This window comes from Solanum dulcamara, chromosome 10, assembly GCF_947179165.1.
Source record: "Solanum dulcamara chromosome 10, daSolDulc1.2, whole genome shotgun sequence".
NCBI classification, from domain to species: domain Eukaryota; kingdom Viridiplantae; phylum Streptophyta; class Magnoliopsida; order Solanales; family Solanaceae; genus Solanum; species Solanum dulcamara.
The window spans coordinates 6,893,080-6,954,027 of record NC_077246.1 but is presented as its reverse complement, the minus strand read 5'-3'; the positions used below and the strand labels follow the sequence as shown (position 1 = coordinate 6,954,027).

Genomic DNA, 60,948 nt, shown 5'->3' with positions numbered 1-60,948 from the left:
AGAAAAAAGAGGAGAATAGATAAAATCGAATAAAGGAGAAAGAATTGGAAAAAGAAAAGAGAGGAGAGCAAAGAAAATGAATAAAAGAGAAATAATTAGAGAAAAGAAAATAAAAGAGAAGAGAGGAGAGAAAACAGACCGTTTGAAGAAAATAAAGAGAATGAAGAAAATTTAAAATTTTATTAAAATTTTTGATATTTTAATTTTTTATTCTAAATTTATAAATATTTCAAATTAATCCCATTTCTTCGTAATTAATCCCTAATTATATATTTATAACCAAAGATAAAATAAAATAAAATACAAATCCCCTGTCCTTCTCGTTTCCGCTGTCAAACATCCTTAGCTCATTTTCCCTAAGCTGCAACTCCTTTGGAACCAAAACCCCTACAATGGCAAAAGAGCGAACAAAAACTTCAGAAGACAAAAATGGAGCTCCATCTAAGAGCCAACACAAATCAAAATCCAAAAGAGAAGATGAATCTGAATCCGAATCCGAACCGGAACGAGAAGTGAGAAAACACAAGAGAAGTCGAAGTCGAAGTTCTAGGAGAAGATCGCGGGATGATTATGAAGATTCAGATTCTTCATCATCCGGCGAAGATTCGTTTTCGGACTCTGAAGACTCGTATTCGGATTCGGAGTCGAGTAGTTCGGAGTATTCGGATTCGGAAGAGGAGAGGAGGCGTAGAAAGAGGAGAGAGAGGAAGAGAAGAGAGGAAAAAGAGAAGGAGAAGAAACGAAAGCTGAGGAAAGAGAAGGAGAAGAAGAAGAGGAGGAAGAAGGAGAAAGAGAAAAAGGAGAGAAAGAAGAAAAAGAAAGAGAAGGGGAAAACTGGCGCTGTTACAAACTCTTGGGGCAAATATGGAATTATCAAGGAAACTGATATGTGGTGAGCTACTTTTCTTGGCTTTCATCTTTTAATTTTAAGTGTTACTTTTTCGGATTATGAATTGATTAATGCTTAAATGTTGGTTTGGTGTAGTGATTTGAAGTATACTAGTAAAAGAGATGAATTCTCTTTTGGTGAAAAATGTTTTCTTTGGATAATATTTTCACACCCAAACACTAGACAATCACTTATTATCCCAAAAGCATTTCCCCAAAGACTTAAGTAGTTGATTGTAAGCAAGCTACAACAGCAACAACATACTCGGGTTATCCCACAAGTGGGGTCTTGAGTAAGATGTACGCAAACCTTACCCCCTATCTTTATTTAGAGAGACTGTACCTGATAGACACTTGGCTCAGAAAAGAAGTTATTCAGAGAAGGGAGGGGTTGCAAGAAGAAAAAAATGACAGCAACATATCAAGATACAAAGCAGTATGAAGCAACAAATAACAGTTAAACGACATAAACGAAGAAGGGGAACAATCGACAATGAAAGATACATAGTATACCTCCTGTAGCTTCTTATGTCTCCCTTTTGATTCTACAGGGACACACTGTAACATAAGGAAAAACCTTCCTCCGTAAAGAAGAAACCCCAAGGCTGCAAACAGAGATACACCTGCAAAGAACGCCTTATATGTTGTGCACTATGCATATAACTTAAACTCTCAGAGTAGAGGTTGTTCCTATTCACTTGATCACCAACATATCCAAAACTTAGACACACGATTAATTTGCTTTTGTCATTGTCCTTAAAGTGAAGATGGTCATTTTTATTATTGAAAACATTAAATGCCCAAAACTAATCCTTTGTTCAAGCTTAGAATGAGGCAGATAGATTTCTTGTAAGTCTGAAGTTTGCCAAGTCTAATAACCTTGAGGTTTAGGTCTAGGTAGGAATAAGTGTGAGATTTAGAACCGTTAGTTTTAGGTAACTCTTAATATTCCTTAAAGAAAAATTGGTTAGTTTTTAGCATGAATAAGATCGAATAAAATGGAATGGGTAGATGAAGAGGTAACCTTTAGCCGGTGGAATATTTGATGTGCACAAGTTGGCACGAACACCAGTTTTATAAAAAAAAGAAAAAGGAGAACGGGTAGATGATAATTCATTTCAATTCAGATTTAGTTGGCGTCAACTAGTTTGAAGTATAGTTGATTGATCAATTGTGAGCCTTTGAACAAAACTAGACAAAAGTAGGTAGCACTAATATGACCTCATGCTTAAAATGCTAGCCTTTGGAAAAGGCCCAAGGGGCTTGCACAAATAAGCTGGTGAAAAGGATTTATGAATTAGTGGAGCAAGATTGATAGTTATGGATCTTTACCTTTTTAGATGCAAAGATGCACAAATTTTTCTTATGGATTAGGGATTAGCCATACGTTGCATGATATCCAAGGGTATGACCTACTGCCTACTGGTCAATTAAGTGGATGTATAGGTTTAATCCTTTCAAAGACAAACAATACTTGGTATTTTCTTTTCATTTGCCTAATCCTTGGTTGTTAGAGTTACCTGTAACTTGTGCTGGTGGGATTTAACATGTATTCCATGGAATAGTTGAGGTATACACAAGCTAGCACAAATACCACCGTTTTAAAAAAAATAAATAGATTAGCTATATCTTTGGATACCATGTCATACATGAAATTTAATCTGTTGTTTCTTATTTGATGGAAGGAGAACATATTGATATTGTTATTATTTTCCTCTTCTAAGTAAACAAAATGTATTGATTTATGCTAAAGGTGGCGATAGTAGGTGGCTTTTCAGTTTCGCATTGAACGGTGAACGCATAACCAGCTATACTATTGCCTGAAAAAACTTTGGTAGACAAACCAAACTACTATACATTTGGTTTATGCTGTAGATATTTTACTCCACTGGAATCTTATTCTTCAGGAGAACAAACAAAGAAGGAAAAAAGGCATTTGTATTTCATCTTTGAAAAAAATGATTTATTAGCCTTGGTTTGTCATCTATTTGTTGGCCCATGCAACTTATGCTATCCTAGTTACTGCACTCCAACCTCCGGAGTGAACAAAAGCCCCTTTACCGATGTAAAAACTAAACACTAAGTGGGTGTTTGGATTGGCTTATTTTTTGTGGCTTTTGACTTTTAAGCTCTTTTTTAGTTTTGGAAGTGTTTGGTAATGCTGAAAAAGTACCAACAAAAACGAAAAGCCAAAAGTTGGGTGTTCCCAACTTATGGCTTTTAGCTTTTAACTTATAAGCCACTTAAAAAAAAACCCAATCCAAACACCCCCTAAATAACGCATATCCTCTTAATTCCTTCCTAGTTCGGGCAGTTGCAGTGTTCAAGTTATTTTTATAAATGTCCTTGCTGCCTTACTTACTCATCATGTACATAGCTGTGCCCAATAGTTTCATTGTAGACAATTCTGTCCTAGTAAATCTTTTTAGCTGGAACCACTTGACCCCCGTAATTAGCACCAATAATTTTTGGACTTCTTAGCTCCCTGATCATAGCATAGCAACTTTTGTATTGGAGCTAACTGTCTCTTCTCTTTTTTATCTCTTGTTTTTTATGCATCTTCTTGATCCGTTTTAAAGATATAATCTTACTTCATAACAATGCTGTCCTCACACTCCTGCCCTACACATCTTTGCTTGTGATAATTCTGTCATCTCTTTAGGCTTCATCTCTATAACAAAAAGTACACCTTAGCCTAAAACAAATTGAGATTGGCTATATGAATCCTCACTGACCATGACCATGTTTCTCAATATAAGCTCTACTCATATCATCATCATACCAAATAAAAAATAAAAGTGAAAAATAATTTGAATATATATAAATAGTAATGATAATACTAATAATAAAGTCTATATTTTTGCTAGCATATAAATCTATGATAAGGTAAAAGGTGCTCGCAAATAGGTTCAAAATCAACGTACTAACAAGACCAAAACCTATTCCAGATTATGTAAAAATCACCTATATGAGTCTTTTTCTTCCATTGTGTCATATCTTTGCTAAGTCTGCATATGATTCATCATGAATTGACAAGTTTTATGCTGGCTGCTAGCCTACAACAATCCTCCTCCTTTATCCTCGCTTGAGATCGGCAATGTGAGCAAGCTCACACAGAGTGATTATTCTTCAAATTTTAGGCTTTACTCCTTAATGTAACTTGAATGCTCTGAATAATTATTCAATCCATCCTCTGTTCTGTTATACTAGTCAGAACATATGATTTCCAGACAGAGCCTTACTTTTGGATCAATTTCTGGCATAATCCTTGAGAGGATGCAGCGTTTGGAGTAGCGAGAGTACATGCTGTTGACTCTTATATTGTCCAGAAAGAAGCCAGTAATATTGCTGTAGATGAAAATATACCCTTTTGTTATATTGTGACTGGACCATCCTCCTTATTCATCTGCACAGATGTATCTTTTATTAATATAAAGGAGAGTGGAAATTTCTGAATTCATGCATCATTACGGTGATAATACATTGATGCTTGAACTTTTCTATGTATTCTTGTCACCTTCTCGTGTGAAATGATTTTATTTCAGAAGGTTGCAGCCTGCAGGAAATGTTTCTCTTCACTCTGGTGTATGGTTTGAATGATCAGATTGTTCTTCTATAAATTTCAACTTTATCTATTGCTTTATTGTAGGAACAAACGGCCAGAGTTTACCGCATGGTTAGCAGAAATAAAAAAGGTACATAGTGGCTCTTTAAGCGTATGCATGTTGATCATCCATGGACTTGTTGCAGGATATGCCAATTGTTTTGATAAATGTTTTTGGATAGGTCAAGCATTTTCCTTTTAGTGCACTATAGTGCATTTCCAAAGGTCCTCATTAAAAAGCTACCATTGCATAATACTTATCTACATTCTCGTTCTATTCAATTCTGTATAAGATATTACTTTTAGTGTTGGAAGTTATCACTGCTTGTGTCATTTATAGGTGAATCTGGAAAGCCTGCCAAATTGGGAAGAGAAGCAAATGTTCAAGCAGTAAGTACATCGAGAAGGGAAAAGCTAGTTCTTAGTAGCACTTGTTCATCCCTTTTCTGTAGCTCTGTTTAAGCAATATATGCAAGGAACTTCCACTTTTTGATAGTCAGCTATTGTGCAGATTCATGGAGGATCATAACACCGCAACCTTCCCTTCTAAAAAGTAAGGCTACTGCACTATTTCATTCCAACTTTTTTCTTCTGGTGATGCTGGGTGGGGTGGGGGTGGGGGGTTCTTTCTATATTGGTAATAAATATATTGAGTTGGGATGTTTGGTAAGAGGATTCTTGTTCCTTCAGGAAGATATGTGTTTGTACACACACATACACGCACTCACACATATAGGTATACAGATGCTTGATATTTGAGCAATGTTTATAATCATCTAACAGTACTGTTATTCTTCATTTTTGCAGATATTATAACCTAGACGCCTATTACAGGCGTAAAATTGAAAAGGAATGCAGAAGAGGTGTCAAGAAGGTCGTGGATGATGAACGTACTGTCTTCAATGATGAAGAACAGCGCAGGTAAGTTATGGACACAGTTGGCATTTCATTGTAAAAATCGTTTTTTGGTTGACTAGTATGAAGTCAGTTAAGGACATGGACAAATTCAAATATTGTTAGAACCAAGTTTCGTATTTAAGTGGAGAAGGATAGAGGTTACATCTATTATCCACCGAATTTCGAGTTTCGAAGCTGCAACATCGGATTTTTTATTTAAAGGAAATAAATATGAAGTCAGTCAGGAACTTCCAAATTTCTAATGTGGTCTCGCACTCTTTGAAACTCGTTGAACAGAGTCACTATCCTTCTGTGATGGTAAAGATTATTGCTTTGCCCTAGTTTAATCTTTCAGACCTGAAACCAGATTATAATGCTAAAAGATGGTGGTATTAGGTATATATATAATTCTAGCATCCTGGAAGCTATAGGATCCCATGTTAGCAAGTACTATATAGTTAACCATACTAGAATGTTTTTTTTTTTTCTCTGAAGACAAATTGTAGAGCATAGCTTTTGTCATTGAAAGGGAAAAAAGGGAGAGGAGATTTTCATCTTTGCACTAAATTGTCATAAGCTGGTTTTTGAGTTGTTACCTATTATGTTATCTTAGGCAAGAATTGATGCGAGAACGTGAGAAGCACAAGCAAGAACAGGTGGAAGCATTGAAGTGCGAGATGCAGAGTGGAATGGTATATATTCTGCTACCTTTGTCCTTCTCCACACAACAGGTGAAAATTACATAATGTGACAAACTCCTCTTCTTTTTTTTTGTGTTGTAAATTTGAATCTCAAAGGCGCAAGCAATGAAAGAACAAGCTCAATTAAGAGAAGAGATGGCTTATCAATACAAGCTTGGTAACTTTGAGGTGAGAATAAGGCTGATATTTCATGATACTCTAATGGATTATATACTATTTTCTTTTTCCAGTCTTTGATCATTTTTTTGATCATTTTTTCCGATGTCCTGATAGGCTGCAGCTGCTATTCAAAGACGTTTGGACCCTGATCTTCCTACGTAGACGTGGTCCTGCAAAATTTTGGTCTAGGTTACAACGGACTACATTAAGCTACATATTTTACTCTCTCCATTTCGTTGAACAAATATTATTGCAGATTCATCTGCAAGTCTGCGCTCCTTACTAGATATCACTAGGCTAGATGAGTTAAAATCTGGTTCATGTATTGTTGTGTAATATCATCTTTTTACTCTGTTCTCCACCTTATTGCTGTTAATCCCTAGAGACAAACTTATAAAAGAGTTAAGTCTTGACTGATTGTTGATTCAATCTTAAAGCATGGGAGCTTTTTAAAATGTGCACGAACAATTGCAGACACGACTTGTCATCGAGACTCTTGCTCCAAAGAAATAAGAGAAATTTGCAGGGTTGACAATTGTGTGCAATAATTGGCATAGAAGAGCTCATACTTGAGCATATGACATTCGATAGGCCAAATTATAACGCTATCTGAAAATTTTGGCACCCAATAACCATAATTATTTGGAAAAATTACCCATTTACAAATGTTAATTATCATATTTATTAATACTCCCTACCAGTTGAAAAAATATCAAAAAATTCTCTTTTTTTAACTCTCTCACTCTTTCACTGATACATCACTTTTACCTTATATCAGTTATCCTAAATTCACGCCTATTCTTCAGTCTCGTTGTCGACAGTTTTTTTTTTCCAATTTCAGTCTATCTATTACTCAATTTCAAGCTTCTAAGTAAGGTATATTCAAGTTTTTCCTTAACTGGTATCTCACTTCATTCTCACATCCTTCGATTTCCTCTGTTTTCTTCTGTAATTTTTAATTTTTAATTTTTTTACTCATATTGTTCATTGATACACATGGAATCCGCTCCATCTTCTAGTGTTGGTCTCACTCAGTTGAATAAAAATTAAGAAATTCTTGTTTCACCGGACGAGGTTAGATCCAAACATCGTAACGATTCATCAGTGATGGGTAAGCTACGTGAGAAATTGAAGTCGAAATCTCAAGTTCAACATGCACCCAAAGAAGCCGACAAGAAGATTGAAGGGGTTACAACACGCCCTAATCTCCCAAAGGTATGAGTTCATTTAAGATGTGTTTTTTTTAAATGTCTTTTTTTCTGAAGATTTACTGCTTCTGATACATATAGTTTTATGTATCAGATTCTTATGTATCAAGCTTCTGATACATCGTGTTTTTGTATCAAATTCTCATGTATCAAGATTTACTGCTTCTAATACATCTGGTTTATGTATCGGATTCTCATGTATCAAGCTTTAATGCTTCTGATACATTGTGTTTTTGTATCGGATTCTCATGTATCAAGCTTTACTGCTTCTGATACATCTTGTTTATGTATCAGATTCTCATGTATCAAGCTATAATGCTTCTGATACATCCTGTTTATGTATCAAGTTCAAGTTGTATTTAATCAGTTTCCATGTCAATGCAGGGAATGAAGTACGTCATCAAGAAGATCCCCTCACACTCCCTGAGATTCGGCACTGCATATACGACTAATTTTATTGATTATTTCAAATCATCAATAGGTGATGAAGCTATACAATTATTTCGACAAATCATATTTGGTCACTATCTAGATATGCCACAGTGCAATTTTCAAGGGCAAATCATCAAATGCCTCTTACTTCTTGAGGTAGAGCAAAAAAACAAAAAGGAATTGCACATTCGTCACGTGCAGGGTAATATACTCTTATTCACAATCAAGGAATTTACTATAATTACTGGTTTGCGATATACCGATAATATTAATGATTTTCGGTACTCAGATACACTAACAAGTAGATTGTTGTCTAGATATTTTTCTAGTGCAAAAAATGGGATAAACAAAGGATGTTTCGTTCAGCGTTTTCTGGTTGGAGGATGGGAAATAAATGAAGACGCTGTTCAGATGACCATTCTCTACTCATCCACTCTTTTATTTTTTCTCAACTAGGTGATTCACCTATTTCTGTTGATGATTTTAAGATGGTAGAGGATGGTAGGTATGAACAATACCCATGGGGGAATATATCATTTTCCAAATTGATAAAAGGAATTAGGCATGAGTTTTCAAATGCCAAACAAATGTATCGTTTGGGCGGCATGCCATAGGCTCTGAATGTATGGATCTACAAATGTGCATCTCAGATGCCTTCTGAAATTGCTGTTAGAGTGGGCCATCAAATTTCTAGAATTCTTAATTGGCGTGTTGTTGCCGTCAATCCAAAATTTGAGACCTTCATGTCTACCATCTTCAATGAGGTATATTTCATGAAATCAGTTTCATAATTATAGCAAATGAATATACCATCTGGTGCTTATTAAATGTACTTAAAGATTATTCATTTTTGCACTGACTCATTATACATAATATTTAAGAAACATTCTATAGTCTTGCCTTTGATACAATAGTATTTGTTCTGATACATATGATTGTTGTCATGAATTTTTGTGCAGTATCCATGCTTTAATAATGTGCCATCTCAAGATGAAATGGAATCACTTGTCATTCCTGGCAGTGAATATCATTATGAAGCTGCTACATCAGCTGCCAAGGTTAAATTTACAGAACCTCAAGAAGTCCTCGGATTTGAGGACTTTTCAACAAAATCACCCACAAAATTATTAAGAAGATCCAGTCATGTTGCTGATACATCTTCTTCACCTCCTACCAAAAGAAGGAAGACTACCCCTGGTAAAAAATCCATTCAAGTAGGAAAAAAAAAGCTAACATGCATAAGGATGTCATACCACCAAATCCATCAGAAAAGCCTGTTTCTATTTCTACAGAACCAACGGCAAAGTCAGGAATAGGCGGTGAATCTTTCAGTCATTCGGATCAAATTATTTATGTGGAATTCAAATCATTAAAGAAGTCTATAAAGAAGTCTCTAAAGAAATACGTAAGTTATTACTATAAGATTTAAGACACACAATATACTTTTAATAAGTTGATACATTATATTTTTTCATATTATTATATTAAGGTTGACCGGAAGTTCAAGCGATTAGAGAATAAAATTGATTCAAATCACACTGATATTTTGAAAGCCATGGACAATATAGTGCACCACATGACTGGCACATCATTTCCAATTAAAAAAGTTGATCTTGTTCAATCATTCCATGTGGTGGAAGAACAACAAACACCTACTGTATTGGAGGAGCACAATGATCCAAATAAATCTGATCCCCCTCTAGCAAATGACCAATCTCATGTCCAGAAAGATATTAAGGTAGATACATCACGTAATTATTGATATTTATATTTTGATATACTTTTAAACTATTGGATACATTTCATTTTCATCTATCAGATATTCAATTGTCATTGTATTTATCATTCTCATAAGTATATGTTATTATATTTGCAGGAAGCAAAACCATCCAACAGGATACAAGAGGTGGATAATGTATCTGGGCATAACACTGTATTAGATGCTGCAGAATATATTCAACAACATATTTCAACTGTTACATTAAAGGTAATGTATCAGAACCAAACATATGACCAAGCTGATGCTTCATAGCTCTTGTACCTGCTAAACCTGTGATGCTATATAGATCTTGATACGTTTCATGCTCATATATCATAAGTAAATGTTATTATATTTGCAGGAAGCAGAACCATTCAACATGATACAACAAGTGGATGATGTATCAAAACACAACATTGTATCAGATGTTGCAGAATTTCTTGAACAATATGTTTCAACTGATACATTAAAGGCAATGTACCAGAACCAAAGTTATGACCAATCTGATGCTACATAGCTCTTGTATTTGCTAAAACTGTGATGCTATATGGATATTGATACATTTTATGCTCATATATCATAAGTAAATGTTATTATGTTTTGCAGGAAGTTGAATCATCCAACACGATACAAGAGGTGGATGATGTATCAGAACACAACATTGTATCAGATACTGCAGAATCTTTTTTTAAATAATTGTTATTATTATATTTGTAGGAACCAGAACCATCAATTATTCCACAACAATCAGAGGATATATCAGCACAACAGATGGAACCAACTAGAGCAGATCCTTTTCAAGTGATTGTTGTTTCTGATACATTAAATGTAATGTATCAGATCAATTATTGTGATACATTAAATATTAATAAATTTAGTATTGACGTTATACAATAAATTTAGAATAATGCCATGAAAGATGCAAGAGAGGCTGTTAATAATACTGATCAATATGAAGACATGTTGAGCAGATTGATAAAGAAAAAATCAATCCAGTGTATCAGTAACATTCCTCAATTGTATCTAATTCATTAAATTTAGTACAGTTTATTATACTAAAGTCATAATATTTTCATCCACCTTAAAAAATAGGATTCCACAACTTCAACCTCGATATCGTCCGAAACTCGAGAGGTCATAAATTCTCTAATATCCGGACTTTCATTATCGGTCACGCCATTGACTGCCATTAGTCATGATCAAATAGTTCAGGATGAATGTCTACTACATGATAGCCAGCTACCTACCACTCTTCCATCAAAAATCAATGTATTGTCAGATGATGCGAAGACACCTCTTCCAAGAAGTAGGCTGCCTTCTAAGATCTTACAATCGCCGTATCTAAAAAAATTTGGGTCGAGTGAAAAGGGTAAGGAAAAAAGACATATGTTATGCATCAAACACACCCTTTTAAAGGTTTTGACATATGCTATCATCCCCCAACAGAGCTTATCTGGGAATACACCTAATGGATAGATAAAGGACTATTAAAATTGCATGCCAACAAGTAAATATGATATTTACAACTTATATCACCACAAGATATTTATTATATATGTTATGTCATTTTAATATAAGTTTCCATTCAGGAAACCAAAGGAGAACATTACAGATCCAAGTTCTCTTCATTCGAATTTGAAAAAATGGACTTTGTAGTGACATTTCCTCAAGATAAGAACTGGTTCTACCTCATGTCCAGCCGAACAAATGCTGGAATGATAAGGTAATCATTTCTTGATAGAGCATCTGTTACATGTTAGACACAATATTTGATACATAAATACTATGTATCAGATATATCTAGTACAACAGTTTCTACTCTGTTTAATAACTACGTATCAGTTTGTATAACTAATAGTTTCTTAAAATGTGCAACACTTTGATGTAATATTTTACTACATTCGAAAGAAATCCAATATGCAGTTGGGCAATCAGTATCAATACACAACAACAAACTGTATTTTTAAAATTTTCATCGAATCTGCACACAAAAGATATTATCACATTCCACCTGACATTTCTACCTAAGAAGATATGGCAAGAGCCTCTGTTATAGCTCATCACGAGAGATCTGTGAAGAACATAATAAAAGGTTTTTCAATACCCGCATGGTTTCCCTAAAATTTGGTAGATGACGTATACATCCCGATAAATAGTGATAGGAATTTTTATTGGGTTCTGACAATAGTTGTGTTGAAACAGATGTTGATACGTGTCTATAATTCATCATCTAGAAGAAGAAGTAGCAACCCTTCCCCAGACATTCAAAAGATAGCAGTAATGCTTTCTACATACCTTCACGATAGTGATTTTTTTGAGAAGTCTGAACATATTGATTGGTCATCGCTTGATTCATACAAGGACAAATCAACCGGTAACATGCTTGAAGCACATCACTCTTTTGCAGTTGAATATGTTGAAGGAATTGCGCAATAAGGAAACGATAGCTTGTGAGTATTAACAAATATGCATATTTAAATCATTACTGTGTCAAATTTAATTTTTTTTAAAGTTGTGTATTTCGTTTTTTGCAGGGATTGTGGTGTTTTCATGATTATTTTTGCTGAATATTTTAGTGATGAAATTTCTATTCCAACTACTAGATTACATGCCGAATTTTTCCGTTCAAGATATGCCGCACTATTGTGGAATTATGGTTGTCGAAAGGCCAAGGATGATTATGTTAGCGATAAAGACGATTCAAAAAAACCTAAGAGAGATTTCATATTTCCTAGTCAAGGAGAACCGATGGACATCGAGTAGTTTTTTTTTGAATTTTGTAGTAGTAGAATGTACAATTATGTTTTTGCACCAATAGTAAACATTTTTTTTGCTATTCAATAATTTAGCAGACTTTTAAGTTTTTCTCATATTTATGTATCATATTCTGATGTATCAAACTTGAATGCTTCAGAGACATCTTATTTATTTATCAGATTTTCATTTATCAATCTTTAATGCTTATGATACATCTTTTTTTGTATCATATTCTCATGTATCAAACTTGATTGCTTCTGATACATCTACTTTATGTATCAGATTATAGTATATCAAAATTTAATGATTTTGATACATCTACATTTATGTATCAGAATCTTATGTATCAATCTTTACATCTTCTGATACATATTGTTTATGCATCAGATTGTAATGTATCAAGATTTAATGATTCTGATACATCTACATTTATGTATCAGAATCTCATGTATCAAGCTTTACAGCTTTTGATATATATTGTTTATGTATCAGATTGTAATGTATTAAGAATTAATGATTCTGATATATCTACATTTATGTATCAGAATCTTATGTATCAAGCTTTAGAGCTTCTGATACATCTAGATTATATTTTAGATTCTTATGTATCAAGATATAATGATTCTGATACATCTACATTTATGTACCAGATTATCGTGTATCAAGCTTTACAGCTCCTGATACATCTACTTTATATATCAGATTCTAATGTATCAAGCTTTATTGCATCTGATACATCTACATTTATGTACCAGATTATCATGTATCAAGTTTTACTGCTTCTGATACATCTATAACCTATATCAATACAACATGTTATGTATCAACTACAATTCAGTTGAAAACTAATACAACAACCTTTAAAGTATCAACCCTTAATACGTCGAATGGTTATGTATTCGCTATTCTCATGTATCAGCTTCGAAATTACTATATCAATACCAAGTAACTTCCAATAAAAATAATTATCAACCATCCATGTATCAATTATTGATATTCAATTACTATTATGGTTAATTGATATATGTATCAAATACAACCCTACACTGTAAAAAAACTATGTAGATGTAAGGACATGATCCAAATAGAATGTATCCTGGGATAACAAAACATCATTTCGCTTTGGAATTGAAATTACAAGTCTTTCTGTTGTGGCCTTCATGGCCACAACGACTACAAGAATTTGTGCTCGTTCTTATCTTCTCACTAGAGTACTTTTTTCTTTCTTTCTTTGGTCTTCCTGTCATTCTTTTGTATCTTGGTGACCGACGAATTCTTTAAAAATTTCTTTCGAAATAGATCAATCTTTCTTATCTGGCATTGAAATTATTGGCAATTCAAAAGTATTTGCCAACGCCTCTGGTTTGTAGTAATCAGAACAGTATGAGTGCATGTCTGTAATGTTCTTGTTCTTCAACACTGCAATTGCGTGTGGACATGGTATCTCGCCTAGTTGAAACCTGCCACAATTGCATATTTTTCTTTCAAGACACATAATGTATCTTATACCTGATTCATAAACAAAATAAAGATATTCTGATGAAGCAACAACCTGCAGGAAATAATTATCACAGATATGTATCAGAACTGATGTATCAAAACTCATATATTAGGAAATAATGATCACAGAAAATACAGAACTGATGTATCATATAGCTATGTATCAAGCAACTATGTATCAAGTAGATATTTACTTAAAAATAACTCGGGTGTACCTTCATTCTCGATCACTTCATTGTGTTTGATACTAGGATATCTTCGAATTTTCTACCCAAAGTATGTTTTGTATAAGCTGCTATTTTCCTATTTTTGCAGTTCCAAGCACCAAATAACATTCTCGTTTGCTCCAAAAAGTCAATTATAGGCAACTTTCGTGCTTCAACAAGACATCCATTGATGCATTCTACGATGTTAGAAGTCATCATTCTCCCCCTGTTGACAGTTGCATAAACCCTTAACCACTTTTCGTACCCTATATTTTTCAAATACTGTGTCATCCGGTGATCAATTTTTCCAACTTTTGCCATTAATTTTTCGAATTTGTCTTTTCGGTATGCCTTGACCATCGAGTAGAAGAGGTCACTTAGTACAATTTTGCTCCTCCTGTAGTTAGTACACACATTTTTTCATATATGCCATATGCATGCAAAGTGAGGGACATTGGGAAGTACCATGTTTACACTCTTGATTATGCTTTCGTTCCTATCTGATACAACACACATATTGTCCCTCTCACCAAATGCATTTTTGAAGTTCTAAAAAAACCATGTTCATGATGAATCATTTTCTATATCAACAACACCATACGCCAATGGCAATATGCAACCTAAAAAAATATTAACAGTGATAACATATTTATTAGAATTCATCAGATTCAAAGCAAATGTGTCAAATGAGATGATACAATGGTTTTCAATATATAACAATAACAAAAAGTAAGACCTGCCCCATCAAGTGTGCTAGCTGATACAAATGTCTCTTTATAAGGTCCATCAAGATGAGCACCGTCAACAACAACTACAGGTCGACAAAACTGGAACTCCCTCATCAATGGCCTTAACGCTATGAATAGATACATAAACTCATTAGTTGGTGACTTGTGCATACTTATGTACGAATTTGGATATACCATTTTTAGCATATGTATGTTACAGGCAGCTGTCTATATCCATCAACAGGTTTTCCCCTTAATATCTCCAAAGCATGTTCTTTTGCACGCCATACTTGATGATAAGTAATATCAATTTCATACGTTGCTTTAATATCCTCTCGTATATTATTGGGGGTGTGAATTCTTTTATGATTAATCAATTTAGGTGTCGTGAATGCACTTAAAAAAGCCTTTGTAGCATGAACTTTGTTGAAAATCCTATCTCTTAATGCACATGAATGTTCACTATTGAAATATCTCACTTTGAATATATTTGATTTTTTTTAACAAGATGCTTTCATTCTCCAACAACATCATCTGAATAGCATATTAACACATAACTGCATAATTTTAGGGAAAAAAAGTTAATACATATCAGATATACAATATGTATCAGTATGTATCATGAATATAAACAACAAAATTAACTTTACATATGTATCAGATACACAGAGATTCTTATGTATCTGATACATTCTGACAACAAGTTTTTTAACTGTTGTACTTGATACATAATACTTATTATGTATCAGTATGTATCATGAATATAAACAATAAAATTAACTTTACAAAATCAACAATATATCTGGGAAAAATATTGAAATGAGTTATATACATAATGTTATGACAGTAAAATAAAAAAATATTAATATGTATCGGATACACAGAGATTCTTATGTATCTGATACATTCTGAAAGAAATTTTTTTAACTATTGTACTTGATACATAATACTTAGTATGTATCAGTATGTATCATGAATATAAACCAACAAAATTAACTTTACAAAATTAACAGTATATCTGGGAAAAATATTGAAATGAGTTATATACATAATGTTATGACAGTAAAATAAAAAAATATTAACATGTATCGGATACACAGAGATTCTTATGTATCTGATACATTCTGAAAGCAATTTTTTTAACTGTTGTACTTGATACATAATACTTAGTATGTATCAGTATGTATCATGAATATAAACCAACAAAATTAACTTTACAAAATCAACAGTATATCTGGGAAAAATATTGAACTGACTTTTATGTAAGTTATGACTGGTAAAATAAAAAAATATTAACATGTATTAGATACACAAAGATTCTTATGTATCTGATACATTCTGACAATAATTTTTTAAACTGTTGTACTTGATACATAATACTTAGTATGTATCATGAATATAAACCAACAAAATTAACTTTACAAAATCAAATTTACAAATTCAGCAAATGCACATATCTTTTACTGTCAGATCTTTTAACTTTGAAATTGAGTCCATTATCAATTTTGTAGTTGGCCATTAGATCAACTAGTGTTGCTTTGTCCTTATGCAATTGATTCTCCTTCACTTCTGCATCATTTGTATCAGTTATGTAGTTCATCACATCCAATTCTGGTATATAACAAGCTACAGCATTACCAGATTCCACTAAACCAAAAATTTGTGACTCATTTGTGTTTGATTTGGCACAAACAATTGCTGCAGATGTAGCGTCGAATGCTTGTAACTCACGTCTCTTTCTATCAGATGTTGTTATGCATAGGGGATACTTTACGGATCCTGGCTCGTTCTTTTTCAACTTTATGTAAAGATTAACACCCATATCATTACGAATAATCATTGGCGACGCATTACCTTGAACGATATATCGGATTTCAATATTTTTCACTGATTCATCTATGGTCAATTCAGCAGCGATTGCTGCTTTTAGAGTCGAGTACGATACATTGTCGCCCACTACGATTCCATCACTTTTGTATAGTTTATAACTCATCTCGGATTGCCAAACTCCAGAATGTCTCAGTAGTATCGCGATATTCATCTTGATTCGCTTGATAAAAATCGAAATTTAGATTGGATTTTTTGTTCGCACTTATGCTCTATTTTTTGAGTTTTCCTTCATCTTCAGAACTGTTCTATTTCATTTTTTAAAGGATTCTTTGCCTTAATTAGCACGGTAATTGATTGAAACAACCAATCCTAACTTAAATTACGTTACTACCCATAAATACCTCAACAACATTAATTATTCTACATCCAAAACCTGATGTATCAGCAAAGTAAGTAATGTATCAAAAATTTGAAAAAAAGGGAAATCGGGTAATTTAAGAAAAATGAGGGATACATTGTAATTGAGCTTTTTCACTATGGGATTTAGGTAAAGTTTACTAATTATTTTTCTTAAATATAGAAAAAAATAGTCTTCTGTCTCTCTCTCTTTTAATTTTTCTTAAATATAGAAAAAAATAGTTGTGATTTTCTTGATTGGGTGCTATTGAATTTTGTTGAGAGTATCTAAAGAGCTTAAATATTAATTTTTGAGATGTTTGGAGACCATTTGTTAATTGAAAATGACTTCATATATATACATATTGATTTTTTTTGCTTATTCGTGTATTTATTTCTTTATATTTTTAGACACTATAGTGAAAGTGTATTGAATCAAGACCTTACAGTAAACACCTTTATTATAAGGGTATTTTACTTAAATTCCATAGTGAAAAAGTCCAATTACAATTTATCCCGACTTTTTTGGTAATCACCCGAATTCCCTCCTTTTTCCAAATTTCTGATACATACGAATGACCCTGATACATCGCAATTTGATACATAAGTCCTTTTTATGATACATCGCTAGTTGATACAAACCAAACATTATAATATCAATAAAACTTATGAATCAGCTTATAGCACCAAATATATCATGAACATTACAAAAATAGCAGTAAAACTTATGTTTTACTGATACATTTTGTGTATGGTTTGTATCAACTAGTGATGTATCATGAAAAAGACTTATGTATCAAATCGCAATATATCAGCATCATTCCTATGTAACAGAAGAGGAATTTTTGAAATTTTTACAAATGGTAGGGAATAGTTGAAAATATAGGAATATAAGATGTGTAATTTGGTAATTTTTCCTAATTATAAACACTTTATTCTGTCTCCACTTATAAAAGCCCAAACCAACACAATAGGCATTGTAACGCGAAAGCTTTACTTGAAGAAATAGAAGAAGCATGTATCACACATATAACGTCTGAGTATTAAGCAGTAACCTAACTATATGAAACTTCTGACGCGTTTATTGTATTAAGAAGTAACCTAGCTATATAAAACTTCTGACGTGTCTATTTGTGTCTAACTTCATCTTTTTTTTTAAAAAAAATCAGACTCTGCAAGTTTCTTAAATCATATATATGCATTAAATTAACAAGTTTGTCATCTTAAACATCACATTTATACGTTTTCCACATATAAAAACTTGGTCATGTTAGAGGATGCCTTAGTGACGAAGAATCCTAAACTTCTTTTTGTTCGTTACATTGGTGGCAACAACTAATATTCCACATAACATAACAAAGGTCTCGAATTTCAAACAATGCAAGGTTCCATTTTTCTATCTATATAAATTGCACAACAAAATGGATTGTATAATAAGAGATAGTTCTAGTTGATCCTAATTCGACATTATAGCTGAATACTTGACATAAAACACGTATATCAATTCATAATATTATCTGTAGTGTCAATTAAGTACTTACAATTATGGCACATGGAATTGAAGAAGAGCATGTTGAGACACTTTCAATGGATGTAAACAACAAAATGCAAGTTAAAAACTTCATATGGTCTAAGGTAGAATGGCCTACACTAAAACACGATGATTTCGGAGACGTTGAAGACGATATTCCAGTGATTAGTCTTAACAATCGTATTCGTGACAACGATGATCAACAAGTTTATGACAATCTATGCCAAGTTATGGTGAAAGCAAGTGAAAATTGGGGATTTTTTAAGCTTGTTGATCATGGTGTGCCTAGTGAAATTGTTGAAAATTATACTACTCGATTGCATGAACTTTTTGATCTTCCAATGGAACAAAAGCTTAAAGGTGGCAAGACATCAAGTTTACCATTGGGATATTTTGCCTCAAATCCTGAGTATGGACAAAATTTGCCTTGGGCTGAAGTCTTACAGCTGCTTCAATCGCCAGAAATGGTTGTCGAATTCTCGAAAAAGGTATATGGTGATCTATACCACATGTTTAGGTACGTACACATACATACACCACTTATATTTTGCCATTTAGGGTGCAACATCCGGTCTACTTCGCCTTGCAACACGACGTTTGTACATGAAAATGCATGATTGATTACATATCTACTTCATCGAAAAGATTAAGATGTTTGATAAAGTACACTTTATTTATTATATTATATTTTCAATAAGCCTCTTCACATATGAGTCCAATATGGGCTAATTAAGCACATGAAAATTCTTTTTTTTTTAATTTTTATGAAGGGTGTTAGTGATCGATAACCCAAAATCTTGTCCTGCTCTAATCAGTACTACCTCCGTTCTAATTTAAGTAGCACTATTCGGATTTCGACAATCAAACAATTTTTTTACTATAATTTTTGCATTTTTTAAAAATATTTAAAATTATCAAATATTTTGACTTCTAGAATTTTTACGTAGTTTTCAAATGTATTTTATTTCAAAACATTTAAAGATTTTATGTTTTAATTCACTTTTACAATTTGTAAAATTTACTCTAGAAATTCAAACGATGTGGTTAAATAGAGCTAAGGAATACCATATTAAACTTCGGGACCATATTTCATCTAAGGTTTACTTAATTATATTTTCAATATTGTATGACCAAAAGATGACAAAATCTTACTAATCCCTCTTCCTTATCATAGGCCAGCATGATAAATTAATCTGTCCTTGCAAATTATATATTCTAGCACAAATAGAATCATAATCGAGCTAATAATTGACTCAACATTAATCAAGATTATTTCTATATTGGATTAAAGGCAAAGTCAGAATTTTTTTAATTTAAAGCTTTATTCTAAATCACATTTTTTTTATTTATTGAATTTTGAATAGATTATTTAATCATGTTAAATGATATTTCAATATAAAAATAACGTCTAATCAATATTGTTGAGTTTTGTAGAACTTATAACTTTAAGGTTGACTCCGCCCATAATTGGATCCCATGCACTATATATTATATTATTCTTCCAAAAATGCTGATCTTTTGACTTCTTATAAAGCAGCAAAGCAATGGTAGATTACATGAAAGAAATGGACAAGCTAGGAATGGTTATATTTGAGATGTTGGCTCATGGATTAGGCCTTGAAGATGACTACTTTGTAAAAAATTTTGAAGAAAAAGAGGCAACTTTTTTTAGGATAAGTAGATATCCTCCTTGTCCCCTCCCAGAGAAGATTGTTGGAATAGGGATCCATTCAGACCCACAAACTTTAACCATATTGCATCAAGATCAAGTTGGTGGCCTTCAAGTACTCAAGGATGATAAACAATGGGTTGGAGTTAGACCTCTTCCAAATTCATTTGTCATCAATATTGGTGACACCCTTGAGGTCATATGCATATTCCTCTCTTACATTCACAAATAAATAAACAATAAAATTCATCGCTAATCTTATTTATCAACAGAAAGCGATAAGTTATCAAAAAATCATATTAACTATGAGCAAATTTAGAGATGATTTACTGACAAAATTCATAATTAATTCATTTTTTGGGGTAATTTATCCTCATACACTCTCAAAAAATATATGTATAAAAAAGAAGAAGATATCATTCCTACATCCCTTGCCTTAACCTTGGTATATCTAATAATGTCTTAATCTTAGACATTTAAAATAATTCTTAACACTCAAAATTACTTCAAACCATGTGAATTGATAACATTATTATTAATTTTAATATTTATTTTTTCAGGTATTATTTTAATTCACCAACCAAATATCAAAGAATAAGCATCTTTCAGAAAATATATATTTTTCATGAAAAATGACTTCCATCCTATCATACACACATGTACTTGTATTTTTGAGTAATTATGATCAAACCTTTGTGTTTTTAACAGGCTTGGACAAATGGAAGGTTAAAGAGTGTTATACACAGGGCAGTGGTGAATAAGGAGAAACAAAGGCTATCAATAGCTTATTTTATGAGTCCAACAAGTAATGCAACTATTGAATGCCCTCCTCAACTAATTCATCCAATTTCTAATCCAAGAAAATATGTACCTTTTACATGGGCTGAATTGAGGCACCTTCTTTTGACTGCCAAGAGGGTTAGGGGCAAAGCTGTTGCCCTCAATAAATTTCTTATTTTTAATTGAGACTTGATAATTCTCTAGCGAATTTGTTCGCGCTTTATGTGATCATAAGAAATAAATAAAATGTAACTAAATAAATTCTTTATCTCTAATTGAGACTCGAAATATCTTTATTATTGAAATGTGTGGACCAAGTTTGTTGTTGGAGTAGCGAATTTGATTGTGCTTTCCTCGATCCTGAGAAATAAATAAAATGTGCCTAATTTTTTTTAATCTCTAATTGAGACTCGAGAATCCTTTATTATTGAATTGTGTGGACCAAGTTTGTTGTTGGAGTAGCAAATTTGTTCGCGCTTTATGCGATCCTGAGAAATAAAAAAATGGGACTACATAAATTTCTTATCTCTAATTGAGACTCAAGAATCCTTTTATCATTGAAATACCAAATTTGTTGTTGGATTAGGGAATTTGTTTGCACTTTACACAATCATGAAAACTAAACAAAGCGTAACTAAATAATTAATGTTATACTAGTTTTTAATATAAATAAATAAACATTTGTTAATTAAAAAAATCAGCCTAAAAGATAGAAATACAAATTGTAAAGCCGCGATCTTGAGATAGCTCATGCAGTAAAAACTTCAAAGAGATCAATATCCTCAAGATTGATTGATAGGTCAAGCATCCATGGACAAGGTCGTTTTTCCTTTGATTTTTTGGAACGACTCTGTCCGTAGGTTTTTTATCTATCGATTTTTGCATTATTTTTAGTAGTACATGGAACTCAAAGAAATTTACTTAGGCTATGGTGATGACAATTTTTTAATTTATTTTTTAACGTATAAATGAAGTTGGAAAAATATTTTTTGTTTATTTACTAAACACTAGAAAAGAAATAAGAAATCGACGTATTTTCCAACAAAACATTTTTAAGAAGAACATTATCCTGAAAAATATTTACCAATATACCAAATACACCCTTAAACTTCATGTATTACTATCAAATACTAATCCAATGTGTGAGTCGAAAATCTAACTAACTTTTTCAAACTGCCCTTACTTGAGTACACGTTTCCATATTATTTCATCATCAATTCTAGCAGTGATCCAACCTTAAAAATCAACCAATTAATGTTTCCATACAATTCTTTCAACAGACCTCTCTTTCTATCTTAACCAAATAACTGCCTTAATTCTTCTATCAACATCCCATGATACTTTTTAAGAATGAAAATATTTTCATCAAATCTCAATATCCAATTATATCCACTAAAAAGTGTTATATAGTTCCTGCAAGTTTTACTATTTTTAGTAAATTTCCTTATCTTCAACTCACTATAAAACCCCACAATAGGTGACCATCACACATATATCTTGTATAATTCACTATACAAAATGTCTTATACAAGAAGGAGTTGCATTTCTGGGCTCTTTCTCTTGTTCTTAGCTCTGGCATGTGAAGCGAATTCCGGGTTTATAGGAGTTAAGGATTCCCATTTTGAAATCAATGGATCCCCTTTTCTATTCAATGGTTTCAACTCTTATTGGTTGATGCATGTTGCTGCTGAGCCTTCTGAAAGGTACAAAGTCACTGAGGTTCTTAAAGATGCTTCTGCTGCTGGTCTTTCTGTTTGTCGTACGTGGGCTTTCAGTGATGGAGGTGATAGAGCATTACAAATATCACCCGGTGTTTATGATGAACGTGTTTTTCAGGTAAAGGTTTATGTTAATTATAGTAACATTATATATCGTGTTGTAATGCATGTGACCTTAATTAGATACTTGTTATATTGTTTCAAAATTTAGGGTTTGGACTTTGTGATCTCTGAAGCTAAGAAATATGGTGTTCGATTAATATTGAGCTTTGTAAATCAATGGAACGACTTTGGAGGAAAAGCTGAATATGTTTGGTGGGCACGAAATGCAGGAGCTCAGATTAGTAACGACGACGAGTTCTATACTCATCCTATGCTCAAAAAGTACTTCAAGAACCACATTGAGGTATGTGGGTAATATCTAAACTTGACGCAGAGTCCCCTTAATTATGTACTTGACTCTCCTCAAACAATAACTAGTCCTAATGATAGGCTTTTCAATTTTATAATCATTACCCCCTAGTATGATGGTTAATAAATCTATGAAATTGTATTACAGAAAGTTGTTACAAGATTGAATAGCATTACTAGAGTTGCTTACAGAGATGATCCAACAATTATGGCATGGGAACTTATGAATGAGCCACGGGACCAAGCTGACTATTCAGGAAAAACTGTTAATGTGAGCCCCAATTCATGAAGTAGTTCTTTTTTTTAAATTCAATATTTCCAAATTAATTTGAATATATTTTAGAAAAACCTATGATTGACTTTTTGACTAATATTGCTATAGGCTTGGGTTCAAGAAATGGCAAATTTTGTGAAGTCACTAGACAACAAACACTTGTTGGAGGTTGGAATGGAGGGATTTTATGGTGACTCAATTCCTGAAAGGAAGTCTGTTAATCCTGGTTATCAAGTTGGAACAGATTTCATAAGTAACCATCTTATCAATGAGATTGATTTTGCCACTATTCATGCATACACTGACCAATGGTAAATTTCCATTATAATATATTTGAATTACCAAAGTCACTTATTGTAGAGATTTACCTTATAGGTCTAAACATTTCTTTATATCGTTATACATATATATATATATATATATAGGGTCTCTGGACAAAGCGATGATGCACAATTGGTGTGGATGGAAAAGTGGATAACAAGGCATTGGGAAGATGCAAGAAGCATATTAAAGAAACCTCTAGTGCTTGCTGAATTTGGAAAGTCTAGTAGAGGTCAAGGATCAAGAGACATATTCATGAGTAGTGTATATAGAAATGTGTACAATTTGGCAAAAGAAGGTGGAACCATGGCAGGAAGCTTAGTATGGCAACTCATGGCACATGGGATGGAGAATTATGATGATGGTTATTGTATTGTTTTGGGACAAAACCCTTCAACTACACAAATAATTTCAGACCAAGCTCATGTTATGACGGCTTTGGCTCATTCTTTCAATTGAGTGAAGTCATGAAGATCACCATTATGGAGGATAAGAAAAAAAATAAGTTCCATAAATAGGTTCTTTAACTATATTGTTTTCCTGATTTTACAATAATCAATTTAATTATAAGTGGATTAGAGTGATTTTAAATCCATCATTTTTAGATGTCATATTCCCAAATATGTGAAGTTGATTAAACTCAAAAATGTAATTGCATAAATAATTTAAATGATGGAAACATTATGTTTTCTGTCCTCTAGCTTTTAGTTTGAGTATAAATGTATCTATCTATCTATATTTATATCTATACCTATATTATTATTAAAAAAAGAATATAAATATTGGTTGATAAAAATATCCTTTAAATATTAATAACTTGTATACTATTAATAAGCATGGTTTGACAAAAATATTCTTTAAATATTAAATGACATTTATACCTTTAATGAGCTCTAATCCTATTTCTTAACATAGTTTTTAAACCTATATGTTAGGAATATAATAATCTTAACATTTCTTTCAAAGAATGTCATATAACCCTCATCTTTTAGTCTCTCGGTGTAATAAGATCAATTTTTTCACACAAAAATGTCAATTTCAAGTTTCAATATATGTAGTCAAATTATAATATAATATTATCGCATTATTTCAATAATCTATCTATCTATATTATTTTTTGAGAAAGTCTATCTATATTATTATAAAGTGTAAATAAAAATGTTTATTGATCGAACTATTCTTTCAATATTGAAAAACCTTTATACCTTATTAAGTTAATTTTTTTTCTAAAACATAATTTCATATTGAATAAAATTGTATTATTACTTTTTCCTAATATCTAAGGCTTCAAATTCATCTGACAACATAAATCGTAAAACCAACGTAATCCCTTATTTTTTTTTTTTTTAAATGAGTTACTAGGAAAGAAGAACACCTATTTACTCACTGATTTTAACCAAAAATATTTTTTTTTTTTTGAAATTTAAGAAATTAGCTATATGTATTGCTATATTTTTTCTCTTTAAATATGTAACATGACATGCTTTGTTACAATATAAACCAAAAAAAAACAAAATCTTAAAATGGTCAAAAATATCAAAGCTTTAACACATTGCAGATAGTTCTAACCCAAGTCTGATGTGACAAAAAAGTTGTACGAATCAAAATTTTATTGTGCAGCTTCAAGACGTCATATAAACTTTGTGGATTATTTTTAAAAAGGCTTGACTCATCGATATCTATTTAAATTTATCCGCATATTTCACTTACACCTCAATTAAGACTTGTTCGTATTGAACACCTCTACAATTTAAAACGATACCTATTAAATATTTTTTGATGACATGACATCATAAGTGTAATACACTTCAATTGAGCGCGTGAAGTCAAAAAAAAAATTATTTACAAGCCAATCGAAAAACGACAAGTCAATATTAGAAAAACAAAAATATAACATAATAAAAATAAAATAAAAAATTCCCTGGCAATCTACATCTTCCCCAATTCCATACCAAAATACTATTCCAAATCCATTCGCCGTCCTTTATTATTTCTTTCTACAATCTCTCGCCACATTCCTTTTTCATATTCTCCTTCGTTCTTTCTTTCTAGCATTATTTCGCCCTCATCAGTATCGTCGTTGTTATTTTTTGCCGGAAAAACATCAATCAAATAAATTATCAGCCAAAACAAAAAAAATTAGAAGAATTTACTGACAAAGATTTTCATTAGGGCTATTGTAGAAGAGAATTTCATAAAAAAAAAAGTCAAAAAAATAATTCCGGTGGAACTCCATTTTTTCCGGCATGACTAATGCGAATCTGAAATTATTATTTTTGAAATTATTAAAGAATTCAAACCCTAAAAAACTCACAACATAAAAAAACAAAAAAAACTCAACAAATTTAAATTGATGTTTGAGGAAGAGAGTGAAATTGAGGCAAATGGCAGCTAATGTTGATGGGTAATAGAAAAAAAGGAGGGATAAGTGTATGAGTGGAAAAAAGATCCTTATATAATTAAGAAATGGAAGGGGAAAAGGTGGAGTGAAAATGATTATTGGAGTGTGTGTGGGGTGTTTGGCCGGTGGCGGGGTCCGGGAAGAAGAAAAAAGGGAAAGAAGGATTTTCTTCTGTACATATTTTTTTTTCTTTTTAGTTTGTTTTTTTAATTGTTATTATGGGCTCAATGGCACATGTCTTTTTCTTGATTAGCTATTATGTCACATCATTCGCGAGGGTATGTTACACCTTCTTTAATTTTAGCTGATTGTCAAAAAAGTATTCAATAGATATACTTTTTTACTAATAAAAGTGTTCAATAGGTATAAGTTTTAATTGAGGTGTCCAAGTGAAATATACGAACAACTTTAAATAGTTATTAATGATTTCAGCCTTTTAAAAAATATATTAAATGATGATTGTAGTTAAATTCAAATACTTTTATTTTAGGAATACTTTTAACAATGACCCTTCAAGAGAGGTTTGATAGGAATGTTTGTAAGCTGGTCATGAAAAGAAGTACACTGAAAGCAAAATTCCTTTTTTTAAAAAATCCTAGAAATAAACATTAAAGGACTTTAAAAAATCCTGAAAGCAAAGTGTCCCTCCCCCTTCGTTAATCCATGATTAGTGCAATCAATATTAGAGGGGTGAGTACAAAAAAATTCTATCACAGACTCAAAACTCTGGTCAACATTAATAAAGTGGCCTTTGTTGCTATATATGAGCCATTTAGTAATATGAGCAAGATTAATGGTTATAAGAGATATCTAGAATTTCGTCATTGTATGTCCAATTCTAATGGCCAAATATGGTGCTTCTGGAATGATTCTGACCACACTGAAATTATTGCAAATACTGATCAACTATTGACTCTGAAGCTTAAAGACTCTTCTACTGACAGTGACACTTTTATGACTACAGTTTATGCAAAATGTACACCAGTTGAAAGGGAAGATCTTTGAGTCAGCCTGATGAATACTACTGCATATGTCATTGGTCCTTGGTGTATGAGTGGAGACTGAAATGTAATTATTGATCTTGATGAGAAATTAGGAGGCATACCACATAGAATGAACAAGAGTATAGACTTCATCAATATAATTGAATGGAAGCATGTGGTCTCAATGATATTGGTTTTGCTAGTCCTAAATACACTCGGTACAACTACTGGAGGCTTAGTAAGAGAATATGGATGAGACTAGATAGAGTTTTAATCAATAATGATTGAAATCTTAAATTTCAGCATAATAGTGTAAGACACCTATCGAGGTCTGTCTCTGACCATAGATCTTTACTAGTCAAGTGCCACAAAGATCAACAGAACAACATTAAATATTTTAACTCCTCAACTTTTGGGTGGATCAACCTAATTTTATGAAAATTGTGCAAAACTCCTAGAATGAGGAGGTCAAAGGAAATTCTATGTGGACTCTACAGACCAAGCTAAAAAGGCTTGGTAAAACACTTAGTCAGTGGTCAAAACACAATATTGGTGATGTTAATAATCAAGTTCGATAGTGGGAGGCAAAGATGAAGCTTCTGGAAGAGATTAATATCAATTATAACATAAAACAAGGTAGGAAAGATTTAAATAAAAGCTATGCGAAGTACATAAGATGGATGAATATGCAAGATTCTATGATGAGACAGAACACTCAGCTACACTGGTTTAATGATGGTGATAAAAATACCAAGTACTTCTATAGTGTGCTCAGAAGTAGAAGAAGGAGATTACATATACATAGAATCAAAAATCTCAGAGGAAGATAGGGGTAGAGAGATGACAATATTGCCAAAGCTGCTATTAAATATTACAAAAAATGCTTCAACCTAAATCATGAAGAAGGTAATAACAGGTTGATTAATTGCATTCCTGAAATGATCACCAATGAAGACAACATCATATTGACCAAAGTACCTAAAGAAATGGAGATCAAAGTTGCTGTCTTCAGTATGAGTAGTGAAAGCTCTGCTGGTTCTGATGGCTTCAATGGTAAATTCTTTCAAACTTGTTGGAATATCATTAAAACTGATATAATTGCTTTTGTGCATGATTTTTTAAGGGCAAGAGTCTGACTAAATTTTTTACTCATACTTGCCTTGCTTTGATTCCTAAAGTGGACTCTCCTAGTAGGTTTGCTGATCTTAGACCTATTAGCTTGAGCAATTACACCTATGAAATTATTTCAAAAATTCTGTCAAACAGGCTTAACCCACTCTTAACTAATCTTATTTATGAAAATCAAAGTGGTTTTTATTTCTGAAAGACTGGAAGACTAATCACTAACAATGTTATCCTCACTCAGGAAATCATTCATGGAATCTCAAAAAATAACAAAGGTGGTAATATTGTTTTAAAGTTAGATATGGCTAAAGCTTATGATAGGTTGTCATCATCCTTTTTAAAAAAGGTTCTTTACAAGTTTGTCTTTAATAATGATTTGATTGATCTAATCTGGAGAAGTATTTCTAATGTGTGGTACTCTGTGATTATAAATGGTAGTAGACATGATTTTTTTATGTCAACTCATGATCTCAAACAAGGTGATCCCATTTCTCCTTCATTGTTCATTATTGCTACTGAGGTACTATCTAGATCTCTCAATAACCTTTTACAAAATGATAATTTTATTTCTTTATCCATGCACAAAAATGGACCTCAAATTACTCATCTTGCATATGCGGATGACATTGTGATTTTTATCAGTGGTAAAACTGAATCTGTTAAGATCATTATGAAACAAGTTAGAAATTATGAAAGATTGTCTGGTCAACTGGTTAACAAGGATAAGAATTGTTTTCCTCACTGCTCCTAAAACATGTGCTTATAGAATTAATAGACTAAGATATTGTACTGATTGTTTAGATAAAAGCTTCCCTTTTACTTACCTTGGATGTCCTATTTATACTGGTGCAAAAAGACTTAGTTACTCTGACAGTATGGTGGCTAAAGTCATCAAGAGGTTACATGCTTGTCAAGGTAATATGCTTTCGAATGGAGGGAGACATGTATTGATCAAAAGTGTAATGCTATCTCTTCCTATTTATATTCTATCTGCTATAATCCTCTTAATGACACTATAGAACTTATTGAAAAACATATTGCTAACTTCTTTTGGGGTACAATTAATGGCAAAAATAAATACCATTGGAGTTCCTGGGAGCAGTTGTGTTTCCCTAAAAATGAAGCTGGAATTGGCATTAGAAGCATAAGAGACATTTCTATAACTCTCACAGTCAAAAGATGGTGGCAATTCAGAGCTAAGGATTCTATGTGGGCAAAGTTTCTTAATGCTAAATATTGTTCTAGAATCCATGTCGTGGGCAAGAACTGGTATGTTGGTAACTCACAAGCCTGGAAACACCTACTGCTAGCAAGAGATATGAGTAAAAAATGCATTCGGTGGAAAGTTAATAGTGGTAATTGCAGTCTCTGGTGGAATAGCTGGACAGAAAAAGGTTTTTGTCACGCCCCGGGAGGGTACCCTAGGCGTGGCCGGCACTCGAAAGCCATTTCTGACCTCCGAGCGAACCACCTGGTCCAGTCACACATTCATTCAATCATATTCTCTTAGCGGAAAACTCAAATAATGAAATACTGTTCATATATATAGGGGGCCGAAGGCCAAGCATTTTCAACCCAACAAAACAATATAATAAGACTCCTCAAAATAACGGTTCAACCTCCCACACTCGAGTCTATGAAGCCTCTATCAAAGTCTAAGAGGTGCCAATGACAAGTCCATGGCTACCAATAATCAAAATGAAGGAAACGACAACACACTATACAAGAAAGCTCAACATCCTTCGAAAACTAGGAGGACTCACCAACTAGCTGGGAGTGTATGTGGATCTTCAACGGAGCGCTGGTTGATGATCTCTAGTACCTGTCTCTGCATCATGAAACGATGCAGGCCAAATGGCGTCAGTACATGAAATATACGAGTATGTAAAATGGCTGAATGCAATGAACATCAAGGAATCAATCAACTCGGAATCTCAACTCAAAAGGGATAACAACTCAATCAAATGTCCTAAGTCTAAACAAGGATATGATTTAGACGGGACCAATCACATACAATTCAACTCAATCTGACTTAGAGTACTATCAAGACCTATTTGGGAGTTTCTCTTACCCGACAACCATCACTTATGAGCCAGTGAAAGTACAACAAACCGACGTTGTTGCCGCGTCCGTTCATACTTTGCCAGGGTATGAACGAATCAACCAATCATGGATCCAATCCAACCAAGTCCTATAATGTCAGGACAAACATCTCAGGGAAACATCCGACTTTAACGGTTCAATCCCCCCTACGTTTGGTGACGTAGTTATTGGGTTCGAGTATGGACTATACTCTTGCCCAATTCGGTGCTCGATACTCCTCCCAAGACTCAATGCTCATAAAACTCCATCCAATCAACTCAATCAAATCATATCGACAAGTCTCATTTCAACCTTGTCAACTCATCAACTCTATCATGATCAAATCTCTCTCAATCATACTATCCGATCAATCTCAATCATATCTTTCAAAGAAATTTAAATGCATGTTTATAGCAACATATGGACATAACCAATCATTTCCTCCATCCATTGAGAAATCTTTGAGACTCATCACAACTTCAAGACTTTAAATCGACACTTTATAATAGGCAACATTCTTAAGAAGATAGCATCTTTTATCATAATCTACATAATTAAGAAGATCAATAAAATATATTTAACAACTCGTCTTCATCAACTCATACTCACATAAAGGCCCATTTTAAGAACTTTTTAGCTCAACAACATCAACACATATAGAGTCAAATAAATAGGGGACAAAGCTCATACAAACATAACCATACCAAGAAAACTCCATTTTTCATGAACATCTAATATTCAAAGCAAGAGTAGGGCACATGGGTGGACTCAACTCATGTTTTGGATAGCCTTACATACCTTAGTGAAGACTTGAAGAAAACCTTGGTGTTGGGTCTTCTCAAATCTTGAAGCTCTTGGAACTCTTCTTGTTGGAAATGGAGAAGAAGAAGAAGAGAGAGAGAGAAGAACTCCTAGGGCTTTTTTAGAGAGAGAGTGGGGGCTGAGAATATGATCTCAAAATAGTCTAGGGTGATACATATATAATTTGGGTAAGTTCCCAAATTGCCCCTTCTCAAAAATTCTGAAAAATAGGCAAAAATGCACCTGGCGCGATAGTGGCGCATCGCGCCATTGCAGCGCCAGGCTGATTACGCCTAAAACCTACACACCTCGTAGTGGCACGCCGCGCCAAGGACCAAACTACTGAGGCACATTCTTGGCGTGATAGTGGCGCGTCGCGCCCTTACAGCGCCAAGGCCAATATTTTCTGGATTCTGGAAATTGGCTTGAAAAACCCTGCACACCTTTTAGTGGCGCGCCGCGCCAGAGACCAAACTACTGAGGCATGTTTCTAGCGCAGTAGTGGCGCATCGCGCCAATGCGGCGCCAAGCCCAGTTTTCCAGCAATTGCAACCCAGGCCTGAAAATCTCTGCTGGGCTAGTTCATCTTAGGATCGTCATATCTTTTGACTCCAAACTCCAAAATGTACATTTTTGGTGGCGTTGGAAAGAAGACTCGACGACCATTAATTTAATAGGTCGTGGGACACCTAGATCGTCATATATCAAAAGATAGGGTCGTTAGAAGTCAACCCCTCATGCGAACTCCTCCTCAAACTTAGCCACGACGGATCTTTTTGGTCTTAGCTCGGTCCTAGAGGTCCTCCGTGACCCCACATCACCTCCAACACTCCTCAATTACTCGGGGACTCAGCTTAACTCAAGCACACACTTCTAAATAATTGGGTTCGACCCTGCACGAATACAAGAAGGGTCCGAATCCTAGGGAAGAATTTTGAGGGGTGTTACAGTTCTCTTGCCAACATTTGTCCAAACTTTATGACAAGAGACAATGCTAAAGCAAAGGTAAAAGACTTTTTGAGAAATAATAGGTGGAATGTACAGAAGCTAAACACATTCCCTAGTCAAGTGGCTTTATATATCACATCTATTGGACTAGAAAATAATGGAGTTAATGATTATGCTATCCGGAATGATGCAGAAGATGATCACTATTTTAATGGCTCTGCTTGGAACTTGATAAGAAACCACAGACAGATCAACACCTCTATCTCTAATCTGTGTCACAAATCAACTCCTTTCAAACATTCTTTTATCTTATGGAGGATATTTTTTAGACATTTGCCTTTTAGAGGAGCTTTATCAAGGTTTGGGAAAGATGTGGATTGTGTGTTATGTTTGGTGCCACAAAATGATAGTATACAACATACATTTGTCGAAGGTAAAGCTGCTGAAAATAATGGGTGCCCCGCTGGGTATCAGACATGATACAATGCCAATTAGAGAAGTATTCAACAAATGGTAGAGCCTTAAACCAAGAAATATGGTGCACAAATTGATTCTACAAGGCACACCCATCATGATATGTTGGGAAATATGAAAATGTTGGGCTAGTTGTAGATATGGAGAGAATGGTAAATTCTATCTATATCAAGTGATCAAACAGTGTGCATTTGGAATATGAAAGCTGTCATTAATGAAGCGGTTCCCAACATAGCTATTGATAAAAGTTGGGCCAATATTTACAATAGCGTGGAAAAGTTGAGACCTCTTGTTAGAAGCACTGTTGTAAGTTGGAAGAAACCAAGTGCTGGAAGGATAAAGCTGAATACTGACGACAGTTTCTATAAGGATACAAACAAGGCTGGTATAGGGGGTGTGGTAAGGAATGACAGGAGATTTCATCATGGCTTATTCTGTCTCAGTTCACAGGTAAAACAACAACAAGATTGAAGCTTTAGCAGTTAAGTTTGGTGTACAATGGTGCGTGCAACAGGGATTCACAGAATTAGACATCGAATTGGACTCTTTCATCATTTCCAACATGTTGATCAACAAGGATACCAACAATCTAAAGCTCAAACACATTGTAAGCAGCATCATAAATCATCTCACTGGGATCCAGTATACCATTTCTCATTGCTACAGGGAAACAAATCAAACTGCGGACCTCTTTGCTAAAATGGCCCGTACAAGTGGAACTAGAACCTTATATCATTCCCTTTAAGATCTTCCTAGAGAGGCAAAGGGTCTACTTCAACTTGATAAATGGCAAAATCCTACTTTTAGGAGAAGATATGAAAAATGTAACTTCTTTGTTAGTTAAAGTTCTTTCTGGGTATTGAAAAGGATTGTTTATAGGCTACTTGCTTTCCTAGCAAGATTGTTGTGCAATCTTTTTCTGTAGACTTGAGGCAAGGTTCCATGTCCCCCTCTTGTCATTATAAATATTTTTGCTACTTAATTAACATGGTAGGGGTCCGAGCCAAACCCTCCACACCTTAGGCCCACAACCTAAGGTGATAGGATTTAATTTTTTTTAAAAAAGAAACACTAATCATAACATCAAAATATACCATGATTGCTAATTAACCTGCTAAAATGCCAATGTTTTCAAAAAAGAAGATTTCAACCTTTAGTAAGATTCTACCATCTCATTTCCTCGTTGCAAACTCCGTTAGGAGTTCTAAGAATTTGTACACATAGCAATCTCAAAATAGTCTAAAACTTGTAACAAAATTCTGCATTAATGTGTAATAAATGTTATTAAATAAATAAGAGATAATGAAAAAGGTCATTATTCTATATTAACATGTCCAATTTATTTGTCAAAAATAAATGATAGTATGTCAGAAAATATTCAACCGTTGTAAAGAGTTAAATGGATTGTATTAGACAAGTTATTGTTGTAGCTTTTCATAGAACTGGTCATTGAAACGAGGTGGCCTAGTTGATGATTGTCCTTTCTCCAGGTTAAGTGGAGCAGCCATTCTTCCACAAGATTCTCTCTTGGTGTTAACCAAAATAGAGAGCTCATACTCTGATATCAATTGATAAAATATATGCGTCCACTACAAGTCAAGGACCAAGTCCCTTGAGAGAATAACAATTGCGAAAAAGTAAATAACAAGAAGTAAGATCGACACAAGATTTTATGTGGAAACCTCCTTGCTCAAGGGAGGAAAAAACCCACGACCTGTCACACAGGATTTCACCAAACAACTTCACTAATAACGAGCAAAGGTTCAGATTACAAGCTCTTGCAATTTAGGAATTGAACTTTCAATTCCTCCCCCTCACTGTAACACCTCTGTTACATACATATTCAAAGAACTAACCCTATTCCCCACTATTGCCCCATGACGAATTGGAACATTCTGAGAGAGGTTTAACTTTTCTAGAAATGTTAGCCCAGTCAATTCCTGCGGAATCTTTCCAGTGAGCCGATTCCAAGAGAGATCTAACGCTTCAAGCATATTCAATTGCCCCATTTCCATTGGAATATCTCCTTGAGATTGTTATGGGATAAATTGAGTAGCCAAAGAGAACCATGATCTGTTATTCTCCTTTGGAATGACACCTTCAAAATGGTTGCTTGAGAGATCTATGACTGTCATAATTGTGGTGATTCTTTCTAGCTCAATATCCTGGCCTTTGATCACCAATCTCACTGAATCTAGGACTATACAGAGCAGCAGGAAGGTTAAGGATCAAGACTAGAATATCCATGGATGGACTCTGACTCTAAACGAAGGAATCTGAGCTTTATCAACATTGATAAGCTTTCTAGCTTGTGCAGGCAGCTGGTGGAACTCCTCAAAAGTGAACGGGAATTGAACTCTATGAGATCGAATCTCCTTATGTAAATTAATATCCAGTCATACCTCTGTTCTTTTTTCTCTTAGCCTTTGTTTGGCAAGCTGTTGTAAGTTTTCGAGGAGATCTTTAATAATATCCTAGAAAATTCATGATTTATTCGAGAAAAAATTCTAAAATAAATAAAATCATATAAGCTTTACCGTTTGAAATATCGATTCAAACATTGAAATTTTTGGATAGTCACGAGAAATCCGGCTTAACTTATTTCCTTCTTTTTTGGCGCTTTCCTTTCTAGTGAAAGACCTTATTAGACTCCTCTTGTGTATATAAAAAATTTGGTTAATGAAAAACTCTTCAAGACATCGAAGATGCCGGAAGAATGGAGGTGGAGTACAATCATTCCCATATATAAGAACAAGGGAGACATTCAAAGTTGCAACAACTATAGAGGTATCAAACTGCTAAGTCACACTATGAAAGTATGGGAAAGGGTGATGGAAATAAGGGTGAGGAGAAGTGTGTCTATTTCAGAGAACCAGTTTGGATTTATGCCGGGGCGCTCGACTACAGAAGTCATTCATATTGTAAGGAGATTGGTGGAGCAGTATAGGGAGCGAAAGAGGGACTTACATATGATATTCATTGACCTAGAAAAGGCCTATGACAAAGTGCCAAGAGAGGTCCTATGGAGATGCTTGGAGGCGAAATGTATACCTATGGCGTACATTAGAGCGATTAAAGACATGTACGATGGAGCTAAGACCAGGGTAAGGACGGTAGGAGGGGACTCGGAGCACTTTCCTATCACGATGGGGTTGCACCAGGGATCGGCTCTTAGCCCATTTCTATTCGCCCTAGTGATGGATCAATTGAAAAGATAAATACAAGGTGAGGTGCCTTGGTGTATGTTGTTCACGGATGACATAGTCCTAATTGACGAGACTCGCAACGGAGTTAACGATAAGCTGGAGGGCTGGAGACAGACGTTGGAGTCTAAAGGATTTAAATTGAGTAGGACCAAGACAGAATACTTGGAGTGTAAGTTCAGTGGCCTACCACGTGAGGCTGATGGGGAAGTGAGGCTTGGTACCCAGGCCATTCAAAAGAAAGGAAGCTTCAAGTATCTTGGGTCTATTATACAGGAAGATGGGATATCGACGACGATGTTGCACAACGTATTGGTACAGGGTGGATGAAATGAAGGCTCGCCTCCGGAGTGCTGTGTGACAAGAAAGTGTCATCAAAACTCAAAGGCAAGTTCTACAAAGTGGTGGTTAGATCGACTCTATTGTACGGGGCGGAGTGTTGGCCAATCAAGAAACTTCATGTTCAGAAGATGAAAGTCGCGGAAATGCGAATGCTACGGTGGATGCGTGGGCACACTAGGATGGATAGAATTAGGAATGAAGATATCTGAGACAAGGTGGGAGTGGCATCGGTGGAGGACAAGATGCGGGAAGCGAGACTGAGATGGTTTGAGCATGTGAAGAGGAGAGACACAAATGCTCCAGTGCGGAGGTGCGGGAGGTTGGCTATGGACGGTTTCAGGAGGGGCAAAGGGAGGCCGAAGAAGTATTGAGAAGAGGTGATTAGACATGATATAGCACAGTTGCAGCTCACCGAGGACATGACCTTAGATAAGAGGCCGTGGAGGACTCAGACTAAGATAGTGGGCTAGGTAGCTTATCTTTTCTCCATAGTAGTCGTAGTTTTGCTCATTTGTTTATTAACATTTGATTTATGCATTTGATTACTGCTTATATTTGTTGATCCAGTTTACTTTGGGTATCATATTTATCTATAGTAGTTAATGCTCCTTTCTTTCCGGTCTTTCCTACCCTAACTTTCTCGCTCTCATTTCTCATATTTTTATATTGTTTTCGATATGCTTGGCTCTATGATCTATGTCTTGTTTTCCTTATTTCTCCTCTCTTGTTCTTCTCTCTTAAGCCGATGGTCTTTCGGAAACAGCAGCCCTACCTTTCAAGGTGGGGGTTAGGTCTGCGTACACTCTACCCTCCCCAGACCCCACATGGTGGGACTATACTGGGCTTGTTGTTGTTGTTGTTGTTGGTTAATGACAAACTCTTATTATAAAAGAATTTATGAAAATTCTTTAAGAGAAAGAGCTTCGTTGCTTGGTGTCAAACTAGGATAGTTAGTGATCTCGACTTAGTGAGTCCTTGGCGTCAGTAAAGACAAAACAAGACCCGAGGGTCGCCTATCAATCGACAGCTGCTGCAGCTGGTGGAAAATGAAGTGAAAACGCGAATCTACGAGCTATACCCCCTTCAACATCTGGCCCCATATATTTGATTTTCCCTTTGTTCGTTCCATCTGATTTGACCATTGCTTTGAAGTTTCGAAAAACTTCTCTAGGCAGTGAGCCACTGAACTCATTATAAGAGAGATCGAAAATCCTCAACCTGGGAAAGCAAAACTTTTGATGACTAGTAATTATAGGTCCAGGTTAACTTGTTCAATATAAGGACCTGTAGCACTTGAAGAGTTCCTAGCCAAGCTGGAAACGAGCCATTAAAAGCATTGTTCCCCACATCAAGGACTTCTAGATTATCACAGTTGAGCAATGACATAGGAACAGTTCCTTCAAAATGATTACCATTCAAGGCAATGGTACTCAATGAAGTGCTCTGCCCACATAATGGTGGAAGACTCCCAGTGTAATTACTTCTTCTCAAATCTAGCACCAACAAGTTAAACATGTTGCTGAAGCAATTTGGAACCGACTCACTGAAGTAGTTGTGTGATAAATCTAGAAACATAAGCGAACTCATGTTACAAATGGATGAAGGTTGTGGACCTTAAAGGAAGTTAAATTTTAGATCAAGATAACGCAGGTTATAGTAACGGAATTGTTCTATGTGTCGTGTAAGTGCATTTTGTGAAAGATTTAGTTACCACAATATTTTCCACCACATGTTGCTAAACCAGTTAGGGATTTGACCACGAATCTTTTTGTTAGAAAGATCCAAGAGTGAAAGATTCTTTACATTTCTCAACAAGTGCGGAAATTCCTTCAGTTCACAAGATGATAAGTGCAAAGCTTTTCGGCTAGGAAAAGTGACTTTACTACCATTGATGATACCAGTCTTCCATATAGAGGATTGTAGGAGAGAACAACAGATTCAAGTGTTTTCATAGTCGTAAAGACTTGTATTCCAGCATTGTCAGTGATGTTGAAGGAATATGGCTTGTGAAATTATTTTCACTAAAATCCAACTCCCTAATTTGTGTAAGGTTGCCAACGGAATCAGGAATGGAACCAGAGAATTGACATCCATAGAGGTCCAAACGATTCAGGGAATTCAAGGTGAGAATTGAATCAGGCAGCTCACCAGAGATGCCTGTTCGTGCAATTCTCAACTCCAACAGAGTGCTGCTCAGGTGGATCTTTGGTAAAACTCCTTTGAGAAGATGATTGTAACCCAATTTTAGCATTTCCAAGTTTGGCACAACGCAAAAGCTCTCTGTGGGAACACCTCGCAGATTAGTATTTATAAGATCAACATACCTTACGGATGAAGACAAATTCATAGGTATCGGAGATGAGATGTTGACATTAGATAGAGAGACTACCTCCAGATTTGTGAAGTTCTGAAGCAGCGTTTCAAATGTTTTCTGATCAAGTTGGATGTCACACTTGTAACAAGAAAGATCAAGTGAAACCAAATTGGAAAGGTATAAGATTTATGATCTTAAACATGTCATGTGAAAAGATAAAATTGAAGAATCATCAATAAAAAGGAAAGAACATTCCTTTTTAAACGAACTAAAATGAAAAATAAGAAAAATAAATTGAAATAGAGGGAGGGGATATTTGTAGAGCATGAAGTTTTACTTTTTTCAATTTTCTGTTCTAGTTATAATCAAAGCTTAGAGTAGATATTTGTAGAGCAAGATGTTTTACTTTTAAGTTCCTTTTTTAGGAGAATTAATAGTGTTCTCACTTACCTTCCAGCGTGTTGCTCAACCACTTGAGTAAATCGCACTCGTCCTGCACACATTTTTTTCCTAGAGGACTTTGCTATAATGCTTTTACCTAACCTTTTGTTGTAATGTTGGATATACATGGCATATTGCTTTCTTTTCCTTATTTTTTAATTTACTGTAATAGGTAAGAACTGATATCATACTTTATACTTATGTATTACCTTTTACGTGATACCATTTTTCAATTAATCTGTTTTGAAAAAGAATAACACCTTACTATATTTGAAATCCTCGAGTCATACTCTTATAGCTGGGGAAATCGCCCGTCGTATTTAAAATCACAAATTTCAAAAGTCTTTCTTTTCTTCTTAAAATCAGACACCTGCCAAACACCGCGACATGAGGGTGGTGTGGTCAATGCACATGTGTTACATTACAGAAAAACAATTTTCATTTGCAGTACTAAACACAAGGGTTTCTTTCCCACTTTGTACAAGATCTGTAATTTAATAGGACATGTAGACTCTAGTTATGCTAAAAGTATGGATTCAGGTAAAATTGAATCCCAAGGTCTCAGATTTAAACCCCAAAATAAAGAAAATCCTGGAAGAGAGCTCTTTGCCCTTATAAAAAGAAAAGAAAAACCTTTCCTTAATCATAATAAAATAGTATGAATTAGTTGTTGAACAATGTGAGACACAACTTTCATCACGAAGTATAAATATATGTAAAAACTTACTAAAATCAAATCTCGGAAGTTGAAACTGAGTTAGAGAACAATCTACGGCTGTTTTATGACTAGAAAGAAGGAGAACCACAAAATTATAGGCCACTTTTTCAGTTTTCAGAACTCTTCTACATCAATTTTCACAAATATAAACTTTCTAATATCAAGTGATTTCAATCATGAACCAAACTCTATATGCTTACTGCTTTGCTTTTCCCCCTATTTTGTTGTATTAATGAGCTATGATGCTCGGACTCTCTTAAAATATAATGATGTCGCACCTGAGTTGGATCCTTAAAAAATGCACTATTTTTGAGGAATCCAACATTAATTAATATAGCTAATGAGTGGTTGTGTAGATCATTTCTGTCAACTTGAAACAGAAACAGACCAGCTTAACTTGAATAACCATTGATACTAAAATAACATACATATAATTATTTTGCTATCAAACATATACATACAACAAACAGAAAATTAAGAAGATAAAAACAGAACCAGAAAAGTTCACTAATGAGTCCACAAAATAAAACAAAGACAAGTTGGCCCTCTCAATTTCCATTAAGTCCGTCGTCTCTGAGCTCTCTTCTTTGGTCTTTTTCTTTTGTGGGGAATGATGCTTTCAAAAAATTCCACGAACCATTTTGGCTTACGAGCTTTAAGCATGAGGCTCCACACAATAGTTCCAACAACGAGTCCAAAACTGTAGCCTATGACTACTGATTCCCAAGTAAATCCACTGAAAAAATATGAATCGCATTCTTCTTCGGACTCCAATGGCTGAGGCACATGCGATGGATCACTTGTTCCACATTTCTTTGATAAAGGAGGACCACATAAATCAAGGTTGCCACCATACGAGTCATTTTCAAATGTGTTGAATTGTAGACCTTGAGGAATTGGTCCGACAAGCACATTCTGAGAGAGGTTTAACATTTCCAGAAATGTTAGCCTTATCAATTCCTGCGGGATCTTTCCAGTGAGCTGATTCCATGATAGATCTAACGCTTCAAGCATTTTCAATTGCCCCATTTCCATTGGAATATCACCTTTGAGATTGTTATGGGATAAATTGAGTAGCCAAAGCGAGCCAAGATCCATTAGTGCTTTCGGAATCACACCTTCAAAATGGTTGACTGAGAGATCAATGGCTGTCATAATTGTGTTGATTCTTTCCAGCTCAATATAATTGCCTTTGATCACCAACCTCACTGAGTCCTCATATATTATGTTCAATTCCGAAAATATATCATGTTTCATATATTTGATCTCTCCTTCATCTGCACCATTCAATCTAGTCATTGCTCTGAAGTTTTCAAAAACTTCTGCAGAGAGTGAGCCACTGAATTCGTTATGAGAAATATCAAATATCCGCAACTTGGGAAAGCAAAACTTAGTTTGGCAAGAACTTATGGGTCCATGGAACTTGTTCGACTTTAATATAAGGACCTCCAGGTGTTGAAGAGTTCCAAGCCAAGCTGGAAATGTGTCAGTTATTGCATTAGTCCCCAAATCAAGAACTTCTAAGCCAGTACAGTTGAGCAGCGACACAGGGACAGGTCCTTCAAAATGATTACCATTCAAGACAATGGTAGTCAATGAAGTGCTTCGACTACATAACGGTGGAAGATTCCCACTGAAATTGTTCTCTCTTAAGTCGAGCACCTTTAGCTCAGCCATGCTACCCAAACAGCTTGGAATTGAGTCATTGAAGTAGTTGTGTGATAAATCCAACATGAGAAGGCTGCTGTTACAAATGGATGAAGGTAGTGGACCCTGAAGGAAATTAAATTTAACATCAAGATATGGTAGGCCATGGTAAGGAAGTTGGTCTATGTGTCCTGTAAGTGAATTATAAGAAAGGTTTAGGCACAACAAGTAGTCCCACTTCATGCCGCTAAACCAATTAGGGACCGGACCATGAATCTTATTGTTAGAAAGATCTAAGATCTGAAGATTCTTTAAATTTCTCAAGAAATGTGGAAAATCTTCCAGTTCACAAGATGATAAGAGCAAAAAGCTTACGCTAGGAAAGGTGATTTTGCTAACATTAATATTGATCCTCCATGATAGAGGATTGTATGAAAGATAAAGTGAATCAAGGCTTTGCATAGTCGCAAAGACTTCTACTCCCGCGTCACCAGTAATGTTATTTGATGAAAGGTCAAGGAAGATTAGGTTAATGAGATTTGCAAGTGATTGAGGAAATGGACCAGTGAGTTGATTATGGCTTAAGTCCAAAAATTCTAATGCTTGGTTTGTTTTGAGCTCATCAGACACTCTACTGAATTGATTATGATGGAGCCCCAAACTAGGAATATTAAAAACCCAAGAGGGTATTGTGCCATTCAGTGAGTTGTGAGACAAATTTAGATTGAATAGCTTTGGAAGCTTGCTGGCATTGCTAGGTAGTGGACCAGATAGAGAATTACTTGACAAGTCTAAGCTTTGAAGATATGTTAAGTTTAAGATTGAAGAGGGAAACGGACCGATGAAGCTGTTATTAGAAAGATACAGTTCAGCTAGCTCTTGGAGGTTAGAGAAAACATTGAGAATTTCGCCTCCAAAGGAGTTGGACGAAAGATCTAAATGTGTGAGCTTCTTCAGTTTAGAGATTGTTGAAGGAATATGGCCCGTGAAATGATTATCACCTAAATCTAACTGCCTAAATTGTGTAAGGTTTCCAATGGAATCAGGAATGCCACCAGAGAAGTCACATCCATGGAGGTTCAAGTGATTCAAGGAATTCAAGGTACCAATCGAATAAGGCAGCTCACCGGAGATGCCTGTGTTTGCAATACTCAACTCCAACAGAGTGTTGCTCGGGTGGAGCTTTGGTAAATCTCCTTTGAGAAGTTTATTGTAATCCAATTTGAGCCTTTCCAAGTTTGGCAGAAGAAAGAAGTTCTCTGTGAGAACGCCTTGCAAATTGGTTGATTGAAGATCCACGTACCTTAAAGAGGAAGACAAATTCATAGGTATCGGAGATGAGATGTTGACAAAAGAGAGAGAAACTACCTCCAGATTTGTGAAGTTTTGAAGCAGTGTTTCAAATGTTTTCTGATCAAGTTCACATCGATTACCAGAAAGATCAAGTGAAACCAAATTAGAGAGGTATGAGATTTCTGTTGGGATGTTATCATCAAAATGAGACTCAGAGAGGTTGAGATTCCTCAAATTCCTCAAGCGTCCAATGTCATTTGGAATTGAAGAATAATTGAAGTTATTTTGAGCAAGGTTTAGTGTCTGAAGATGATAAAGTTGGAAGAGGCTGCTGTTGGGATGAATACTTCCATTAAGCAGACTGCAACTAAGGTCCAGATCGATAACATGACCTGTTAACATGTCACATGTGACTCCATCCCAAGTGCAGCAATCCGTACTCTCATTCCAAGATACTGTTTTTGGGAAACAAGTAAATTCAAAACTAGAGTACTCGTCGGATATAATTTCAAAGGTTTGTTTGAACTGAATCAAAGCAAAAGCTTCACTAGGAGAGCAAAGGTGATGCACAGAGGAAGACGAAAAACTTTGACTTAGCAACACAAAACAAACAAGTGAATAAAAGAAGAAAAGACGTACCATTTTTTTTGGTTTGTTTGTTTCAGCAAATAACACAATGTTCTTACAAAAACAGTTATCATAATACACATCTATATATAGTTATTCGAACTCCTAACTTATGTAAATAATAGTGTTGGAGATTGAAACATGCGTAATGCACACTACTGGGAAAAAAAATATCTACAAAACTAGTGGTCCATGGACAAGGATATCATGTAGTTTTCCACACGACTTTTAGAAGAAGAAAATTAAATTTGGAAGGTTCCATCAAAATTTCGAAACACTGACCATTCAATGGTCCCACTCTATGCATAACGTTAAGGAAATATAAATCAATAACATGAGAAATGGTATCTTATAGTTGTTGGTGACTCGAACCCACAAATTTAAAGTTGGAGGTGGAGGGTGCTACTACCTGAGCCCATGTTTGTAGTGGTGAATTATACATGCCTATTTCAAGTTTAAATGTTGTTATAGGGGAGGAACCAGGATACTAACTCCATGGTTTCGGACTTGAAATTCAAGTCTGAATAGAATTTATGGAAATTGACTTGTCTATAGTGTTTGGGGGAGGAAGACCACAACTAAAGTTTGATATGATAATAAATAATGAAAATAAATTGGACACGAGAATTTTACGTGGAAACCCCTCAAACAGATAGAGGGGAAAAACCACGGGGTAGAAGGATCTTACTACGATAATATGGGAGTACACTGCTCTCAAATACAAGAAAAAAACAACAATTTACACTTCTCTCTTGTAAAAGGAACAACTACTAAAGAGGACACTCAAGACTATAATATTTATCTTGGTGTATAACTCTCTTTGTATTTTTACTCTTTTTTTTCTGAATGAATCAAATGAGGGCGCGAGGCCCTCTATTTATAGGGGAAGGAAAAATGCGTAAAAGGGGAAATACAATAAAAAGGGTTGCTGGCTGGCAATAGTTTTTCAACAATTGTTGCTGGCTACTGTAACACCCCTCAAAATTTCCCCCTACAATTCGGACCCTTCTTGTATATAGATAGGGCCGAACTCGATTATTGAGGAGCGTACGGTGAGCTAGGGTGAGTCCCCGAGAAATCTATGGATGTTGGAGGTGATGTGGGGTCACAAGGGACCCCTAGGACCAATTTAAATCCAAAGGATTCGTCGGGGCTAGGTTTGAGGAGGAGTTCACCTAAGGGGTCGACCTCTATCGACCCTATCTTTTGAAGGAAGACAATCTGGATGGGCCACGACCTATTAAATTATAGGTCATTGTGTCTTCTTTCCAACGTCACCAAGAACGTGAATTTTGAGGTTCGGAGTCAAAAGATATAACGATCCTAAGACGAACTAGCACGGTAGGGATTTCAGGCTTGGGTTGAAATTCTGGAAAAAGGGGCTTGGTGCCCCAGTGGCGCGATGCGCCACTACCGCGCCAGAAACATGCCTCAGTAGTTTGGTCTCTGGCGCGGCGCGCCACTACGAGATGTGCAGGTTTTAGGCGTAATCAGTCTGGCGCTGCAATGGCGCGACGCGCCACTATCGCGCCAGGGACATTTTAGCCTATTTTCAGAACTTTTGGGGAGGGGCAATTTGGGAACTTACCCAAATTATATATTTATTACCCTTGGTCTTTTGGGAACATATTTTGCAGCCCCACTCTCTCTCTAAAAGCCCTAGGAGCTTCTCTCTCTCTCTTCTTCTTCTTCTCCATTTCCAACAAAAAGAGTCCAAGAGCTTCCAGATTTGAGTTCTCCATTGAAGACCCAACAACAAAGTTTCCTTCAAGTCTTCACTAAGGTATGTAAGGCTATCCAAAACATGGGTTGAGTCCACCCATGTGCTCTATACCTTCTTTGAGGATAAATGTCCATAGAAATGGAGTTTCTTGCTAGGGTTGTGTTCAAATGAGCTTTGTTATCTAATAAAGTGATTCTTGTTATGTTGATGAGGTTGAGTCAAGAAACTTCTAAAAAGAGCCTTGATGCGAATATGAATTGATGAGGAAGAGTTGTTAAAGATGCTTTATTGATTTTCTTGACTATGTAGATTATGATAAATGATGTTGCTTTCTTAAAAGTGTTGCTTAACTTGAATTGTTAATTTAAAGCCTTGAGGTTGTGTTGAGTCTTAAAGATTGATTAAATGAATAGAGGAAATAGTTTGTGATGTTTGAGAGTTATTATAAATGTGCATTTAATTTCACTCTTGAAGAACATGATTTGGAGATGATTGATTGTGCTAGAGTTGATGAGTTGACAAGGTTTAAATGAGACTTGTCGATATGATTTGATTGAGTTGATTGGATGGAGTTTTATGTCACGCCCCGGGAGGGTACCCTAGACGTAACCGGCACTCAGAAACCATTTTTGGCTCCCAAGCGAACCACATAGCCTGATCACACATCCGTTCATTCATTCGATCAGCGGAAGACAAAAGAATAAAGAGAATATTCAGTGGGCAACTCAAACCTCAGTCTAACTCAAAGAATAAAGGCCATGGGCCAACAAATTTGACTCTAATATTTGTAATTATAAATAGTTTGACAAGAATAACTCGATCGACTCATCACTATCTAGTCTATGAAGCCTCTATCACTACTATCTAATTGGTGCCAATGACATGTTCATGGCTACCTCAAATCAAAATGAAAAGGGCTAACTTGATGCGAGAATACATAGACGGTGTCCTCTGAATGTAGGGGAGGACTCACCAACACGCTGAGTGCGAATAGATCCCCAATGATGCTCCTATTGACGATCTCTCAAACCTGTCTCTGCATCATGAAATGATGCAGGCCAAATGGCGTCAGTACGTGGAATGTACTGGTATGTAAAATGGCAGAATGAAACATACCTCAAGGAAGAATAGCAGCGGTCCAAATATCTCAAATTGAAAAGATAAGAGAGACTCAACAAGGCGTCATAAGTCTAAAGTAATAATACATTTTTAGACAAAGATCAATCATATACCATACAGTCCAATCCAATCATACACAATACCGTTCAATCAAATCATTTACAATTCGATCCCTTTCAATCATGTACACTCCGATTATATACACTCAACTCAACAATCAACTCAATAATCAAATCCAATCTAGTCACATACCATTCTATTCAATCCAATCACAATTTATCTATTCCAATTCGACCATATACAATCTACTCAGCATTCAACTCAACAATCAGCTCAAAGGACTCAACTCAGTAAATATGCAAATTAAATTATGCAACGTTTTACAATTCAACTCAAAGGACTCAACTCAATAAATATGTAACAACTCACTCAAGTGTCCTAAGTCTAACAAGAAATTGTGTAGACCGGACTAACTCATAAACATATAGCGACTCACTCAACTCAACTGACTCAAAGTACTATCAAGACCTAAATGAGAGTTTCTCTTAACCGACAACCAACACTTATGAGCCAGTGAAGGTACAACGAAACGACGTCGTTGCCACGCCCGTTCATACCTTGCCAGGGCATGAACGACAAACCTCATGGATCCAATCCAACCAAGTCCTATAATGTCAGGACAAATCTCTGGGGGAAGCATCCGACTTAATGGTTCAATCCCCCCTACGTTTGGCAACACAGGTATTGGGTTCGAGTATGGACTGTACTCTTGCTCAATTTGGTGCTCGATACTCCTCCCATGACTCCATGCTCATAAAACTCCTTCAATCATCTCAAACAAGCCCTCACGGCTAGTTTCATGTGGAACATTGCCACCTCATCAACTCTGTTCTCATTTCAACTCAATTAACTCATAATGACAAGTCTCATTGGACCTTCTTTCAAATCAACTCATCTCAAATCATCAAACTCTTCTCTTTAAAAATTTATACAATCTCGACTCAATGAATGTAGAAAATGTTATGTACATCAAAATATAATTTCAACTCCTCAACTCAAACTCAAAATAAATACTTTAATGTAAAAATACTCAACTCATTTAAAGGCTCCTCTTACTCAACTCATACTTAAACTCTTTTCTAAATCAAAGATAAAACTAATAATTCTTTAGACTCAAAATAGTGTATAAGTAGTTTATGCAAAAAGGTTCACAATTAATTTATTTAAAGCTCCTTCTCAAAAGATCATTTATTTTCAAAGCATTCCTAAGACTCTAATCAACTCAAATTATGCACATCACATACCACAAACTCACATTAGACTCCAATCCACTTCATCACATAACATTCTCATCAATATACCTCTTCGTCAACCATTCTACATATATTAAATAAGCACCATTCACATCATCACTCACATCATCACCAAAACATCATCATCACATCATCATCATGTATTATCATTTACATCATAATCAAACATTATCATCACATCATTGTCAAGTATCATCATCACATCAATCATCAAACATCTACTCCAAAATTCTTATTTTTGTCCTATGTTCATTTTATAGAAGCAAAAGGGACATTCTTAACTAACCAATTCATTCTTTTCATTCCAATCAATACATATATACACACAACTATCTATCTCAACCTCAAGACATTTAGGACAAGAAATCTCATCTTGAGTTCATGTGAATGAAACATGGACCCATACTCTCAACAAAACTCAACTTAAGAATATCGTCAATACCTATAAATCTATATACAAAGATACATTTGTAGCCAAAAATATGAAAGATAACTATTTAGTAACTCAAGTCATTAAAAACATCAATCAACTAATAGTACTTAAAAACATTCCATAGTTTAGGAAAACTTTCAAGAAAACCTTCTTAGAAGGTTCAACTCTTTCACAACTTCTATCCAACACATATATGGGCATATGGAAGAACTAAATCCATATTTTAGGTTAGCCTTACATACCTTGTTTGAAGACTTTGAAGGAACTTGATGTTAGGTCTTCAATGGAAGACTTGAATCCTTGAAACTCTTGAAGGCACCCTTTGTTGGAGATGGATTTGGAGAAGAAGAAGAAGAAGAGAGGGAAAAATATTTAGGGCTTTTTAGAGAGAGAGAGAGGACTGAAAAATGGTCCAAAAACGTCCAAGAATGGTGTATATATAATTTGGAAAAAGTCCAAGTTGCCCCTCTTCAAAAATCTGAAAATTGGGCAAAAAATCTTGTTGGCGCTATAGTGGCGCGTCACGCCACTGCAGCGCCAAGCCAAAATAGGCCTAAAACCCTGCACATCTAATAGTGGCGCGTCGCGCCAAGGATCAAACTACTGAGGCTGTTTTCTGGCGCTATAGTGGCGCGTCGCGCCACTGGGGCGCCAAGCCTATATTTCGCCCAGGCCTGAATATTCCTGCAGTGCTAGTTCGTAGTAAAATGGCCATAACTTTTGACTCCGAACTCCAAAAATTGCAATCTTGGGGCGTTGGAAAGAAGACTCAAAGACCTTTAATTTGGTAGGTCGTGGTCCACCCAGTTCTTTATATCCTAGGAGATATGGTCATTTGAAGTGGACACTTATACTAACTCGTCCGAAAACTTAATCGATTGGCGTTCTTTGGACTCGATTTGGTGTTAGAGATCACTTATGACCCCTAAACACATCTAACAACTTCAAATACTTAGGAATTAATCCTAACTCACATGTAGAATTACAAGTCCTCCGGCCCGAGCCTACCCACACGTGAAGAAATTTTTGATTCTTTGCGAAAAAAATTCTGGGGTGTCACAGTTGAGCTCTTCTTGTATAGTTTTGATGTCACTTACTTTATTTTGATTTTTGGTAGCCATGGGCTTGTCATGGGCACCTTCTAGATTGTGAATAGAGGCTTCATAGACCGGAGTGTAGAAATGTTGAATTGTTCTTTTGAGTAACCCTTTTTAAATTGTTGTCGAGTCAACAATTGTTTGGCCTTAGCCTTAATTTATGAGCAGAATGTCATTAATTGAGTTTTCCGCTAAGAGAATGTGATTGAATGAATGTGTGACTGGACTAGGTGGTTCGCTCGGAGGTTAGAAATGGCCTTCGAGTGCCGGCCACGCCTAGGGTACCCTCCCGGGGCGTGACAAACATGGTATCAGAGCCAGGTTCAAGAGTCCTAGAGAGTCTATGAAGCCGTGTCTAGTAGAGTCTTGCTTATGGATGTGTTGTGCATCACACTTATAAGCAGGAGGCTATAGGACATTAGGAATTGTTTCCCCTCTTTCATACTCTAAATTCGTGCGATGGAGTTAAACTCTATAAAACTTCCCTTCTAATTCGTGCGTTTATACGTTACAGATAATGCCTCCAAAATGTACGGCTAGCCAGAGGAATGTTGATAATGCAGGGATGCCCCAGTTTGAGGTACGCCCAGCAAGGACTAGAGGCCGACCTACGAGGTATACAGAGGTGACTCAAGTGCCCGTTACTCCGCCTGCACCCACGTCCGAGGCAGAATTTCGAGGGGCGATTGCAATGCTCACTCAGTTAGTGGTTGCCCGAAATGGTAACTAGAGTTCGCCCACTCTTAGCTCTAGTTCCCAAGAGCCGTCTACTGCCGCCAGAATTCGAGACTTTCTAAGGATGAATCCGCCAGCCTTCACGGGTTCTAAATTCGATGAAGACCCCCAAAACTTTATTGATGAAATATGGAAAATTTTGAAAGCTATGCATACTACGGAAATTGAGGGGGTCGAGTTGGTATCTTATCAACTCAAAGATATGGCAAACATCTAGTGTAACCAATGGGATCAAGGTAGAGGTGAGGATGCTGAACCTGCCAGGTGGGATGAGTTTGAGGGAGCCTTTTTTGACCACTTCTTTCCTCAAGAGTTGAGGGAAGCGAAAGTGGAGGAATTTGTGAATCTGAAATAGGAGGGTATGACGGTTAAGGAGTATAGCCTGAAGTTCATCCAGCTGTCCAGGTATGCTCCAGAAATGATCCCAGACATAAGGTCAAAGATGAGTAAGTTTGTCTCCGGGTTAGGGAGGCATGTGAAGAAGGAGTGCAAAGTAGCATTGTTGATCTCGGATATGGATATTTCCAGATTGATCGTGTATGCTCAATAGGTGGAGGATGAGAAGAAGAAGGACAGAGAAGAGCATTTGAGCAAGAAGATAAAATCAGCGGGCCATAAGAGTGAACAGAGGAAAAACAAGTGTAACAGGTCCTTTTTCCAGAAGAGGCCTTCCAACTATGCCTCATCCACCGCCAGTGCACCTATGCCGCAGAGCAGGTATGATCGGCAGGGACAAAGTCGCCAAAATCTCAGACCCCAGGGTTCTCAATCCCAGGCCAGCGTGAGTCAAGGGATGCAAGGGAAACCACCATGCGGCAAGTGTGGTAAGCTCCACTTGGGGGAGTGTAGAGCGAGAAGAGCTGGTTGCTACAAGTGCGGCCAAATAGACAATTTTCAGAGAGAGTGTCCAGCATGGGGAGACAAGGCCCGATTCTCTACCACCGCCCCACCCGCTAGAGGTAACCATAGGGGCACTACTTCAGGTACAAGTGGAGGTACAAACCGCCTATATGCCATGGGTAGTCGTCAAGATCAAGAGAACTCTCCAAACGTCGTGACGGGTATGATACGAGTCTTTTCTCTTGATTGTTATGTATTGATGGATCCGGGTGCCACCCTATCCTTTGTGACTCCTTATGTGGCTAGTAAATTCAATAAAGTTCCTGAATATCTTCGTGAGCCTTTTTGCGTAGCTACTCCTATCGGTGATTCTGTCTTAGCTGAAAGAGTTTATAGAGGTTGCACTGTGTCAATCCATCACAGGGACACCTTGGCCGACTTAGTTGAGTTGGACATGGTCGATTTTGATGTGATTCTTGGCATGGACTAGCTTTATATCTGTTATGCCTCTATCGATTGTAGGACTCGGATTGTTAAGTTCAAATTCCCGAATAGAGCTATTATAGAGTGGAAGGGTAGTCCAGTTATGCCTAGGGGTAAGTTTATTTCTTACCTTAGGGCCAGGAAGCTAATCTCAAAAGGGTGTATCTATCACCTTGTCCGAGTGAAAGATGACAATGTTGAGTCTCCATCTCTCGAGTCGGTTCCGATTATCAATGAGTTTCCCGACGTCTTTCCCAAGGATCTGCCTGGAGTTCCTCCTGATAGGGAGATCGACTTTGGGATTGACGTTCTCCCTGATACCCGGCCTATCTCTATCCCTCCATATAGAATGGCTCCAGCTGAGTTGAAGGAGTTGAAGGAGTAGTTGAAGGACTTGTTAGATAAGGGATTCATTAGTCCAAGCGTCTCACCATGGGGTGCTCCTGTCCTATTTGTGCAGAAGAAAGATGGGTCCCTTAGAATGTGCATCGATTACAGGCAGCTAAACAAGGTCATCATTGAGAATAAGTACCCTCTCCCTAGAATAGATGACTTATTTGACCAACTTCAGGGTGCCACTTGTTTCTCAAAAATAGACCTGAGATCCGGCTACCATCAGTTGAAGGTGAGGAAGTGTGATATTCCAAAGATCGCTTTCCGGACTCGTTATGGCCACTTTGAATTTTTGGTCATGTCCTTTGGGTTGACAAATGCCCCCGCAGCTTTCATGGATCTCATGAACCGAGTGTTTAAACCATATCTCGATATGTTTGTGATTGTATTCATAGATGATATTCTAGTCTACTCCAAGAGTGAAGAGGAGCACGCCTATCATCTCAGAGTCATTTTACAAACTTTGAGAGACCAGGTATTGTATGCAAAATTCTCTAAATGTGAATTTTGGCTTGCATCAGTGGCCTTCCTAAGCCACATTGTATCTGGAGATGGTATACAGGTTGACGCTCAGAAGATTGAAGCTGTGAAGAATTGGCGCAAACCCACGTCCCCGACGGAGATAAGAAGCTTCTTGGGTTTGGTCGGCTATTACCGAAGGTTTGTAGAGGGATTCTCATCTATATCATCACCATTGACTAAGCTGACCCAAAATAAGGCTAAGTTCCAATGGTCCGATGCTTGTGAGGAGAATTTCCAGAAACTGAAGGCCAAGCTAACCACTGCTCCTGTCCTGACCTTTCCCGATGGAACAGAGGGCTTTGTGGTCTACTGTGATGCATCCAGAATTGGTTTGGGTTGTGTGTTGATGCAAAGGGGGAAGGTGATAGCCTACGCTTCAAGACAGCTTAAGGTTCATGAGAGGAATTACCCAACCCATGACCTTGAGCTGGAAGCTATGGTATTCGCGCTTAAAATCTGGCGCCACTACTTATATGGAGTGCACGTTGATGTATTCACCGATTACAAGAGCTTACAATATGTCTTCAGCCAGAAGGAACTCAACCTGAGGCAAAGGAGATGGCTCGAGCTACTCAAGGACTACGACATGAGCATCCTCTACCATCCAGGTAAAGCTAATGTTGTTGCTGATGCTCTTAGCAGGTTGTCTATGGGTAGCACTGCCTATGTGGAGGAGGTAAGGAGGGAATTGGCGAAAGAAGTACATAGATTGGCCCGATTGGGAGTTCGACTCGAAGAGAACAATGAAGGTGGAGTGAACATTCGAGATGGGGCTACGTCCTTACTTGTAGCAGAGGTAAAGGAGAAACAAGATCAGGATCCTGTCTTCCTTCGATTGAAGGAAGTTGTTCACAAACAAGGGGTGATGGTTTTCACCAAAGGGGGAGATGGTGTGTTGAGATACTAAAACTGATGTGTGTGCCAGATATCGATGGTGTTCGAGGAAGGATTATGGATGAAGTGCATAGTTCCAGATACTCTATCCATCCCGGCTCTACGAAAATGTACCATGACTTAAGGGAAGTTTATTGGTGGAGTGGGATGAAGAGAGACAACGCGGAATTCGTTTCCAAGTGCCCGAATTGCCAGCAGGTGAAAGTCGAGCATTAAAGGCCCTGTGGTTTAGCCCAAACCATAGCAATTCTAGAGTGGAAATGGGAGATGATCAATATGGACTTTATCACCGGTTTGCCGAAGTCCCGAAAGCAACATGATTCGATATGGGTAATTGTGGATAGGATGATAAAATCAGCTCACTTCTTGGCGGTTAAGACTACTGACACCGTAGAGGATTATGCAAAGCTATACATTCAAGAGATCGTCAGACTACCCTTGTCTATCATCTCAGACAGAGGAGCTCAATTCACTTCCCAATTCTGGAGATCCTTTCAGAGGGGACTGGGTTCGAAGGTGAACTTGAGTACGGTCTTCCATCCCCAAACAGATGGCCAGGCCGAGCTCACCATCCAGACATTGGAAGATATGTTGAGGGCATGTGTGCTTGACTTCAAGGGAAATTAGGATGACCACTTACCTCTCATAGAATTTGCATATAACAATAGTTATCATGCGAGCATTCAAATGGCTCCTTATGAAGCTTTGTATGGGAGGATGTGTAGATCGCCCATTGGGTGGTTTAAAGTTGGTGAGGTTGAGTTGATTGGGCCTGACTTTGTCCACCAAGACATGGAAAAGGTGAGGGTTATTCAAGAGAGGCTAAAGATAGACCAAAGACGCCAAAAATCTTACACCGACATAAGAAAGAGAGACTTAGAGTTTGAGGAGAGTGACTGGGTATACTTGAAAGTGTCACCCATAAATGAGTCATGAGGTTCGGGAGGAAGGGGAAGCTTAGTCCCCGATATATCATTCCTTACCAAATTTCGAGGCGGATTGAGAGTGTTGCCTATGAGTTGGAGTTACCCTCAGAGCTAGCCTCTATTCATCCGGTATTCCACGTCTCGATGTTGAAAAAGTGCTTGGGTGATCCCTCATTGGTGGTCCCCATTGATAGCGTTGGAATTAGGGATAGTTTGTCTTATGAAGAGGTTCCGGTCCAAATTCTTGATCGCCAAATTCGCAAATTGTGGAGGAACCAATTTGTTGAGGAAGGCACATGGGAAGCGGAGGAGGCCATGAAATCTAAATATCCACATCTATTCATGCCTATCGATGAGAATGTTGAAGGTAATGTCCATTTCCTTGACTTGAATCCATTTGTGCATTTTGAGTTTTGTTTGATATTTGTTTGAGAATTTGATTGGTTGAATGACTAAAATTTTGATTTGTTATTTGTACCCCGAGTCCATTCTGGGTCACTCGTCATTCGAGGATGAATGATCCCAAGGGGGAGATAATGTAACACCCCTCAAAATTTCCCCCTATAATTCGGACCCTTCTTGTATATAGATAGGGTCGAACTCGATTATTGAGGAGCGTACGGTAAGCTAGGGTGAGTCCCCGAGAAATCTATGGATGTTGGAGGTGATGTGGGGTCACAAGGGACCCCTAGGACCAATTTAAATCCAAAGGATAGGTTTGAGGAGGAGTTCGCCTAAGGGATCAACCTCTATCGACCCTATCTTTTCAAAGACGACAATCTGGATAGGCCACGACCTATTAAATTATAGGTCATTGAGTCTTCTTTCCAATGCCACCAAGAACGTGAATTTTGAGGTTTGGAGTCAAAAGATTTGACGATCCTAAGACAAACTAGCACGGCAGGGATTTCAGGCTTGGGTTGAAATTCTGGAAAAAGGGGCTTGGCGCCCCAGTGGCGCGATGCGCCACTACCGCGCCAGAAACATGCCTCAGTAGTTTGGTCTCTAGCGCGGCGCGCCACTACTAGATGTGCAGGTTTTAGGCGTAATTAGTCTGGCGCTGCAATGGCGCGACGCGCCACTATCGCGCCAGGGACATTTTAGCCTATTTTCAGAACTTTTGGGGAGGGGCAATTTGGGAACTTACCCAAATTATATATTTATTACCCTTGGTCTTTTGGGAACATATTTTGCAGCCCCACTCTCTCTCTAAAAGCCCTAGGAGCTTCTCTCTCTCTCTTCTTCTTCTTCTCCATTTCCAACAAAAAGAGTCCAAGAGCTTCCAGATTTGAGTTCTCCATTGAAGACCCAACAACAAAGTTTCCTTCAAGTCTTCACTAAGGTATGTAAGGCTATCCAAAACATGGGTTGAGTCCACCCATGTGCTCTATACCTTCTTTGAGGATAAATGTCCATAAAAATGGAGTTTCTTTCTAGGGTTGTGTTCAAATGAGATTTGTTATCTAATAAAGTGATTCTTGTTATGTTGATGAGGTTGAGTCAAGAAACTTCTAAAAGAGCCTTGATGCGAATATGAATTGATGAGGAAGAGTTGTTAAAGATGCTTTATTGATTTTCTTAACTATGTAGATTATGATAAATGATATTGCTTTCTTAAAAGTGTTGCTTAGCTTGAATTGTTAATTTAAAGCCTTGAGGTTGTGTTGAGTCTTAAAGATTGATTAAATGAATAGAGGAAATAGTTTGTGATGTTTGAGAGTTGTTATAAATGTGCATTTAATTTCACTCTTGAAGAACATGATTTGGAGATGATTGATTGTGTTAGAGTTGATGAGTTGACAAGGTTTAAATGAGACTTGTCGATATGATTTGATTGAGTGGATTGGATGGAGTTTTATGAGCATTAAGTCTTGGGAGGAGTATCGAGCACCGAATTGGGTAAGAGTAAAGTCCATACTCGAACCCAAAAACTACGTCGCCAAACGTAGGAGGGGATTGAACCGTTAAAGTCGGATGCTTCCCCAAAATGCTTGTCCTGACATTATAGGACTTGGTTGGATTGGATACATGATTGGTTGACTCGTTCATGCCCTGGCAAAGCATGAACGGATGCGGCAACAATGTCAGCTTGTTGTACTGTCACTGGCTCATAAGTGATGGTTGTCGGATAAGAGAAACTCCCACCTAAGTCTTGATAGTACTCTGAATCGGATTGAGTTTATTGGTATGTGATTGATCCTGTCTAAACTGTATTCTTATTTAGACCTAGGACACTTGATTGAGTTGCTATTTCTTTTGAGTTAAGTTCTGATGGATTTGATGTTTCCTTTATGTCGTTTCATTTGGCCATTTTACATACCAGTACATTCCACGTACTGACGTCATTTGGCCTGCATCATTTCATGATGCAGAGACAGGTACCAGAGATCATCAACTTGCGCTCCGTTGAAGATCCACACCCACTCTTAGTTAGCGGTGAGTCCTCCTAGTTCTGGAGGATGTTGATCTCTTCTTGTATAGTTTTGATGTCACTTACTTTATTTTGATTTTTGGTAGTCATGGGCTTGTCATGGGCACCTTTTAGATTGTGAATAGACACTTCATAGACCGGAGTGTAGAAATGTTGAATTGTTCTTTTGAGTAACCCTTTTCAAATTATTGTCGAGTCGACAATTGTTTGGCCTTAGCCTTAATTTATGAGCAGAATGTCATTAATTGAGTTTTCTGCTAAGAGAATGTGATTGAATAAATGTGTGACTGGACCAGGTGGTTCGCTCGGAAGTTAGAAATGGCCTTCGAGTGCCGGCCACGCCTAGGGTACCCTCTCGGGGCGTGACATCTACCTTTTCCTTTTCCTCCTTTTTTTGACTTTTCTTTACTGACTTTTCCTTGCATTCTACCACTTGAAGATTTAATTGAGAATCAATTAAGTCTTCACACCATCCTTTCTACCCAATTATTGCAATATTACGTTTATGCTAGGCCAATAGAAGATCGACACCATTTAAACTTGTTATTGTTGAGCAGCTTCGTAAACATATCTGCTAGGTTGTCATTAGTGTGAATTTTCTGAATATCCACATTGCCTTCTTCCACCTTCTCACGAATGAAGTGATACTGAACTCGTATGTGTTTTTTCCTTCAATGAAATGTCGGATTCTTTGCAAGATGCAAAGCGCTCTGACTATCACAAAATAAAGCAACCTTCTCTTATTTGTGTCTGAGCTCCTCCAGTAACATCTGCATCCATATTGCCTCTTTGATAGTTTATGTAGCTGCTACATATTCTGCTTCCATTGTAGATGTAGCCACGATACATTGCAGTTTTAAAACTCAGCTTACAGCTCCTCCAGCAAAAGTAAACATATAACATATGGTGGACTTGCTTTTATCAAGATCACCTGCATAATCTGAATCAACATAACCTTTAACAGTAAAGTTTGATCCTCCATAACACATTGCAATATCTGAGGTACCCTTGATATATCTTAGGATCCTCTTAACAGTATTCCAATGCTCTTTACCAGGATTAGCCATGTATCGACTAACCACTTCTACTGCTTGTGCAATGTCAGGTCTTGTACATACCATGGCGAACATTAAACTTTCCACTACTGATGCATACGGTACTCGAGATATCTCTATCCTCTCTGCTTCATTGCTAGGACTCATACTTGAGGATAACTTGAAATTAATAGGAAGTGGGGTAGAAATTGACTTACAGTCTTGCATCTTGAAGCATCTCAAGATTTTCTTCAAGTAATTCTTTTGAGAAAGCCAAATCTTCCTATTATTTCTATCTCGGTGAATTTGCATCCCTAGAATCTTGTTTGCTGGTCCCAAGTCCTTTATTTCAAATTCCCTAGCCAACTGTGCCTTTAAATTTATCAGACGATCTTTGTTGGGGCCTGCTACCAATATGTCATCAACATACAACAGCAAAATAACAAAATCTTCATCACCAAATCTCTTGTAATAAACATAAGGATCTGAACTATGTCTTTTGTATCCAAGGCTTATAATGAAGGAATCAAATCTCTTATACTAACATCTCGGCGCCTGTTTGAAACTGTATAGAGATTTATTCAACTGCAAACCAAGTTCTCTTTTTCCTGTTCTTTAAAACCTTCTAGTTGGAGCATATAAATTTCTTCTTCAAGCTCTCCATGAAGAAATGCAGTTTTGACATCTAACTGCTCCAAGTACAAGTCAAATGTAGCACACATCGCAAGGATCACTCGAATTGTTGTGAGTCGAACCACCGGAGAAAATATCTCATTGAAGTTTATACCTTCTTTCTGAGCGAATTCTTTCACCACCAATCTTGCACGATACTTCTCCATTTGATCATTACCATTGTGTTTGATATTGTAGACCCATTTGTATCCAATGGCCTTCCTTCCTTGTGGTAATTGAACAAGATCCCATGTTTTATTTTTATGAAGAGCTTCAATTTCTTCTTGCATTGCTTCCACCCTCAGAGATGATTCTTGGCCTTTCATAGCCTCATTAAAAGTTGAAGGCTCTACATCTTTTGTTAGTAGACAGTATGCAATATTACTCTTCATAGAATAATCTAGATAGATAGGTCTTCGTACACCACTGTACCTAGGGCTGGGCGTTCGGTATTCAGTTCGGTATTTTCAAAATTTAAATTCGATAATTCGATAATCGGTAATTCAAAGTATATACCAAATACCGAACTTTCAAACTTTGGTTCGGTAATTCGGTAATCGGTAAATAAAAATTCAGTTCGATACGGTATTCGGTAATACCCAAATTTCTGCATCTTATCAGATCAACACAAATGCAAGCACTTTTTTTTACAAGATAAGTAGCCACAAACCATCTTAAAATAAAACCTAAAACTAAAAGGCAACAACAGCAACAAAGTACTTCAGCTGCAACACACAACAACAACAAACAACATAAGATGCAACACTACACCTGCTGCATGCTGCAGCAGCAGCACACTACACACAACAACAACACCAGTCCACCACCTGCAGCAGCTCCCTACAACAGCAACAACCTGCAACAACAACACGGCAACACCTGCAGCAGCAATAATTGGCAGGAGAAACACAACAACAGCAACAAACAACAGCACCTGCAACAGCATACAACATGCAACAACAGCAACAAAATGCTTCAGCTGCAACACACAACAACAACAACAAACAACATAAGCTGCAACACATTACAATTTAGAATTAATCTTATAACACATTATAATTTAGAATCAAACCTGAGCCTCAGAAGTCAGAAACAGTAGCAGCAAAGGAAATAGAGTCCAAAATCTACTTTTACTGTTTTTCAGCTTGAACAATACAGTCAATATCATCCATAGCTAAAAAAAATTAAAATGTGTCAACAATTAAACAAAGTAAAAAAATTATAAAAATAAAATACCGAAACTGAAAAACATACCAAGTTCAAGTTTCATAAGATCATTAAAATCTTCTTCAACATTTATGGGATAAGGCTTATTTCGACGCCAATCTTGAAGACAAATAACAGCTTGCACCAATTTTGGAGTCAAAGAACTCCTAAATGGATCAAGAATACGGCCCCCGGTGCTAAAGGCACATTCCGATGCCACACTAGAAATTGGAATTGCCAACACATCACGAGCCATCTCGGAAAGAATTTTATATCTAGGAGAATGAACTTTCCACCACGACAAGATATCAAAATTGTCGTCATCATCAGTCGGTTCTAGTTCTTCACTAAGATACCTTTCCAACTCCGACTTACTACCCAAACCTGTACCATCTTGTTTGTTCCTCTTCATTTGGATCTTATTTCTTACTTTTGTTGATTTTGTGCTAGTGTTAGAGATAGATAAATCTGATGTCTGACCCGATAAATCAGAGAGAGTAGATAGGCGTCGAGATACATTAGAGAATTTTGCTACATACTCTTCAAACATAGATTTCATGTAAGTCACCATTTCATCTTTTATTTCACTCCCCTTTTCATCTCCAAACATATCCTCAAGTGCGTCGCCAACATACTCAAGTTTATTACGAGGATCTAAGATAGAGGCAATAAAAAGCACTTTATTCATTTTTTCAGGAGCACCCCAATACTTGACAAACTTTTGTTTCATTTTTTTTCCCATTTTTGCCAAAGAAGGATCATTGTCTTCCATACACTCTCTTAACTGATTGTGAAGCTCAACTATATCTTCAAAGTGACCAGCAGAAGTGACGTAGAGTGAACCTGAAACCTTTTCAGTTAGATCATAAAATCTTTTAAGAAATATTACCATATTTCTCACCTTTTGCCAATCATCACTTTCAAGTACACCTGCAACACTTCCATCTTCACAAACATGATTAGCAAGATAATTTGACAATCCACCATCTTCGAGATCAAAGCAATCAAATGCACTCTCAAAATGTTATGCGGCACCCAACATCAAGTAGGTCGAATTCCACCGAGTTGAAACATCTAAACATAATGACTTTTTACTGTCTATATTTTTTAGTTCACAACATTCCTCAAATTTTCTAATCCTTGCGGGAGATTGTCTAACATATTTCACCATTTGCCTAACACGTTTGATCGATGGACCAACTTCTTTCATGCCATCTTGCACAATAAGATTCAAAATGTGAGTCATACATCTCACGTGAAGATGGTTATCACATTTCATGTTAGATCCCCAATTAACCATTTGTTTGTGTAACTCTTTCACCATCACATCATTAGAAGAAGCATTATCTACAGTTATAGTGATTATTTTTTCCAATTTCCAATCAAGCAAGCACTTACTAATGTAACGGGCCATTTCGTCACCCTTATGACTAGTAACAACCTGAAAGTTTAAAATTCATTTATGCAAGAGCCAATCACTATCAATAAAGTGTACTGTCAAACACATATAATTTATTCTTTGTATAGAAGTCCATGTGTCTGTGGTTAGACAAACTCTCGGTGATGTTTCTTTCAAATACTTCATAAACTTTTGTCTCTCTTCACCAAAAACTTCATAACAATCCCTAGTCACTGTTCTACGGGAGGGAACTCGGAATAAAGGTTGAGTTTTTTTCATAAACTTCTTAAAACCTTCCTTTTCAACAAAACAAAAAGGAAGCTCATCAAGGATTAACATCTCAACTAAATCCCTCCAAGATGCCTCTTGATCAAAAGTCCAAATTGCCCCATCACAAAATTTACCTTCTAATGGAAAGTTTAAATTTGATTGTTTGTACTTGGAATTGAAAGTGTTAGCCTTATTTGGATTTTTAGGATAAGTTTTCAAATATTTATTCAGTCCACTTGTTCCATTTTTAGTTGAATCAGCTAAGAGAACTTTACCACAATACTTGCACT

General features: G+C 36.1%; 4 protein-coding genes across 4 annotated transcripts; 3 read left to right on the top strand and 1 right to left on the bottom strand.

Annotated features, from left to right (window-relative positions):
- Positions 1 to 291: 291 nt before the first annotated feature.
- LOC129871027 (uncharacterized) lies at positions 292 to 6,729 on the top strand. Its single transcript, XM_055945893.1, has 8 exons — positions 292 to 892; positions 4,538 to 4,583; positions 4,833 to 4,882; positions 5,004 to 5,045; positions 5,300 to 5,413; positions 6,003 to 6,081; positions 6,187 to 6,258; positions 6,364 to 6,729. Exons 1-8 carry the CDS (start codon positions 393 to 395, stop codon positions 6,409 to 6,411), a joined length of 951 nt encoding a protein of 316 aa, XP_055801868.1. The 5' UTR covers positions 292 to 392; the 3' UTR covers positions 6,412 to 6,729.
- An 11,805-nt stretch (positions 6,730 to 18,534) lies between these two features.
- On the top strand, positions 18,535 to 21,232 carry LOC129871182 (gibberellin 20 oxidase 3-like). Its single transcript, XM_055946062.1, has 3 exons — positions 18,535 to 19,113; positions 20,134 to 20,461; positions 20,974 to 21,232. The coding sequence occupies exons 1-3, from the start codon at positions 18,611 to 18,613 to the stop codon at positions 21,229 to 21,231; spliced, it is 1,089 nt and encodes a 362-aa protein (XP_055802037.1). The 5' UTR covers positions 18,535 to 18,610; the 3' UTR covers position 21,232.
- A 1,331-nt stretch (positions 21,233 to 22,563) lies between these two features.
- On the top strand, positions 22,564 to 24,228 carry LOC129904937 (mannan endo-1,4-beta-mannosidase 1). The gene is made up of 5 exons (XM_055980349.1): positions 22,564 to 22,881; positions 22,975 to 23,169; positions 23,323 to 23,445; positions 23,557 to 23,759; positions 23,874 to 24,228. Exons 1-5 carry the CDS (start codon positions 22,564 to 22,566, stop codon positions 24,226 to 24,228), a joined length of 1,194 nt encoding a protein of 397 aa, XP_055836324.1.
- A 13,848-nt stretch (positions 24,229 to 38,076) lies between these two features.
- Positions 38,077 to 43,183, bottom strand: LOC129871067 (receptor-like protein 6). The gene is made up of 3 exons (XM_055945932.1): positions 40,252 to 43,183; positions 39,880 to 39,971; positions 38,077 to 38,580 (listed from the first exon to the last, which is right to left on the bottom strand). The coding sequence occupies exons 1-3, from the start codon at positions 43,181 to 43,183 to the stop codon at positions 38,077 to 38,079; spliced, it is 3,528 nt and encodes a 1,175-aa protein (XP_055801907.1).
- Positions 43,184 to 60,948: the final 17,765 nt, after the last annotated feature.

Excerpts from the sequence above, each read along its gene's own strand:
- LOC129871027 (XM_055945893.1), top strand. The coding sequence starts at position 393 with ATGGCAAAAGAGCGAACAAAAACTTCAGAAGACAAAAATGGAGCTCCA. Across the intron at positions 893-4,537 it reads ATCAAGGAAACTGATATGTG|GAACAAACGGCCAGAGTTTA; the intron begins GTGAGCTACTTT and ends GCTTTATTGTAG. Across the intron at positions 4,883-5,003 it reads GAGAAGCAAATGTTCAAGCA|ATTCATGGAGGATCATAACA; the intron begins GTAAGTACATCG and ends GCTATTGTGCAG.
- LOC129904937 (XM_055980349.1), top strand. The coding sequence starts at position 22,564 with ATGTCTTATACAAGAAGGAGTTGCATTTCTGGGCTCTTTCTCTTGTTC. Across the intron at positions 22,882-22,974 it reads ATGATGAACGTGTTTTTCAG|GGTTTGGACTTTGTGATCTC; the intron begins GTAAAGGTTTAT and ends TTCAAAATTTAG. Across the intron at positions 23,760-23,873 it reads CATGCATACACTGACCAATG|GGTCTCTGGACAAAGCGATG; the intron begins GTAAATTTCCAT and ends ATATATATATAG.
- LOC129871067 (XM_055945932.1), bottom strand. The coding sequence starts at position 43,183 with ATGGTACGTCTTTTCTTCTTTTATTCACTTGTTTGTTTTGTGTTGCTA. Across the intron at positions 39,972-40,251 it reads GAGCCTCATGCTTAAAGCTC|TTGACAGAAATGATCTACAC; the intron begins GTAAGCCAAAAT and ends TTCTGTTTCAAG. Across the intron at positions 38,581-39,879 it reads TTTTTAAGGATCCAACTCAG|TGTGACATCCAACTTGATCA; the intron begins GTGCGACATCAT and ends TCTTGTTACAAG.
- LOC129871182 (XM_055946062.1), top strand. The coding sequence starts at position 18,611 with ATGGCACATGGAATTGAAGAAGAGCATGTTGAGACACTTTCAATGGAT. Across the intron at positions 19,114-20,133 it reads GATCTATACCACATGTTTAG|CAAAGCAATGGTAGATTACA; the intron begins GTACGTACACAT and ends CTTATAAAGCAG. Across the intron at positions 20,462-20,973 it reads ATATTGGTGACACCCTTGAG|GCTTGGACAAATGGAAGGTT; the intron begins GTCATATGCATA and ends TGTTTTTAACAG.